At 50.5% G+C, this 71128-nt stretch overlaps 1 protein-coding gene across 5 annotated transcripts; it reads left to right on the plus strand.

The window, feature by feature from the left end:
* Positions 1-334: 334 nt before the first annotated feature.
* Positions 335-37535, plus strand: LOC102929868 (butyrophilin subfamily 1 member A1). 5 transcript variants are annotated; one of them, XM_043547035.1, is made up of 9 exons: positions 354-807; positions 1224-1286; positions 9269-9386; positions 15917-16264; positions 25359-25640; positions 27716-27832; positions 29241-29261; positions 29353-29379; positions 34136-37535. In XM_043547035.1, the coding sequence occupies exons 3-9, from the start codon at positions 9272-9274 to the stop codon at positions 34702-34704; spliced, it is 1479 nt and encodes a 492-aa protein (XP_043402970.1). In that variant the 5' UTR covers positions 354-807; positions 1224-1286; positions 9269-9271; the 3' UTR covers positions 34705-37535. The 5 variants fall into 5 exon arrangements, with proteins under 5 accessions (XP_027676162.2, XP_027676177.2, XP_043402970.1 ...); XM_027820361.3 differs by lacking the exon at positions 1224-1286 and having other exon boundaries at positions 335-807; XM_027820368.3 differs by lacking the exons at positions 354-807; positions 1224-1286 and adding an exon at positions 5242-5361.
* The last annotated feature ends 33593 nt before the right edge of the window (positions 37536-71128 follow it).

The following is a 71128-nucleotide window of genomic DNA, read 5'->3' on the forward strand; positions in this document are numbered from 1 at the left end:
TAAAGAGAGTGGGAGCGAGGACTCAGATCCTTTCGCTAGCTCATTTCGCTGGGGCAGTGCATAAGCCAGGAAAGTTCCCCGCCATAGCAGGACCATTCCCCCACTTACATATGTATAAATTAAGGCCCTTGAGGCACTTCAGAACTGTGTGTTCTGGGTACTTTTCGGTGTCAGAATATTTCTGGTCTAGTGTGAGGTGGCCAGGTAGGCTTATTAACTCCATAGGCTGCACCTGGAGGGAGAACCAGGGAGCAGGGTTGATTGTGAGCAGGCTCAGCTCTGCAGAAATAGTTGGGCCTATAAAGCCAGGAAGCTGGCAAGAAGCCAGGAGCAACTGCTGGGAAAGGGCAGTCCGACTCCTCCCTGGGAAGAGGGAAGAAGGTTTAGAGCTGGGGCAGGCAGAGCAAATCAGAGAGCCAGGCACTGCAGGAAGCCGTCCAGGGAAGGAGCAGTGAGGGGAAAGCCCAGAACGGCTGAATGGAGGGTCCCTGGATGGGAACCTGGAATAGGGGGCAAGCATAGGTTCCCCTAGCAGCCACTGAGGGCGTGGTATAGACCAGTGGGGCAGTGAAGGGGAGGAGTGCCTGGGTCATTGGGAAGAACAGAGAACGGAAGGACTTTACCCCGTAAGCATGGAGAAGGCTGCCTGACCTGCCTGGAGGGCTGAGTAACAAAGTGGATGCTGTGGTTCCTGGGAGAAGAGAACACGTGCAGAGATGGTCTGACTGCATGCAAACTGTGGAAGCCGGGAGGGTTGACCTTGAGAACTAATCCCCAGAGTGACCAAGACGGGGTGCCAGACTTGTGGTGAGTAGAGCACCCCATGGCATCTGGAATGAGTGAATAACCGTGTGCTACTAATCAGTTCTCATTGCTGAAATATTGTCCTCAAGGTGATGTAACATAAGTATTCCTTCAGTTCCCCGAGGCACTTTGAAACCGAGTGTTCTGGATCCTTTTTGGTGTGAAAAGGTGGTTCTGGGCTGGAATGGGTTAATGCAGTGTGTTACTAATTGTTCTAGTACCTGAGATATTGTCCTCAAGGCGACGTGCTGGGTGCATGACATTTTTTCCCTGGGCTACCCTGGAACTGGCTGCTCCAGGTCCTTATTAGTTAAAGAAATGGCTCTGGGCTGGAATGGGTTAATAAGTGTGCTATTAGGTGGTTCTCATTCCTAAAATATTTTTCTTAAGTCTCTTTATCACACTGTTTATTTCAACAGTTCTATTTATTCCAACGCCATTCTGGGCTGTGCTGGCTTTTACACCATCCTGATTTACAGGAGGTGAGTGACAGGGGAGTCTGCCCCAGAGACTCCCGTGGGTTACTTCTGACTTACCCCAGAGTCCTGTGCGTTTCCTCCCTCTCCCCCATGGCGCGTAACACTAGTTCTCTGGTTTCCTTGTCTGGTTCAGCGTTTAAGCTGTTCCTGCTGCTGGTCTCAGCCACAAGGCAGGTACCTGGCTGCTGCCTGATCCTCCTGGGCCAGAGCCTGCTGGTGCTGCCCCAGGCCTGAGACTTACTTCGCGCCGATGCTCCATCGAGACCTTGACCTTTTCCCTGTGGGGCTGCCAGGCTGTTCCCAGCGGCTCCTGTTTCAGCTGCTTCCTTCCCCACTCTCCCTGCTCAGACCCACACCAATGGAGCGTTGTCCCCCCCACGCCCCACAGCTCTTCCCTCGCCCCATATGAAATATGGCGTGATAAGTGAATGAGCTGACAAGGGCCTGCTCCTGTAAATCCTCCCTGGCAAACCATCCTATTGGTGTCAGGGGGCTGCTGCTGGGCAGAGGGGGCAGGGCTCACTGGGGAGAGCAGACAATGGCGGGGGGAGGGGCAAGGGTGGGGGGGATGGGGGGGGTAAAGGTGCGGGGGGGTCTCTGGCTGGGAGCATCTGCATGAGCAGCTGAGACACGGCACCCTGTGGACTCCCTCTCCTGCTCCCTGTTGTGGAGGGAGCTGGGGTTGGGGGGAGGGGATCATGGGACTGGGTAGACCCCGGCCCGCTGGCTCAGCCCCAGGGATCCCACAGACGTGCCCTGCCCCCGAGCCCCGCTCCGAGTGGGTCGTACCGTGGTGCTGACCCGGACACAACAGCCAGCAGTGCACCAGCCCTGAGCAGAGACCCCCTCCGCCCCCCGCCATCTCTACTCTTCCGCTGCTGAATCGGGAGCCCCGAAATTCTGCCTGACCCTGCGTGACCCTAAGCCTCCCCCCAGGGCGCAGGTCAAACCACTGGTGGGGCGTGAGCCCTGAGCCCAGACAGTCTGTGCTCGCCGGTAACAGTAACTGACCCCTCTCCAGTGTCTCTCCCCAGAGGGTCCAGCCCTCCCCAGGTGTGCACCTAACCCAGGCCTGCGTGGTGGGGGGCTCTGCTCGCCTCGAGGGGCGCCTCCTCGCCAGCTTAGGATGAGTCTGCTACAGCCGTGGCTGTGAGCCAGGTGGCTTTTAGCTCACGCTGTGGAGTAGCGGCTCAGAAACTGAGGCTTCGTCTACACGACCAACACTGAACCGCTGCTGGGCTGTGTGGTCAGGGCCGTCCTTCCCTGTATGCAAAGCACGCAGCCGCACAGGGCTCCAGGGGATTTGGGGCACCACATTTCCTGGTGCCCTAAGCAGCTGCGTGCTGCTCCAGCCCCTGCCCCGGCTCCGCCCCAGCCGCACCCCCACTCCCCCCCTTCCCCAGAGCCCCGGCTCCGCCCCAGCCCCACCCCCACTCCCCCCCTTCCCCAGAGCCCCTGCTCCGCCCCAGCCCCGCCCCCACTCCACCCCTTCCCCAGAGCCCCTGCTCCGCCCCAGCCCCGCCCCCGCTTCCCCAAAGCCCCGGCTCCGCCCCAGCCCCGCCCCCGCTCCCCCCCTTCCCCAGAGCCCCGGCTCCGCCCCAGCCCCGCCCCCGCTCCCCCCCTTCCCCAGAGCCCCGGCTCCGCCCCAGCCCCGCCCCCGCTCCCCCCCTTCCCCAGAGCCCCGGCTCCGCCCCAGCCCCGCCCCCACTCCCCCGCTTCCCCAGAGCCCCGGCTCCGCCCCAGCCCCGCCCCCGCTTCCCCAGAGCCCCGGCTCCGCCCCAGCCCCGCCCCCACTCCCCCCTTCCCCAAAGCCCCTGCTCCGCCCCAGCCCCGCCCCCACTCCCCCCCTTCCCCAGAGCCCCGGCTCCGCCCCAGCCCCGCCCCCGCTCCCCCCCTTCCCCAGAGCCCCGGCTCCGCCCCAGCCCCGCCCCCGCTTCCCCAAAGCCCCGGCTCTGCCCCAGCCCCGCCCCCGCTCCCCCCCTTCCCCAAAGCCCCGGCTCCGCCCCACCCCCACTCCCCCCCTTCCCCAGAGCCCCTGCTCCACCCCAGCCCCGCCCCCCCTTCCCCAGAGCCCCGGCTCCGCCCCAGCCCCGCCCCCGCTGCCCCCCTTCCCCAGAGCCCCGGCTCCGCCCCAGCCCCGCCCCCGCTGCCCCCCTTCCCCAGAGCCCCGGCTCCGCCCCAGCCCCGCCCCCGCTGCCCCCCTTCCCCAGAGCCCCGGCTCCGCCCCAGCCCCGCCCCCGCTGCCCCCCTTCCCCAGAGCCCCGGCTCCGCCCCAGCCCCGCCCCCGCTGCCCCCCTTCCCCAGAGCCCCTGCTCCGCCCCAGCCCCGCCCCCACTTCCCCAGAGCCCCGGCTCCGCCCCAGCCCCGCCCCCGCTGCCCCCCTTCCCCAGAGCCCCGGCTCCGCCCCAGCCCCGCCCCCGCTGCCCCCCTTCCCCAGAGCCCCGGCTCCGCCCCAGCCCCGCCCCCGCTGCCCCCCTTCCCCAGAGCCCCGGCTCCGCCCCCGCCCCGCCCCCGCTGCCCCCCTTCCCCAGAGCCCCGGCTCCGCCCCAGCCCCGCCCCCGCTGCCCCCCTTCCCCAGAGCCCCTGCTCCGCCCCAGCCCCGCCCCCACTTCCCCAAAGCCCCTGCTCCGCCCCAGCCCCACCCCCACTCCCCCCCTTCCCCAGAGCCCCGGCTCCGCCCCAGCCCCGCCCCCGCTTCCCCAAAGCCCCGGCTCCGCCCCAGCCCCGCCCCCGCTCCCCCCCTTCCCCAGAGCCCCGGCTCCGCCCCAGCCCCGCCCCCGCTCCCCCCCTTCCCCAGAGCCCCGGCTCCGCCCCAGCCCCGCCCCCGCTCCCCCCCTTCCCCAGAGCCCCGGCTCCGCCCCAGCCCCGCCCCCGCTCCCCCCCTTCCCCAGAGCCCCGGCTCCGCCCCAGCCCCGCCCCCGCTCCCCCCCTTCCCCAGAGCCCCGGCTCCGCCCCAGCCCCGCCCCCGCTCCCCCCCTTCCCCAGAGCCCCGGCTCCGCCCCAGCCCCGCCCCCGCTGCCCCCCTTCCCCAGAGCCCCGGCTCCGCCCCAGCCCCACCCCCACTCCCCCCCTTCCCCAGAGCCCCTGCTCCGCCCCAGCCCCGCCCCCGCTGCCCCCCTTCCCCAGAGCCCCGGCTCCGCCCCAGCCCCGCCCCCGCTTCCCCAGAGCCCCGGCTCCGCCCCAGCCCCGCCCCCACTCCCCCCTTCCCCAAAGCCCCTGCTCCGCCCCAGCCCCGCCCCCACTCCACCCCTTCCCCAGAGCCCCTGCTCCGCCCCAGCCCCGCCCCCGCTTCCCCAGAGCCCCGGCTCCGCCCCAGCCCCGCCCCCGCTCCCCCCCTTCCCCAGAGCCCCGGCTCCGCCCCAGCCCCGCCCCCGCTCCCCCCCTTCCCCAGAGCCCCGGCTCCGCCCCAGCCCCGCCCCCGCTCCCCCCCTTCCCCAGAGCCCCGGCTCCGCCCCAGCCCCGCCCCCACTCCCCCGCTTCCCCAGAGCCCCGGCTCCGCCCCAGCCCCGCCCCCGCTTCCCCAGAGCCCCGGCTCCGCCCCAGCCCCGCCCCCACTCCCCCCTTCCCCAAAGCCCCTGCTCCGCCCCAGCCCCGCCCCCACTCCCCCCCTTCCCCAGAGCCCCGGCTCCGCCCCAGCCCCGCCCCCGCTCCCCCCCTTCCCCAGAGCCCCGGCTCCGCCCCAGCCCCGCCCCCGCTTCCCCAAAGCCCCGGCTCTGCCCCAGCCCCGCCCCCGCTCCCCCCCCTCGCCCAAGCCCCAGCCCCGCCCCCGCTCCCCCCCTTCCCCAAAGCCCCGGCTCCGCCCCACCCCCACTCCCCCCCTTCCCCAGAGCCCCTGCTCCACCCCAGCCCCGCCCCCCCCTTCCCCAGAGCCCCGGCTCCGCCCCAGCCCCGCCCCCGCTCCCCCCCTTCCCCAGAGCCCCGGCTCCGCCCCAGCCCCGCCCCCGCTGCCCCCCTTCCCCAGAGCCCCGGCTCCGCCCCAGCCCCGCCCCCGCTCCCCCGAGGGAGGACTGCAGCAGGGCTGGGGCCTGCACCTACCGGCGGCCGGAAGTGCAGCGAGCCGGCCTCAGCCGCGCGGCTGGTGAGTGCTGGGGGGCGGTTGGTTCCCTCCTGTCCCCGAAGCCAGCGTGCCCCCCGCCCCCCACAGGGGGCTGCCTAGGGCCCCAGACTAGCTAGGGACAGCCCTGGGTGTCGGCATGGCCCCAGCGCCGGAGAGAGCTCTCCCAGGCTGCAAAGAAACCGCCCCAGAAGGGGAGAAGCTCCCAGCTCTGGCAGCGCTGCCGCACGATCTGCGCTGCCCATTTACAGCGCTGCAACGCGCCTCGCTCAGGACGCAGCCTCACGCTGTAAAGCGGCAGTGTAGACGAAGCGTTTCTACGTTTCAGAAAGCCCAGGTTCAATCCCACCTGCTGCTGACCGGGACCGGGTAGCTTTGTCTGCGTGCACGCGCACAGACACACTGCTCACAATCCCTCCCTCCCCTCCAAGGTGCAGGCTGCGCCAGGAGGATTGTGGCAGCTGGTTCACAACTGGCTTCCAGTCAATAGGGTTGCCAGCATGGTTAAGGTGTATTTTTATCACCTCCTCCCAAGAGGAGGAGGAGGATGATGATTTTATTATAAATAAGTAGCACTCACCGACATTTGCCAGGGGATTTCTTGCTGCTTTTTGCAACACTCAGCAGCTCCCGATTTTGTTGTACAGAGGTGGAAAAATAAGGGACGTCCCTTGTACTGCGGCACCGTTGTCAACCCTGTGACATCTCCGGATGTCTAGTGTGGTGCAGCCGTTCAGAGCAGGATCCCGGATCTGACTGAATCCTATAGGGCTAACAAGTCGGGACTGGGCCAAGGCCTAGGGTGACCACCCATCCCAAACTGGGCAGGACAGTCCCAAAATATGCATTTGAAGTCCCGGTCCTGGGCTGCATGACTCCAGGACAGCATTGGTCCCCAAGTCCCTCCAGCGCCACTCCACGCCTGCCCGAGGCTCCAGGATGGTGCCAGTTTCTTCCTGGTGGGCAGCAGAGTGTGGCCTTAGTTGCCACCCCCTTGCCATGAGGCCCTGCCCCCTGCTCCTCCTATTCCCTGAGGCCCTGCCCCCTGCTCCTCCTATTCCCTGAGGCCCCGCCCCTGGCCAGACCGGAAGCCGGAGCTGAGCCATGGTAAGAGCTGCCCAGTAATCCTGGGTTGCTCTGGGGAGTCCTGGACAGCATGCCCCAAGGGCTGGGGACATGGGCCAAGGGCTGCTCTCAGGCATTGGGGGCCAGGCCTAACTGCGAGGGGAGAGCCCCCTTTCTGGATCACCCACTGACACCATGCTGGGGCATTGAGGTTCGCACTGACTACAATGGGAGCGTGTCCCTCACCCTGCTTTCTGCAGCACAGAGCCCCCAGTGCCACACATGGGGCATTGGGCTCAACAATGACTAAGTCAAACTTTTACTGAGTCCCAAACTCCCTCCTCTTTCCTGCTCACACCTCCATTCCAGTCCCTGGCCCCCGTCCCGTCAGCCCCCTAGGGAAAGCTGGCTGGGTGTGGGGCTCCCACAGCCCACGGGAGAAGCTGATTTGCTCTCCAACTGAAGCACTCCCCAACCAGCAGCTCTGGGAGTTTCCATCAATAGCCATGGGCCCCTCAGTTTATTTAAGGGAGTTTGTCTCTGTGTCTAGCAGCCATGTTGGCCAGTTTGGAGGGGGCCAGCATCTCTCAGGAGGAGTTTCCCTGGGGGCTGTTCCAGTTGCTCCCCACCTTGAGGGCTCCATTTCTCACTGTGAGGGAGAAGTTTGTCTTCATGTGAGTCGGGTCTCGCTGCTTAGGGGGCTTGGCTGTGAGAGGGCAGGGGGCCTCAGTTGTGGGGAGACATGGGTGGGTATCTCCCATGGGGGAGCTCTGAGGGAGAGGGATAGAGCCCAGGGCTGGAGTTTGTCTCTGCATGAAATGACCCTCTTCTTCCCCTCTGCTTGGGGCTGGCTGGAAGGTGAGACCCCTGCAGCTGCCCCCTCCCCTGAGCGCTATGAACAAGCTCAGTCCATCTGTAGCACATCCCATGCCTCTGCCCTGAGCAGGCAGAGTCAGCCCTGGGCCGGGGTGCGGGGGGTGTCTCCTCACCTCCAGCAGCAGGTTAGTTTATCATGGAGACTCTGCAGAGACACCAGCAGCCCTGAGACTGGTGCCCAGAAACAGTCTGTAGCCAGAGCCCCTGCAGCGCCAAGCACCCAGCTGGGGTCAGATTGAATTTTCTTCCCCCCTTCCTTTGTCATGCTCACCTTCCCCCTCTATGCAGCTGCTTTGTACGCCCCACTTCCCAGGACACATTCCCAGGTGCTCTCAGCCTGCAAGGGGCTGTACAGACAGCAGAGCAGGGTGTCCTCTCAGGAGCAGGACTCAGGCCCAGGGATCCTGCCTGTCCTGCTCTCAGGCGTGACTCATGATCACGAGTGCCAACCTCAGGCCAGACTGTCAAAAACCGGGCAGACACCCCAAGCTGGCAGGGTGTTCTATAACTAGATCTCAACAAGCCAGTAACAAACGTGACTCCTGATCCCAATAACAGTCTTCCTGTGGAGACCCAGATAGTCCCCTTAAACTCTCCGCCCAGGGGTCTCCAAACTATGGCCTGCGGGCCACATCCGGCCCACCAGATCCTTCTGTCCGGCCCCTGAGCTCCAGCCTGGGGAGGCTAGCCCCTGGCCCTTCCCCTTCTGTCCCCCTTCCCTGCAGCTTCAGCTCACCATGCCGCCGGCCCCAATGCTCCGGGGGAAGTAGTCAGGGGGCAGGGAGAAGGGGGTTGGATAGGGGTGGGGAGGGTTCCAGGGTGCGGTCAGGGGATGGGTGGGTTGGATAGGAGGTGTGGAGTCTGGGGGGCAGTTGGAGTGGGGGGTCAGATAGGGGGTGGGCCCCTACCTGACCCTCCATACAATTTCTGAACCCCGATGTGGCCCTCAGGCTAAACTTTTTGGCCTCCCCTGTTCCAGCCTCTCTTGCCATCCCCACAAGCCAGACTTTGATCGGTGGTCACTTACACCAAAAATCACATCACATCAGGTTGCTTCCAGTTCCAAGAGACCAGTCACTTCCCACAGGTCAATTGGTACCCTAGATCTTACACTGAAGACAAAGACTGTATCCAATCCTGTAACAAGCCATCTAAAGGTTTATGAACTAGGGAAAAGGAATAAGAGTTATTTACAGGTTAAAGTAAGCAAACATATATAAACGAGTTACCATCTAAATCCTAAGAGTAACAAAGTTGTAGTGAACTGTCAAGTTCAAGTGTCTTTCAGGATGACAGAGGAGGCAGTCCCTAGGGATCTCTGGCTTCAGTTTAGTGTCTCTGTCCCTGTGAGTTCAAACAGCAGAGATGGAAATTTTACCTCCCTCTTTTGTTTTTACCCCCCTTCACTGAGGGCTTGTCTATACTGGCAAGTTACTGCCCTGAAACTTTCTCGCTCAGGGGTGTGAAAAAACTTGGGTCCCTTAGGGACAGCTCTGGTGGTGGCCACTAGGAGCCAGGCACCCAACTGCGACTGTGCTGACCCCATGGCAGGAGGAGGAGAGCTGACCAAGCCTAACTGGGTTTGGTTGTTTTTCCACCCACCCTGACCCTGACCTGATGCTCGTAGTTGGGTTGGGCCACAGGGCTTTAATGCACAGTAACACCGTAGGCAGGCCACACTCCTCACACAAGTTGTAACACAAAACCTTAACTCTTATCTCCATAACATCACCTTGTCATACGCGTGTGATAGGTGCCCACAAATTGCTGAGCTGTATGATGTCTTGTTTTCCCTGGGGACGTAGGAGGTCAGAGCTATGTGTTGTAGTGTAGAAGTCCCCACAGTACTTCAGAGTCTGACTGAACTTGCACACTTCGTAAAATGTACAATTAATGGCTTTAAAACAAAGATTTCTCCTTACAAGATAGTGCCGTTTGTCCCCATTGTAACCTTTCCTCCAACCGTTTTCTCCCCTATTTCCCTTCTCAGAATATGCCCAAAGGTGGACATTCTCTTGGACCTTCCCAGCCCAATAGAAAACTTCTGTCTCTGCATCTCCTGTGCATCGTGTTCTCCCCTGTCCTGCATATTGTCCCCTCGGACTCAGGTAAGAATCGCTGTATCGCATGCAGGGCAATGCAGTGTTGTCATGGACTGTATGGATTCATGCTTTGGTGCCACTAGGAGCAGAGGCACTTGACACAATTCTGAGAAATCCGCTTTAGCGGGGGTCTTGAAAGGGGACTACGGGATCAGTGGGATTTGGGCACCTAAGGCTGTTTGATCCCTTTGACAATCCCAGCCTCAAAACTTTTTGCTCCTCTCCTGTGTTGGTAACAGTGCAAACTGGCGTAATGTCACCATCAGAGAAGCAATAGGAGTACATATGGTACATTACAGGTATTTTCATTCTAACTCCTGTTTTCAGTCACATGTACTTTTCTCAGGCTGTTCCTCCCTGGCTAAAATATCCCAGGATTCCCCTTAGACCAGAGATTAATTGCTGTGTGAAATCAGCTCTTTGAGATCCTGTGGTCAAAATTTGGTCTTAAATATTGTAAAACATTATTTAGAATTTTAATAGCACAAATGCTGATTCTTTCCTGCCATAGGGCTGCACCAGCAGCAAAAAGCGGCCATAGAATCATAGAAGATTAGGGTCAGAAGAGACCTCAGGAGGTCATCTAGTCCACCCCCAGCTCAAAGCAGGACCAACCCCAACTAAATCATCCCAGCCAGGGCTTTGTCAAGCCGGCCTTAAAAACCTCTCAGGAAGGAGATTCCACCACCTCCCTAGGTAACCCATTCCAGTGCTTCACCACCCTCCTAGTGAAAAAGTTTTTCCTAATATCCAACCTAAACCTCCCCCACTGCAACTTGAGACCATTACTCCTTGTTCTGTCATCTGCTACCACTGAGAACAGTCAAGCTCCATCCTCTTTGGACCCCCCCTTCAGAAAGTGAGTGGATGCTATTGTAGGTGGGAGGAAACGTGTCTTAGCTTCCTGCACAGCCAGGGGACACAGTCTAGCCATCGGCTGGGTTCAGCACAGAACTTTTGGCATTCTGCCCCTCTCCCTTAATCAGTTATTGGCCATCTGTGAACCAACATCACCTGTGAGAGTGAAGCCAGTGGAGAGGGCATTTAGGGGCCATTTTATCGACAGTGTAGGGCAAAATCTTACCAAGCCATCACTCAAATCTTACCAAGCCATCTGTCAAAAGAATATATTTAGAAGACTGAATTGCTGCATCACATATATTTTCTACATGCTGATTGTTTATTATTATTTCCTATGCCTCTATAGATAATAATAAACAGTCACTAGACAGGATCAGACTGGACATCCATCTAGTCCAGTATCCTTTCTCTGACATGGGACACCACCAGATGGCTCAGAGGAAGGTGAACTAAATCCTATAATGGACCTATATGGAACAACCTGCCAATATGGGACATTTCCTCCTATTTCCCCATAAGTTAGAGCAGAGGTTCCCCAAATTTTTCTTATTGCATATCCCTTTCCAGATCTAACCGCTGCCCATGCACCTGTGCCAGAATACAGCCTTTATATTTTAACCCTTTTAATACCAAAGCATTGTACAAAATGTACAAATTATAATACACATGAACATAGGACTACAATACAATAATACATATCATTTACAGTTTTAGTTTCAATGTACACTTACTTTTGCCCAATTTAAGCAATGGCTTGTTAATACTGCTCACCATTAATGTGATGAATGAGGTTGTTCGAGCACAGGCACATAATGTTTGGAGTGGTAGATGAAAGTTTGAGTTGTAAGTGGTTTTCTACCCAAAGATGCTGACGATACTTTGATTTCATTCCAGTGAGTGACTGGAAAATCCATTTTCACACAGGTAAATTGTAACAAACTGCATCAAAACCTTGACAGCCCTGTCTGACAAGGGGAACTTTGTTTGCGTTTTGATCCAAAACTCTTTTGTTGGAACTCCAGCCTGAGTCTACCGTCGGTTGAAATGTCCAGAAGATTCTCCTGTTCTTTTATGGACAAATCTTGTGGTGTGTGTTAGAGGGCTTATCCCTTCACCCTCTCACTCCCTGGTTCTTCTCGCGTAAACAGAGAGCCGCAATACCTGAAGTCCGAAGTTGCAGACAATCAGATGTTTATTAGGATTAACTTCCAGCAAGCAATGATTCCAATTTCCTTTTTTCCCAACTTACTTCCTGTTTGCCCCCAATTTATATAGTAATATTCTCTGCTATATCTCAACCAATCATTTTAATGAAATTTAATTAACCAATCCTAACATATTGTAACATATTATCTAACCAATTATATCCCACCACCTTAGTTGGTTTACACCCAGCAAAATTAATTATACAGCAGAGAGAAACAATCAAAGAACCAGATAGAGACCATACAGACAAACAATAGAGAAGTGGGGACCATAAAGACAAAATAACAAGAATTAAGGGTGTCACAATCAAAACTATTGATAAGCAAGTTCTTGCCAGACAGGATACTACGAAACTAAGTTTTCTTTCAATTTTCTAGGCTCTTCCCTTTCTCTGAAGGTGATAGATTGGATCGTCTAACAGCCCAAAATTGCATTATTTCAGTGTGTCTGAGGACATGACCATATGCTTCCCAGTTTATGGCTGCCCCTGCTATTTAGCCAAAGGCTTAGATTAAGAACAAGGCCTTAGATTATCCTAGTGAGAGAAGGCCTATAAACAGGCAGGCTGTGATTTTGACTTTTTTTTTTTTGTACCTCTATAACTAGCTAAGTGATAAGAATACACCTAAATCCTTAAAGTATAGGCCTTTACCGACAAGCCTGAATATCTATATCCTAACAGTGTGGGTGTGACGGGATCCCTCAGGGTGCAGCCTGGGACTGTGGGACCGCTGTGCCCTCTGAACTCTCTCCAGCCTGGGCAGCCTCTCACAAGGCCTTGTAGTGACAAGCAGCAAACCCCTCCAGGTGCTGTGATCACTCAACACAACCGCATGTGGAGACCCCACACCCAGTTAGATCACATGAATGCTCCCAGAGCCACTCATGAATCACACAGAGAAAGGCACCAACCAGATCCCTCCTAGCATTGTACCTGAGGAATATGCCATCTAGTTTATTAATTGGTTCACCACTTCATCAATGGAAAGTGGATATACACCAGTCTTTGATAACTGAGCAATTTACCATTCACTTCAGGCACACTCACTGGTAAAGATAAACAGGTCAACAAGTTTATTGGCTACAAAATAGAGATTTTAAGTGGCATTAAGTGATAGGCAAAAAGTCAGAGTTAGTTAGCAAAAGAAATAAAACATAATCATGCAGTCTAAACTCTCAACCCTGTTAGACTGGGCAACAACTAGACTAGGCAACAAGGACAAGTGCAGAGTCCTGCACTTAGGAAGGAAGAATCCCATGCATTGCTGCAGGCTGAGGACTGATGGGCTAGGCAGCAGTTCTGCAGAAAAGGAGCTGGGGATTACAGTGGATGAGAAGCTGGCTAAGAGTCAGCAGTGTGCCCTTGTTGCCAAGAAGGTTACCAGCGTATTGGTCTGTATTAGTAGGAGCATTGCCAGCAGATGAAGAGAAGTGATTATTCCCCTCTATTCGGCACTGGTGAGACCACATCTGGAGTATTGCGTCCCGTTTTGGGGCCCCCTCTGCAAAAAGGATATGGAAAAATTGGAGAGAGTCCAGCAGAGGGCAATGAAAATGATTAGGGGGCTGGGGCACATGACTTATGAGGAGAGGCTGAGGGAACTGGGCTTATTTAGTCTGCAGAAGAGAAGAGTGAGGGGGGATTTGATAGCAGCCTTCAACTACCTGAAGGGGGGTTCCAAAGAGGATGGAGCTCAGCTGGCCTCAGCAGTGGCAGATGACAGAACAAGGAGTAATGGTCTCAAGTTGCAGTGGGGGAGGTCTAGGCTGGATATTGGGAAACACTGTTTCACTAGGAGGGTGGTGAAGCACTGGAATGCGTTACCTAGGGAGGTGGTGGAATCTCCGGCCTTAAAAGTTTTTAAGGCCCGGCTTGACAAAGCCCTGGCTGGGATGATTTAGTTGGGGATTGGTCCTGCTTTGAGCAGGAGCTTGGTCTAGATGACCTCCTGAGGTCTCTTCCAACCCTAATCTTCTATGATTCTATAAGCAGCTTTCTCACCACAATGGATTTTGCAGCCCATAGCATACAGATTTCTCTTGAAATCTGGGCTAGTCCCCTCAGTTGGAGTCTTAAGTGTTCAGGGTCCTTATTGCTTGCAGTGTAGGTGGGTGAAGGAGAAAGGGGCTCACAGGGGGGCCTGTGTTTGGTTTTTATACCCCCAGTCCTATGTGCTTGGGGAGCACAAGTCCAGGTATGTCTGGGGATGTTGCTGAGTCTCCCAGGCAAAGTTGAGCAATTCCCCTGCTGTGGCCTCATACAGGTGCGTCATTGCATTGTAGCTCCTTTGCTGGACAATGGTTGTTGATGGGTTGATTGATGCCCTGCATGGGTGCTGGTTACTCTTCTTACTGTTGCCTCTGAGGGAGCTAATATCTGGCTGATTCCCCAATTTACAGCATGTTTTAGTGACAACATACAACACAGATAATTTAATATGCATTGATGATATACGTATAGGGATAGAGCAATTACTTTTGGCAGATCCTAACCTTTCCCCTGATAGCTTACATGGGATGGTTTACATGTAATATCACAATTATATACAAGATGAGGAATATGGGGGTTACGGGGCGCTCCTCCAAGGTATAGAGTGTCACAGTGGGTACTGCAGACAATTTGTGAAAGGGTAGTGGACCCATCGGTATGCGTTTCCCATTGAGGGAAAGTACTCAGTGATTGACTCACCAATTCACAGACCTATTGCTTGTTGCCATCTTTAACACTGTCTTGCAATTGTAGATCATTCATTGTCAGGCATTCATGCAGGTTTGGGAAAATTTTGGTGTTTTTTCTCTGCACAGTGAGCCTAGAATTCCAGCTTTTTTTATTGACTCAGTTTTGTCCTGGACATTGAAGATGGTTGCATTGAGTCATTGAAGTCCTCGATTTAGCTCATTTAGATGAGCGAATATATCTGACAAGTAGTCCAGCCATGAGACCCAGGCCATGTCATGCAGGTAGTGAGAGCGTGGAAATGGCTCCTCTGTGTTTATAAACACAACAACAAACCCTTGAACTGGGAGTGAAGTTCAAAAAATGTGCCAAGACCTTGCCCCATGACAGCCATTGAACCTCCAGGTGGAGCACTAGATTAACATGCTTGCTTCCTGTCTCATTAATAGACTGGGAGAGATCCTGGAATTCAAGAGTCAAGCTTTTATAAAGTTTGCCATCTTCGCAGCATTGTCCAGCAACTGCTTCCAGTTGGTAGGCATGCCTTTGGCGCCATACTGCAATGCACCCACATAGCATTGGGAGCGACTGCTCTGATATGTGTCACTACGCCACTATGCCTACCTGTCATTGGCTTTGCTCCAGCACTGCAGAGATCAATACATCATGAGCAGATGATATCACATTAATTTATGAACCTGTCAAGCAATCGGCAAATCTTCCCAGCTGTTGTTCTGGCAGGCAGCAACTGGCAAACAAAATGTTTGGATTGCACCTTTGTAAATGTACCGCATGTACACCAGAAGGTGAGCTACACAACTGACCCCACGCTTTACGGTGATTGGAGGTGGGAATTTGTTATATAAAATACGGTAGTTAATTTACTTCCGGGTGTACCAATGAACACCGATATACAGAGATGCTAATGTACAGAGCCCTCACCTCCGGTCACAGTACAGCGCGGGTTCAGTTGCCAACCAACTGTCCGGTCTAACTGAGCTCAGCACGTAAGGGTTTTTTCCCAGTTGTCTAGGTTGCACTATAACTGTCTGCGTGTAACAATGAACTGTGGACAGACGGCTAAAGACAAAGTAGTGTTAAAAAAATCTCGAGGCATCAGTGACGAGAAGTGAAGTGATGAAATGTGTGGGGTTTTCCCCCCTTTATTCAGTTTCCAACACAACACCTTTCAGATTGAGTGAGTGACCTTATGTACTGTTCTAATCCATTACATCTAGGTTAATACATCATGCCCAGCACCAAGGTATCCAAGCACCCTCTGATATCTGAATGCCTTGTGCTTGTATAAGAGAGAGGACAAAAAGGGGCTCTTGGTTTCTCACGTCCTCTTATTCATCTCCTCTCCACACCAAACCATCCCAGTCTTTTCATTTCCTTCTTTTATGTACAGAAATCCCTCCCTGTCTCTAGTAATCATTAGTCACAATTATGTAGACGGCACCCAGAAGAATGCAGTAGCCATCTAGAAAGGACAGATCCCTGCCCCAGGGAGCTTACACTTCACCCGTTAACCCTCACAATGTCCATGGGATCTCCCAATTATCTCACCTTACGTGGTGATGGGGGCGTGGGGTGGGGGGGGGATGGGGCAGAGAGAGAGTAAGGCCTCAAAGTGAGTCAGTGGTGGAGCTGGGACTAGAACCCCATTGTTTCTGGCTTCCAGCCCCACGTTCAGTCTGTGGGACTCCTCCTGCCACCCAGGATACATAGCGTGGCCTGTTTTTTCCGTTCTTTTTTGCCTATAATTTTCTGTGTCCTGCTTCTTTAACAGTGAATTTCAAAGTGGTCAGCCCCGCTGAACCCCTCATGGTGTCTGTGGGTGAAGATGCCCGGTTGCCCTGCCACCTCAGCCCCAGGATGAATGCTGAGGACATGGAGGTGAGGTGGTTCCGGTCCAGCTTCCCTGAAGTGATCCATTTGTATCAGGATGGGAAAGACCAGCCTGAGCAGCAGATCCTGGAATACCAGGGGCGGACAGAGCTGCTGAGAGACAACATCACTGAGGGAAGCGTTGTCCTGAGAATACACAGCATTAGGCCTGCTGACGAAGGACAGTACAGCTGCTTCTTCCAGTCTAGCACCTTCTATGGAGCAGCCTTGTTGGAGCTGAAGGTGGCAGGTCAGTAGTTCGGGCTGATTGGTGGATTCTCCCAATTAGGGTTGCCACATTTTAGAAAATAATTGACATTTAGTTGCTGTCAGGTGAACACTGCCTTAAGGTTATTATGATTTAGTTGGTGATTGGCCCTGCTTTGAGCAGGGGGTTGGACTAGATGCCCTCCTGAGATCCCTTCCAACCCTGATATTCTATGATTCTAAGTTTTGTGAAGGTTGTCACATAACCATCTTTATTCTGATTTCAGTAATTTTGTATTCTCTTAAAAATCTACCCTAACTGTGGGTCTATTACAGGAGTGGGTGGATGAGGTTCTGTAGCCTGTGATCTGCAAGAGATCAGACTAGATGGTCACGATGGTGCCTTCTGGCCTTAAAATATGAGTCTAATAAAGCTTATACCTTACACTTTCTCTAGTACTTTAGCTAAAGTTAAGCGATATTAAAAAACCCATGAGAAAGCTGGTACAGATAATTTATTAGTTAAAATTATTTAACCATTTCATGTTTTGTATTATGTCATTCTTATGGTATTGCCTAAGTCTCCGTACCATTTATTGGAATGTTACAAAGTAATCCGCCTAGAAGGAACACACACACACACACACACACGTTAAACTCCAAATATAATATTAAAATCATGGTTTAAAGCTATTTTTGTCACTCTGGAAGCTAATCAGTACTGTTGGTTCTTATGCCACATTAACCAAAGGTTCAAACAGTTGTAGAAATCTTTAGTATAAAAGCAAATATAAACTTTCTTTCCCCTCTTTTTGGAAGCAGACGTCAACTTCTTTTGAGCACAAAATGTGTATTACTGCTAGGCTGATAAGTATGAAATGCACCTGGTTTCTCTCGGCTTTGCCTGCTTACAGCACAGAAAGTTTCCTGTCCCAGATAGTGTTAGCCTGATTTATGAGTTCTTGCAGCCTCAGCTCTATCGACTTAGTATTTTTTCAAGACCCAAGGTTAGCCTTGTTAGCGAAACACACGTGCACATTATACCCTGAAAGGTATTCACAGGGCTTTAACTCCAGTAACATTTTTCAGAAAAAAACATTTAGCTTAAAAGAGCCAAGGTGTTACTTGAGTAAAAGACGCTTTTATTTTCTATTATATTTGCTACTTATCATTTGGAACTGATGTGCAGGTGGGTCAGTCTCAATTTAGTAGCTGTAATGACTGGTTTCTTGAGCTAGAAAATACAGGTTGTTTCCATTCAAGGTGTTACGGCAGGTTATTCCAGTTCTGTTTCTGGATTTCACAGTGGGTTTCCTAAGGCCTGGTCTAAACTCGAAAGTTAAATTGATAAAAATTGCCTGGCATCAGCCTAGTAGTGCACGTGTCTACATTTACGATGGTCTCCTGATGTAAACAGTCCGTTACGTCAACATAGTAACACCACCTCCCCAGAAGGTCTAGAGCTAGGAGCAACCTAGTACGGTAGATGAAGTGCAAGAGCAGACGCCACATGGCCTACGTCAACCCTAGAAGTCCTCCAGGAACCTTCTCACGATGCCAACAGTGGCCGCTCTATCCACAGTTATGAACTCCAGTGCCCAGGGGTCACAGAGACTGGAAACCATGCCCCTTTAAAAGCACCAGGCATTTTTGAAATGTCTTCCTGATTTCCCAGCTTGGTGAGCACACCAGCTGTCCCTTGTGTGCAACTGCCCAAACAACGAGGCCAGTTACATGCTCTGGACACACGCCTGCCTGGAGTAAACTGGAGGAGCTGGATCTCCTGGGCCTATTGGGAGAAGAAGCTATGCAGGCACAGCTACGGAACAGTCCTAGAAATGTGGACCTTGACCAGCAGATTGCCTGGGGGTGCAGGAGAAGGAGTGTGGCAGAGATCAGCAGCAGAGCTGCGTGAAAGGGAGGGAACTGCCGCAGGCGTGACAAAGTCAAGGAGGCCAACTGTCCGTCTGGAGCCAAGCTGCAGACCTGCCACTTTTGCAACAAGCTACATGCCATATGTGGCAGAGACCCTGCGGAACGCCATGGATACCGCCAAGGAGCCTGAAACACAGCCCCCAGCTGTGAACAGCGAGGAGGAGGAGCAGAATGGGAGATCTGCGGCAGGGGGACCCAGCTACACTGAGCCAGGATCTTTTTGAGACTCTGCCACGGTCTAGCCAGTCCCCTGCAGATGAGCAGGCAGGAGCACAGGAAGGAACATCAGGTAAGTCTGCATTTTTTCATTACAATTTGTAAATGGAGCCATTGCCACCTGCCCCAATCCCAAGTCTGAAGGACAGAAGTACTGACTTTTAATTGTTTTTCTTTTCCTAGTCATATAGCTAGAGGTTGAGTGGTATCTACTTTCCAGGCTCTTGTATGCAGTTACGCAGAGAGGAGGGGAGGGCATGAGGAGCGGATTATGTACAGAGGAATTGCATTGTATGGGGATATCTCAAGGAGGCTTTCAAGGAGTTACTCTATAAGTCTGTTCTGAAGGTTTCTAGGGTGCCAGCCTTAATTTTTCCTCCATGGTAAGACACTTTCCCACACCAGTCCATAGCCTGTTACAGCAAACAGGCTAACAGCACAGCACCCTGGGTACCTACAGGATACCAGCAGCAGCTTCCTTTCTGTGCCTCCTAGAATCATAGGGTTGGAAGAGAACTCAGGAGGTCATCTAGTCCAACCCCCTGCTCATGGTGGGACCAACACCAACTAAATCATCCCAGCCAGGGCTTTGTCAAGCCGGGTCTTAAAAACCCCTCAGGATGGAGATTCCATCACCTCCCTAGGTAACCCATTCCAGTGCTTCACCACCCTCCTAGTGAAATAGTGTTTCCTAATATCCAACATGGACCTCCCCCACTGCAACTTGAGACCATTGCTCCTTGTTCTGTCATCTGCTACCACTGAGAACAGCCGAGCTCCATCCTCTTTGGAACCCCCCCTTCAGGTAGTTGAAGCCTGCTATCAAATCCCCCCTCACTCTTCTCTTCTGAAGACTAAATTAAACCCAGTTCCCTCAGCCTCTCCTTGTAAATCAGTTGCCCCAGCCCCCTAATCATTTTCATTGCCCTCTGCTGAACTTCCTTCAGTTTGTCCACATCCTTTCTCATGGATCATCAACCTCGGCCTGGACCAGTCCACACGAGAGATCCGCTTCCTTGACACTACGGTGCTAATAAGCCATGGTCACGTAAACACCACCCTATACTGGAAACCTACTGACCGCTATTCCTACCTACATGCCTCCAGCTTTCATCCAAACCACACCACACGATCCATCGTCTACAGCCAAGCTCTACGATACAACCGCATTTGCTCCCACCCCTCAGACAGAGACAAACACCTACAAGATCCCTATCAAGCATTCTTACAACTACAATACCCACCTGGATAAGTGAAGAAACAGATTGACAGAGCCAGAAGAGTACCCAGAAGTCACCTACTACAGGACAGGCCCAACAAAGATAATAACAGAACGCCACTAGCCATCACCTTCAGCCCCCAACTAAAATCTCTCCAACGCATTATCAAGGATCTACAACCTATCCTGAAGGACGACCCATCACTCTCACAGATCTTGGGAGACAGGCCAGTCCTTGCTTACAGACAGCCCCCCAACCTGAAGCAAATACTCACCAGCAACCACACACCAGAACCACTAACCCAGGAACCTATCCTTGCAACAAAGCCCGTTGCCAACTGTGTCCACATATCTATTCAGGGGACACCATCACAGGGCCTAATCACATCAGCCACACTATCAGAGGCTCGTTCACCTGCACATCTACCAATGTGATATATGCCATCATGTGCCAGCAATGCCCCTCTGCCATGTACATTGGTCAAACTGGACAGTCTCTATGTAAAAGAATAAATGGACACAAATCAGATGTCAAGAATTATAACATTCATAAACTAGTTGGAGAACACTTCAATCTCTCTGGTCACTCGATTCCAGACCTAAAAGTGGCAATACTTCAACAAAAAAACTTCAAAAACAGACTCCAACGAGACACTGCTGAATTGGAATTAATTTGCAAACTGGATACAATTAACTTAGGCTTGAATAGAGACTGGGAGTGGATGGGTCATTACACAAAGTAAAACTATTTCCCCATGTTCATTTCCCCCACCCCCCACTGCTCCTCGGACGTTCCTGTTAACTGCTGGAAATGGCCCACCTTGATTATCACTACAAAAGGTTTTCTGCCCCCCACCCCCCGCTCTCCTGCTGGTAATAGCTCATCTTAAGTGATCACTGTCCTTACAGTGTGTATGGTAACACCCATGTTTCATGTTCTCTATGTATATAAATCTCCCCACTGTATTTTCCACTGAATGCATCCGATGAAGTGAGCTGTAGCTCACGAAAGCTTATGCTCAAATTGGTTAGTCTCTAAGGTGCCACAAGTACTCCTTTTCTTTTTGCGAATACAGACTAACGCGGCTGCTACTCTGAAAGATCGTTGTGTTATTTTGGGATTGTATGTAATTTCTCTAGAGGGTAGACATGACTAATGTAAACCCTGGGAAGTGGTATGAGCTTCAAAGGACAATTTGAAACAACTGGCTAGCCAAGAATGAACTTTTAGTTAAGTGGGTTTCTCAGGAAATCTCTAAGGGGGAGTACAAATGTATCCCTTCCGATAATACAAGAACTTTGAAAGCTCGACGCTGAGGAGGGGACCTTTGTCTGCCGATCACCTGTTACATGAGGACAAGATCAGAGGCCCAGACTGTATAAAGGAGTGACTCGGAGAGTCATGGGATGATTGATCTGCACTAAGAGTGGTGATGAACTTGAGATCACAGAAAACCCCCTTGGTGGGAATTGAAGGACTAAACCCTACCAGAACCCTTGGTGGAGCTGGGTGATCTCTGACAAGCTATTTGCCTGCATGTAGGTTGTTTTAATGATCTCTGCAAAGTTTTCACCTTAGGAATTAACATGCTTGCTTAGAAAGAGCTGTGTGGTACCTTATAACTTTGGGCAAATATACTGGTTTTAGCCTCTGAGGAGTAAAGCAAAGCAGGCCTGTGTAGGCAGACTGACTTGCTGGGGAAATCAGTGTACAGAGGGAACTGTATAGCCTGGGAATCCCGTTTTCAAGAGGGAATGAGTGCGCGTTCCCACCCAAAAGATGTGATTGCTAGGGAGCTGGAAGCCTGAGAGTGGGTGTCCTTGGTGGAGCATACAGGGAAAATTCGGTGCAGTTGCCCTGTACTGTGAGAGTGGGCAACAACAGATGCTATGATTGCGTGAAGTCTTGTATAATGGGATCAGTGATTTCTGTGCCCAGCTTGCATTCATAGCTGTTGCATGAAACATAATAGGAAGAAAAGTGGACCAAAGAATGGAACCTCAGAATTTTTTCCTGGGTTAGAGACTGAACATGTGGTTTAGTCCTGGATATATGGTTTAATAGGGCCTATTTCATAAAGCTGAAAACAATTCTGAGCTAGATGAGCTGGTTACTCTGGGAATTAGCTCAGTCCAGCTCCGGAGCGCCCTCTGAGGGTGGTGTCTTGCCCGTTGATGCTCTCTGTGCTGTCTCCACCTTCCTTGGGACCCACGTTGCTCTCGGATCGCGGCATCCTCTTCAGAGCACAGCCCTCCGGCTGTGCCCCCAACTCAGTCCTCCCCCCTTCCGGGGGGGGTATCCTCAGTCGGCACCTGCCGCCATGGCCAACTACAGCCCCAAAGTATAGCCCCTTGCCTCTGAGGCCAGGTGCAGTGTGAGGGGGGAAGGGGGGACCCAGGCCCGCCCGCTACTGCCATGTCCTGCCTTCCTTCTCTCCCCTCTACTACTCCTGCTCCCTGGGCCACTTCCCCATGACCCATGCACCACTCGGCTCTTTTTATCAGGGGCCTCAGCCTGGAGCTTACCCTCTGTTCCCCTGAGCCTGACCAGCACGGCTGTATCTCAGGTGCTATCCCTGGGAGCCAGTCCTCCTCCCTTGCTTGTCAGGGAGAGACTCTGCTCTGCTCTGCTGGGCAACCCCTTATATCTGGGCTGCTCTAGCAGCTGCTTCCTGTCTGGCTCCTAACGAGCCTTCCCTAATTGGTTGCAGATTTGTGTAGCCTCCCTGGCTGCTTCTGCCCCTCCCCCTGCTGGAGTGGGCCACCTGCACCGCTACACCCCCAAAAGCCACAACTGAGTAAAAGAAAAACATGCTGATTAAAAAATGACAGTTTTAGAGCGTAAGTGAAGGCAGCTAGAAAAAGATGGAAGAAAGGGGGAAGTGGTAATAATTCATTAAAATCTGAAGTTTGCAAGTATAGAAAATTGATAAGGGAAGACAAGGGACATAAGGAGAAATCTATGGCCAGCAGATTTTTAAATATATTAGCAAGAAAATTACTTCTGAGAGTGGTATTCATCCATTACTACATGGAAATGGTAGAATTATAAGTAGTAATGCAGAAAAAGTAGAAGAGTTCAATAAATATTTCTGTTCTGTACCCGCGGAAAGAAACAGAGGATATAGTCCCATTTTATCGTCATGATAGCACTCTTTCCATTCCACTAGTATCTCTGGAGAATATTAAACAGAAACTTCTAAAGTCAGACATTTTTAAACCAGCAGGTCCAGATAATTTGCATCCAAGAGTTGTAAAAGATCTTCATGGGGAGTTCTCTGAAACATTAATGTTGGTTTTTCAATAAGTCTTGGAAGTTCCACAAGACTGGAAGAACGCTAGTGTTGTACCAATTTTTAAAAAGTATAAACGCGGTTGTCCTGGGTAATTATAGGCCTGCCAGCCTAATACCAATCTGGGACAAGAGGCTGGAGCAGCTGATATGGAACTTGATTAACAAAGAATTAAAGATAATTATGTAATTAGTACAAATCAACATGGGTTTATGGAAAATAGATCCTGTCCAACTAACAATATCTTTGTTGACACGATAACAGGTTTGGTCGATAATGGTAGTAAAGTTGACATAATATACTTAGACGTCTGTAAGGTGTTTGACTTTGTACCACACAACATTTTGACTAAAAAAAGATTATATAAAATGAACGTGGCACACATTAAATAAATTAAAAACTGGCTAACTGATGAGTCTCAAAATATAGTTATAAATGGGGAATCCTCATCAAATGTGTATTTCCGGTGGAGCGCTGCAGGGATCGGGTTTTGGCCCAATGCCATTTAACATTTTTATCAGTGACCTGGAAGAAAACGAAATCATCACTGATAAATTTTGCAAATGACACAAAATGGGGGAGTGGTAAATAATAAAGAGAACAGGTCACTGATTCAGAGTGACCTGGATTGCTTGGTAAACTGGACACAGGCCAACAATAGGCTAAATGCATATGTCTAGGACAAAAGAATGCCGGCCGTGCTTACAGGAAGGGGACTCTATCCTGGAAAGCAGTAACTCTAAAACAAGATGTGGGGGGCGTGGTGGATAATCAGCTAAATGTGAGTTGTGCCCAAAAGACCTAATGTGACCCTGGGATGCATAAACAGGGCAATCTCAAGTAGGAGGAGAGAGACTATCTGGCACTGGTGCAACTGCTGCTGGCATCATGTGTCCAGTTCTGATGCCCACATTTAAAGAAGGATGTTGATAAATTGGAGCGGATGCAGAGAAGAGCCACGAGAACGATTAAATGATTAGAAAACATGCCTAGATTCAAAGAGCTGAGTCTTTTTAGCTTCACAAAGATAAGGTTAATGGCTGACTTTATTACAGTCTAAAAGTATCTGTAGGGGGAACAAACATTTGACAGTGGACTCTCCAGTCTAGCAGAGAGACGTATAAAGTGACCTAGTGGCTGGAAGTTGAAGTTAAACAAATTCAGCCTGGCGGTAAGGGGTACATTTTTAACAGTGAGGGTAATTAATCATTGAAATAATCTACCGAGGGTCATGGTGGATTCTCCATTACTGACAATTTTTAAATTGAGACTAGATGTTTTTGTAAAAGATCTGCTGTAGGAATTATTTTGGAGCAGTTCGGTGTCCGGCATTATACAGGAGGTCAGACTAGATGATCACAGTGGTCCCTTCTCACCTTGGCTTCTGTACACATAATGATAATATCATTGATTCCTCTCCTAGAGTCTTGGTTATCCTCTGACCAGACAACCTGCATTTCGTCATTTCCCATTATCTTAGTTTTTTTTGTTAAAGAACCATCAGAATCAGAAGGCATTTTTGGTGACCCATGGAACATTACTTCTGCACAGAAGTAACAAAATGGGGGCAGTCAATCCTGTGCTTTGGGATTTTTATTTTTATTTTTTTTGCAAGGCCTGCTACAAGATCTACATAGGCTTGACTTACTCCATCATTAATGAGGATGGAGTGTTTATCTTCTTGTTCCTCTGTAATGTAAAATACGGCAATGAATAATGGAAATGTAAAAAAAAATAAGTTCCCTCAGGGGGCATGAGGACCCAAGTGGCACTGCCCCCCTCCCCAGCCAATACTGAATGGAAAGAAATATATTACAGTGGGGGACAGCGAAGTTCTCCAGCCAGCAAAGCAGACACAGAAGCAGTCAGGGCAAGTTCTGGAGTAGGGACTGGTGGGTACTGATGATGTCATCAGGGTACCGACTACAGTATTCACTCTGGACATTATCTCCCCTGTTCTCATTGGCTGTTTGCTGCAGCCCCTCATCAGTCTTCTTACCTCAGCCTCACTCCGTCTGCCTCCATGTTCTCCCACCATCCTCCCCTCCCTCTTCTTCCCTGCCCTGACTGTCTCTCCCCTGCCTTCTACAGCCCTCGTCTTTCCTTTGTCTCCTGGTTCAGCTCCTCCCCTCCTTGCAAAAACCAACCAAATTTTTTTTTTTAAAAAAACCTATCCCTCCACCTAAAAGTCATGGTATTATCCCCCCATTTGGAGCCCATCACTCTGTTCATGTTATATCCCTTCCCCTTACCTCATTTAAACTGTAAGCTCTTCAGACCAGGGATTGTCTGCTGCTCTATGGTTCTACAGTGCCTAGCATAGTAAGGCTCTGATCCTGGACGGTTCCTAGGTGCTACCATAATACTGATTATTCTTATTATTCTACTTCACATGCAAACTCTCACTCTCTGTGCTGAATAGTCACAGAAATGAAGATGGAGGATTAATAGAGGTTTCTTCTATTCTCTTCCAGGTTTGGGCTCTGGGCCCCACATCTCTATTGCTGACTACGAGGCCGGTGGGATCCGGGTGGTGTGTACATCGGGTGGGTGGTACCCAGAGCCTGAAGTGCTGTGGAGAGATTCTAGTGGGCAGCATGTACCATCACTGTCCCAAACGAAATCCCAACAGGAAACTGGCCTGTTTGAAGCTCAGATTTCTGTTGTTATAAAAGAGAGGACACATCCTGGTTTGAATTGTTACATCAGGAATCCCCGCCTCAACCAAGAAAAAGAGTCAACAATTCACATAGCAGGTCAGTTCGCATCACAGCCAGACCAAGTAATTGGCAACAAACACTACTAACGATAAGATTATATTAAAATTATACTGTGTATGCGCCCAGGGCTGCTCAAAGAGTATTCCATGTGCGTCTCCTGTCTGGGAGCGTGTAAACCGCCTGTACACACTAGCACGACCAGGGATCTCTGCCAGTGCTCCTGGTGCCCACCCCATTGGGCAGGGCTGAGGGCAATCCAGCTACCGGAGGAGGTGCCCCAGCAGGGCTCTGGCTCCTATGAGTGGCGGTCCGACATATTTCTGCTTTCACCACTGTGGTTCCTGGTAGAGCTCTGCAGCCCGGCGGCTATCCACATCTGCGGCTCTACATTTTGTATCTGCACAGGGCTCTAATCATAATGCCACTACATAAATCCATTGTGCACCCAAACCTTGAATACTGTGTCTCGCTCTGGTTGCCCCATCTCAGAAAGGATATAGTGTCACTGGAAAAGGTTCAGAGAAGGGCAGCAAAGATGATCAAGGGGTATAGACCAGCTTCTATATGTGGACAGACTAAAAAGATTGTGGCTGTTTGCTTTAGAAAAGAGATGACTCAGGCAGGTATGATAGAGGTCTATGACATCATGAATGGTGTTGGAAAAGTAATAGAGAAGTGTTATTTACCCCTTCACATATCAGAAGAACCAGGAATCACTCGATGAAATTAATAGGCCACAGGTTTAATACAAACAAGAGGCAATACTTCTTCATACAACACAATTAACCTGTGGAACCCCTTGCCATAGGGAATTGTGATGACCAAAAATATAACTGGGTTCAAAAAAGAACTAGATAAATTCATGGCAGACATGTCCATAAATGACTACTGGCCAAGATATTATGGATGTAATCCTATCCTCAAGGAAACCTTTAACCCCTCACTGCCCGAAGCCAGGAGGGAAAGGCAAGGGTGGATGTCTCCAAAATTACCCTGTTCTGCATACTCTGCCTGAAACTCTGGTACATGCCACTGTCAGCAGACAGAATACTGGGCTAGATAGACCATTGGTCTGACCCAATCTGGCTGTTCTTATGGGAACTGGGCATAGATTCATTGAAAGAAAGGGGAAGGCAAATTCTAAGGATGCTCACATGTCTCTGTTCCTGAGGGATGCAGAGGCGGATATGGAGGTACCCCAATAGGTCCCTGTGGCTTGTAATGGGAGATTGGTTGTGGAGGAGCAATTGCCAGGGTGTCCTCAGAGCCCCATCATACTGTTGTCTTCAACGGACAGTCTGGCCGTAACAAATAGGCCTAACCCTAAAAACACGCACTTTGCACTTGCTGATAATCTAAACCCAACTGTGAGCTATGTCTCCATGACTAAATATATATATAACTTGAGAAGGCAGACAAACATGGAAACCTCCAGAGATGGCAAACTACCCCAACTATTAGGAAATAATGTTTTAAATTCTTGTTCCGCTAGAGAGAGGAATGTTGTGGTGATGGGTGAAGACAGCACTTCCACTGATAGATGGAGCTGTATCTTTATCATAGTGTTAAGTAGGTGTATTGTACGTTATTATGTTGTATTTGATCTGCGGGGTCTATCAGGAAGTTCAGTCCTGGCTGTGGTGCTGGAGTTGTTACTTGCAGTGTTCCAGTGAACCCCTATGATTCTATAAGCATTGCATCAAGTCATGTGTGAAGCAGCATTAAGGCTAAGGTGCAGGTGAAGAAGCAAATCAACAAAGTGTTTTTGTTTTTTTGAGTGACTAGTTTCTGCCTATGTAGGGCCAATCTACACAGCAAATACAGCAATACTAGGGACTTGCCTACAATATGGTTGACCCCTGCCTTGGTTACCACAGAATTCCTTCTTACAGTGTAGGTAGGCCCTAACTGTGTTCTGTAACAGATCAAAGCTTGTACTTCTATTGGCTTCAGAGTGAAATGTGAAGGAGCCTTATCTCAGTAGGGAATTTGTTTGGAGTCTCAGGAAGGTTTCTCCCGCTCAATCACATTCTGTTACCTTTGTGTGCAGAAGTCCTGCTGGTGGCATGATTCTGTCACTGTTTCCAAATTAATTCGGCTTTCTCTTCCAGACCCGTTTTTCCCAAGGACTTCCCTCTGGGCGGTGGCTCTGGCTGTGGTCCTGAGTGTCCTGGGTTTTCTCATTTTCCCAGCCATTTACTATTCTTGGATGCAGCACAGAGGGAAAGGTAAAGTAATAGGGGGAGATTCCTTGGGTGAAACTGTTTCCGCTGAGAGAAATGCAGCAAATGGAGCTATTCTTTACCTCTCACTAATGAATCCAAACCTATTTTTAGTGTCAGATAAAAACTACATTAAACTTGAAGTCAGGTTGGGAGTATGTATCTGTAACTCAAAGGTGAATGTTTTATGTATCCCAGAAGCAAACATCACAAGCCTGACTAATTCAGCAGGAAGAAATCCCAAACAAGCTAAGGTCTGGAAGCACACAGTAAGACCATCGAAACGGTCTTAATTCTGCCATTTAGTGATGCCAGATGTTAACTGTACAATTCCTGTTAGTGCATGATCGTGCCTGTGGTCTGAGACTAGATTAAAGTTATTTCTAAAGACACATTAGATTTTTTTCAGTTTTTGCAACGTGTCAGGGGCCCCCATTGTCCCTTGAGGGGAACCTGGCTCTATTCCATTTGCACAGCCAGGAGGAGGGAAGGTGTGTGTACGCGACACCATCGTTTACTGTATAATCAGTGATGTAAAGTTGATCAAATCTCTATTGGGTAGTGCAATGGGTTATACCTCTCTAGCACCCCGGTGGGGTGAGAGGGGCACCACCTTCCATTTTTGCTGCCCTTTCTGGGATGGCAGAGTTACTGTAGTCTGGGTTCCAGATTTAGGGTACAGCCCTCCAGCTGTATCTCTTAGAGAGCCTGCCCTCTTCTGGAGAGGAGGGGGTTAAGCAGCCCAAAAGAAAAGGACAGACTGCCTCCAGAGCCCCCAAAAGGGCCAGGTCTGCTCAGTCTCAGACAGTGTAGAGGTCAAGAGTCTCTGGGAGGAGATCTGGTCCCTTGTATGTCCAAACAACCAAGGCTGGGTCCCAGCGCTCCATACAGAAAAGCCAGTCCCTCTGCTTCCTCAGAGGGCCTGGTTGGCTGCTGTTTTCAGGTGTGTGCCCAGTAAGCAACCCCTGTGCCCTGGGACTAGGGAGCTCTTGCTCTGCTCACTCCAGAGTGATCTGGGATCCTCCGTTTTAAGGACCTGCCCTTCTCCAGGCTTGGCATATCTCACAAGTGTACTGGGTTGGGGCTGATTGTGCCCAGAGAAGCTCTTTAACCCCTTCGTGGCTGATGCAGGACACTTCCCAGCCACAGGTAGACAGTAGCCAAGGATATAGTGGCTGGGAAAAAACCAGTGGTGGAAACTTCATTTGGAATGTCCAGGCATTCAGACATTTAAGGGTTGGTTATTTTTTTACAGCTGTTTTTTTTGGAATACATTAAGTTAAGGTTAATAAAAGGTTTTAGTTTATGATAATTATCTAGGCAATGGGGACTCATATAATAAAGAATCCTGTAAAGGGCTAGTCACTATAACACAAGCTCTTGTAATATGTCTGGTTTTGTTTGTTTGTTTTAGGGAAACTCTTGGCTGAACTTCGTAAGTTCTGTTTTTTTCATAATTAAAACTTAGTTAGAAATCATGCCTTCTTCAGACTGTGTTCATCTCTGTGTGCTGTGCTTGATTTCAGGGTGGAGAAGAGCCCAAGTATATGCAGGTAAATGAAGCTGACATTTCATTTATGTCAAAATTCCCCTGCCTCTTTTTACTAATCACACATAACAAGAAGGAAGAAGACATTTGAAACTTAAAAGTTAAGTAAGGCTTCATTTTAAGAATTTCCAAAATTCCATTTCCCTTTAGTGTATAAAGTCTTTCAGAGGGAAAAGTTCTGACTTGATAAACGTTAGATGGCATTAAATACCCTTTTTGAAAGAGTCAATTACAGACTATAGCATTTGAGCTGTTATTGTCAAATTCCAAACTGTTTCTTTAGTGAACAAAAGAAACGCGCGCTGGGAGAAAAGTATAGTAACGACAAGATGCAGCTTCCGTCTTCCCGGTACAACTTAACTGCTAGAGACTTACAGGCACAGTACCTGACTCAGTCATTAGTCACCCCAGGATCTGGCAATGTTTCATTAAAATCAGGCTGAATTATTGTCTTATCTTACCTCTTCCCACCCTCCATTGTCACCCCACGCATAGACCAGGCCTCAATACTTGTCTTCCTTCTTCTTCCTCCCTTGCTCCTTCCTGCAAGCTTCCTCCAAGATGCCAGTTGACAGAACCCTCCCCTACTACCACATCAGAGGGAATAACAGTCTATGGTTTTTGTTTTTATTTAAAAAAAAACAGATTTTTTCATTTAAATTAAATACAGATTTATTTTTTAAAAATAAACTTATTTAAAATTAAATTTTAAATTGACAACCTAAGTTGAGGCCAAAACTCATTATAATCTATTAAAATCATGTAATTAAATACAATACATAATTTTAAGCAGTATATTTTTACTGCAAAGTTTTAAAGAAAGTCAAACTACTGAAATGGTGGAAGACACTGGCTAAGCTCTTGGAGCCAGATTTGACAAACTGCTGAACCAGCTTTGACAGCGGTAGCCTCTTCTACAGGTGCAGAGAGAATATTTTCTTCATTGAGATTTATTTAACAGGTTCATTTCAATGATTAGTTCATTCAAAGTTAAGAAATTATTTGTGTGTTGAAAAGTCAGGAAAGTTTGTTTTCTAAGCTATGAATATAAAGTAGAGTGAGAGGATGAGATCTACTTGTTCTAACTCTTGAAGGACATGGCGACCAGGAACAACCTGTTCAACTCATTAAGTACAGATAATTTGTTAAATAAATCAGTTAGTTTTAAGTGCAAAACATGTTTTGATAAACTTTTTTGTATGAATTCAACACTTTTAAGGTAGTTCTATTTAATTAAAGGAAAACTTTGTTGATTTTAATTGAATTTTAATTTCCATCCAAATAGAGCTTGAAACATAGGCATTGCGATGGGGCAAGGCCATATGGCTATAGAAAAGTAGTGGGAGATAGATATATTAGCTCCAGGCTAAAAAAATCCGTGATACCAGGATAAGTTAAGTGGCAGCTGCTCCAGGTCAATTAAGACACCTGGGGCCAATTAAGAACTTTCCAGAATGCAGGGAGAATGCTAGGTTGATTGGGACACCTGAAGCCAATCAGGGACTGGCTGAAACTAGTTAAAAGCCTCCCAGTTGGTCAGGTGGGTGAGGATGTCAGGAGCTGTGGGAGGAAGTTGTGCTGTTGGAGAGGCTGAGTAGTACACACCATATCAGGCACAAGGAAGGAGGCCCTGAGGTAAGGGTGAAGTGGAGCCTGCTGTGGGGAAGTAGCCCAGAGAATTGTACGTGTCATGTTTCTAAAAGGTCAGCTACCATAGCTGATACTAATAGGGTCCCTGGGCTGGAGCCCGGAGTAGAGGGCGGACCTGGGCTCTTCTCCCTCCCACCCCGTGTCCCCTCCCTGATTAATCACTGAGACTGGGAGAAAACAGAGACTGTGCAAGGGAGGATAGCTCCTCCTCACCTCCCTCACTGGCTTAGGATGAAAATGGCTCAGTAGACTGTGACCCTTGTCCAGGGGTGAAAGTAAGTTGGAGGACTTACTGGTACGCCGGAGTCCTGAGCAGGGGGCGTGGCCTCAACTGGGCTGGAGCTCCAGGGCCCTGCTGCCGGAGCCCTGGGGTAGCAGTGGCTGGAGCCCCCGGGGCCCTTTAAATCCCCGCCGCAGCCCCGCCGCCACTACCCCAGGGCTTTAAATTGCCCTCTCGGAAAGCCGGTCCTGGTACAGAGCTCCAGCTCTTACCAGTACGCCGTACCGGGGCGTACCGGCGTACTTCCACCTCTGCCCTTGTCTCTAGAGAGAGAAGGGTTACGTGGAGGGTCACAGTGAGCCTCTGAGGCAAGCGAAATCCGCCAGGAAACGCGGGACCCATGGAGACAAGGACAGAGTTTTGTCACACCATCTAGAGAACTTGAATCACAAGTAAAAAATGAATTTATTAAATAAGAAATCCATCATTCACCATTTTCTAACATAACAGAAGAAGAAGAAATTAAGCATCTGAATAAATGTAAGTTAAGCTATGTAGCTGATTGATTAATTATATGATATGAGCCCAGATCCTTAAAGACTTTTAGACATCTAACTCTCATTGATTTCCATGGAAGCTAGGAGCCCACATACCTTTAGAGTCTGGGCCATAGCGTATCTTCCTGGTTAGCAAAAAGAAGCACCAAATGTAGTAGAATTGTGAATCAATATGTTTTAATGGTTACCAACTAATAAGAATCAATCTTTCTTTAGGAAAATAACTAAAAAGTCCAAATGCAAAACATGATGAAAATCAATTATTTAAATCAAGGCTTCCTGCTTGCTGATTTAAATCATGATTAAAATCACTTATTTAAACCTCTTCAGTAAATCCATCCTGCACCACCCCATAACCAGGAAGAGTTGGCAGCCTCATTCCAATAAAACGAATGAAAGCACATCTAGTACCTCCCTTTCTAGTCCCTTATAGTCATGGATCTGGATGCTCAGAACAAGTTAGGTGCTTAAGTCCCAGTTTCAGGCCAGGTGCACAAAACTCCTGCCTCAGCCCCGTAGGTGCCTAAATGATCAGGATAAAAGTTTGCTAGATGTCTGTTTCGGCCTCTAGACGTGTGCACCGCTGCCTCCCTTTGGGCGTCCGAGCACCTATCTCCTACCTCAACCCCAGAGGTTCCCAAGTCAGGCAAAGACAGGAATTTAGCCACCTCAGGCCCAGTCTGATTGGCATGCTTAGAGGCCACCTGCTGGGTCGAGTCACATTCAAAATGCGGTGACCGGGCCCACCTTATCCCTTGAAGTCCAGTGGCTGTCACTTACCTGGGGTGCGAGAGACACAGGTTTATTTTCCCCTCTCTGCCTGACAGAGAGAAAAGGTTTGAGTGGTGGGGGTGTCTCCCACCTCTCCTGAGAGGACCCTGGATAAATCCAGACAAGAATAAGAATAACTCTGGAGCACAATTAGGTACCAGCTGGGAGACCCGGGCCCCTGCTTCAATCCCTCTGTCATTACTTAATCACAGTGAAACAGTTTCCGCAGGAGTCACACATCAGAATAACCCATAGCCCAGTGATTAGAGCTTCTCTTAGGATTTGTGCAGGCATCTCCCACCTCTCTTCTCCCCCTCTTGCAGAGACGGGAAAATTAAACCTGTTTCACCCACATCCCCGGTAAATGCCCTGGCCTCTGGGCTAAAGGTTATAAGGTGGGCAACCGCCTCCCCCAAGCTAAAATGGCATCGGCACCTCGCTCTACAGAGGGTTCCCAGCTTCAGACTCACAAGCTGACATGTGAGTGTCCAGACGTGTGCACCTATCTCTGAGAGGGGGAAGGCCTTCACAGCCCCCTGCCAGGGGCTTGCTTAAGTGGCTCTGCCTAGCATGATGGCTTTTGGGAGTCAGTCTTCAGGCTCCTATAGGAGCTTTAGAGCGTGCCTGGCTCAGGCTTTGGGAGTTGCAACAATTCTTCCAGGCACCTATAATTAGGCTGAGCATCACAATGCTTAACTCCTCTTGAGCATTCAGCCCATCCTCCCATCCTCGTAACCTCCGCGGGTTGTAAAGTGTGTTTAGTTGACTATAAGTTAGAGCAAACCAGATCTCATGGGTTGAGCAGAACCCCTCAAGGCTGGCCCCAGGCAGACTGCGGCCCTTGCTGGACAGGTTTCCCATCAGGTCCCTGTCTCCTTGTGGCTGTCAACACCCCCTGGTCTCCCGGATCTCAGTGCCAAGGGGCTGTGGGGTGCTTGGGGCCGGCTGTCTCTGTGTCTCACTCTTGGCCATGCTCAGCAGCTGGATACCAAAGGAAGCTCACAAGAAGTGGAAACGTGAACAGATGACTAGGGAGGAGTATAAAAATATTACTCGAGCATGAAGGGGTGTAATCAGGAAGGCCAAAGCACAATTGGAGTTGCAGCTAGCGAGGGATGTGAAGGGTAACAAGACGGGTTTCTACAGGTGTGTTAGTAACAAGAAGGTGGTTAGGGAAAGTGTGGGGCACTTACCCCTGATGGCAGCTATTAGCACCGTTCAGCCGATCAGTGTACATGCTTCTGTGCAGATGGTCTGTTTCCTCACACTTGAGTCCTGCTCAGATACCAAGCAACTTGGAGACACGGATGCCGTGAGACCCCGGGTTAGGGTATTTTGTGTTTATTTTGCACCAAATCAACCCCTCTGTCTCCTTCCCCAGGGAATAAACAGGTCGGGTGTGAATGTCTCACTGCCTCTTGGGGGGAGGGGATTTAATATTTTCCCTCCATTCCCCCTCTGGGCAAGTGACTTTATAATTAGGGACTAAAGAGGGTTAATTTCCCTTTGACCCCATTGACCGGCCCCTGCCCCAGGCTCTGACTCTGTCACTCTCTCCCCAGTGGACGTGACTCTGGATCCAGCCACAGCTCAGTCCAACCTCATCCTGTCTGAGGATCGGAAAAGTGTGAGACATGGAGACACACGACAGGATCTTCCCGACAACCCGGAGAGATTTGAACCTTACGTCATTGTTCTGGGCATGGAGGGGTTCACGGGCGGGAGGCATTACTGGGAGGTGGAGGTGGGAAAGAAGCCTGAGTGGACTCTGGGGGTTTGCAGGGACTCTGTGAGGAGGAAGGGGAGTATCAGTGTCTCATCTGAGAGTGGGTACTTTGTGGTGTGTTTGAGAGACGGAGAAAAATACTGGGCCCGCACTTCCCCCCTAACTCGCCTCCCCGTGAGCGTCAGGCCAAGGCAGGTGGGGGTTTTCCTGGACTATGAGGCAGGTGAGGTCTCGTTTTACAATGTGACTGACCAGTCCCATCTCTTCACTTTCACTGGCACCTTCTCCGGGATGCTCCGCCCTTACTTCAGTCCTTGTCTCAATGAAGGGGGTAAAAATGCGGATCCCCTGATAATCCGCCCGGTCCCGGCTCCGGCCGGAGGGAATCTCGGGCCCTGTCAGTGACCCCCGCAGCAGAGACTGGCCCCTCCCACCACTGACCAGCCCCCAGGCCAGTTCTCAGGGGGAGCGTGTAAAGGCATCAGCTGCCTGCCACCTGCTACCTCCTCCCGTCTCAGCTCTCAGCACCAGGCCTGTGAGCTGCAGGGAGAGGAGAGAGGGAGAGAAGGGGTGGGGTGAGGTGGGGTCAGGCTGCTTGGAAGTGGGGATGCAGGGGCAGAGGGAGGTGCAGGTTCCTGGGCATGTAAAGTGAAAATGTGAGTCTCATGCTGCAGGCATTTCAGACAATTATTTGCACACTGAGTGTGAATGACAGTCAGAGAAGTGCTCCTGCCTGGCCTGGTCTGAAGGGAGAGAGCCACGAGCAGTTGGGGGAGTCCCACGGCTCTGGGGAGGGCGCTGGCCTGACTCAGCTACGGCACAGAGCCCTGCTGAGACAGACAGTGTCGGGGGAGAGGGGTTGGTTGGCTTAGGGGATGAAGTTGCTGCCCCTGACTGGACAGTGTTTCTCTGGGGGAGCACTAGGCAACTCAGCCCGTTTCCCTACAGTCTGTCCGCACGTGCTTGAGGCCTATCGAACTGAAATCACCCCCCATTACACACAGTGACCAGAGTGACAGAGACCTTTTTCTGCCCATGATAGGACCCCACCCAGCATTACCTGCAGCGGGGGGGGGGGGGGTTCAGTGGATTCCCAGGTCCCCTCAAGGCCTTTACCTGCATTATCTGACTCCTAAAGAAAAGCCAACTCCAGGAGCTGAGGGAGTGCAACAGGTCCAACGACTGACAGGGAATGCCCCAGCATTTACTGTCCTGGGAGGTCTCCTCGCAGGTCTGCTCCACCACGGCCACAAGGCTCCCACTGCCCCACGTCCTTATTGTCTCTGCCTGGAACCTGGTCCCAGTGTGATGGAGGGAGGGGATGGGGAATGGGGTCAGCTGGGGAAGGAGGATCGGGCCAGAGTATGGGGATTGAGAGCCCAGCCCAAGGGCTGTGTGAGCAATGGGCCCAGAGCGTGTGAATGGGACCTGCTCATGGGAAGGAGCCCAGGAACTTTTCTCCTTCTTCCTCAATGAGCTTGCGCCAATCGGCCACACAGCCCCACTGACACACTCTTCTCTTCTGCATGGAACCTGCTTCAGTGCCTCAACCCTCCCTTCTCCTTCCTGTCCCTCTTCAAAACCCTCTTCCCAGCGAGTCCTGAAACCACCCTCTGTCCCAGCAGGGAACACGGAAACATAGGTCAGTGCCCTGGGTCTGTGCAGAGTGGGAGCTTCCTGAGCAGGGGCCATGTCTGGGGGGGGGGGGGGGGGGCTATAGGGATTGTGGCCAGGTGCCTTAATGGTATACTCAGAGTAGACTGCAAGGAATAAGGCAGACAATCCCCCATATTGGTGGTTTCTTCTATAATTAGGGTTACCAAGTCAGTAACAAAATTGTCTTTGTAATACCAGCCTGGTTACCAAGAAGCTAAATATGATCCCATTTAAGCATCCCCGCCCTTGACCCCAATCTATAGAGACAATTCTAATATAGTGTGAGGTTATTGAAAACCTGATTCACCAAAAGTGAGGTTCACCAGTCCCAAAGGACTGGAGATTGATCCCCAAGCAAATATGCGTCCCAGATCTTACCCAATAATCACGCAGATGTCAATGCTTTAGTGACTGAAACAAAAGGTTTTAATAATAAAAGGGGAACAGAAGGAAGAAAGTTGCAGTGGTTAAGAGATCAGGATACATACAGATATGTGAAAAGCCTTCAGGTCCCAGTTTCATAGCAGAGATGGCAATGCTGCTGATTTGTAAAAGTCTTTCTGGAATCAATTTGAAAGGTTTTAGTCCAACAGTCAGTCCAAGGGTAGAGTTTGTTCAGATTCTTCTGTGAGAATTCCAGGGTAAACCCAGAGTAAACCCAGAGACCTCAGTCTTGTGGCTTAGACCTTCCCTGTCAAAGTTTAAGCAGACCTGAGATAAAAAAGGATCAAGCTCTGGGATATTTTCTTAATAGTCCTCTAGCAATTGATAAACTTCTTGACAGCAATTATCACAGCAGCATCTTCTCCCAAGGAAGAACAGGCAGTGCAGATTGTTGTTTTGAAGCTAATCTTCTATCTCCTAGATGAACTAGTTGTGTTCATTTACATAAGGCAATAAGCCAGTCAAACTGTCAAGACAGTTCACAGGTAGTTTACTATGTGGAATTACAAGTTTCAAGGAGAGGTTAGGATAATTATATTACTGTACCACAAGTCCCATCTAAATAATAATACACCCTTTTGACCTCTGAATCCATAGAACACAGCATTATGAAACAGGAACAGGATTAGCATCTACAAGCTAATTAGATCACACTGTTAAAATTCTAACGAGATACAGGTAAACACAGACAAATACACTTAGCATCTACCTGTGATTTCTATTACTACAAATAAATGTGTTAATGATTGCTGGTCTAGGACATCTCTTTGAAATTCACGTACAAGTAGATTGTCTTGGTTACATTTCAATACGTCTTGTTAAGTTATAGGTCATACCCAAGTTGACCCTTCTGTCACCATCACAGAAGCACTGTTAAGACAGATGCTTTCAGAGCCTTTTACAGAACAACATCATGTTTGTTTTTTGAGTATTCTGTTAATTAGATTCTTCTTTCTTTCACTGAAAAACGTCTCTGAAGTTATCTTTATACTCCAGGTGCTTTGTTGCGATGTGTCATTTCAACTTTGCAGGTTTCATTGCTTCATATGATAGGATTTGTAAGCATGTGTTGCATCTCGGTTGTCAATCACTGAATGCCATAAAACCAAAATCAATAGAACTATTGTCAAACTTTCTGTGCTTTGTTTGTTTCTTACTATTTGACTGCATTGTCCATGGCTTCAGCACAACTCGCAGGACTAGTATGAGGTTGTTTGAAAAACGTATTCATTTTCAATATAACTCGCTCACACACTGTAAAAATATATTCCACTTCCACCTGCCAAAAACGTCTCAGTCAAAACGGACGTCACTTCTGATTTGCTGTTGCAAAGCAGTGAGATTTTTTATGTTGATGCTTATGCAATGTGAGTATTACGGCATTGTTCATGCACCATGGAATACACCGTGTAAACAGCAATCATTGATTTGTCAGCTAGGCAATGCAGACAAGGGTGGTGTGTGACTCTTGACAGCGGAGGCGGTGGCATGTGACCACCCTCCTCATCACTTCTGGATCTAACAGAGGTTTTCAAACTGTGGGCTGAGCTCTGATCTGAGCGAGCAAGGAGGGGTCCAGCTGTGCTGTGCGTAACTCTTGTCTGCCTGCTGCCCATGCTGCTCGGGGAAGAGGCAGAGCACAGAAGAACAACAGCCTCTGGGTTAGGCCCGATGTGCCAGGTTCTGCAGGCCTGGCTGTCCTCATTGAAATGGACCCAAGCTTTTCCATCAGTGCAGTTAATCCACCTCTGGGAGCGGCAGTAGCTAGGTTGACAGAAGAATTCTTCCATTGACCTAGCTGTGTCTACATCAGGGGTCTCAAACACGCGGCCTGCATGCGACCCACAAAGTTATTTCCTGCGGCTCGCCATAGGAGCCAAGCTTCCCTCTGACCACATAAGGAATAGTTACAAGTGTTTATATTTTATTAAAACCCCTCTTCACATTACAGTCTTTAAAAAGTTAATACATTGACTTTTAATAGCATACTATATTACTCTTCATTGTTTTCATTTTTGACTATACTTTTGTGTCGTCGTGTGGAAAGGTTTCAGTGATGCGGCCCTCGGGCCAAGGTACTGGTCCCCATGTGACCCTCCTGGTGATTTGAGTTGGAGACCCCTGGGTTAGACCAACCGCACTGAATATGTCACAGCTCTGGGTGAGATAGCTAAGTCAACCTACGCTTTAGGTGCAGACCTCCGGAAGGATCAGGGTTGGCCTACACGACAGCCAAGGTTCAGCTCTGTCACTGACGTGCTGTCCTGTAGATGCTTCCTACACTGATGGAAGCGGGTTTTCCATCACTCTAGTTAATCCCCCGTTCTGGGAGGCAGGTAGCCAGGTCAAAGGAAGAATTCCATTGTCTGCCCCGGGGTTAGGTCGATCTAGCTCTGGCACTCAGGACACACACATACTTTTTCACAGCCCAGGGTGATGTAACTAAGGTTGATCATAGTTTCAAGTGTAGAACAGGCCTAAGAGGGGTAACCCCAGAGCTAGCAGGAAACACAGGGTCTGAGGGATTGGCTGGCAGCTCAGTGTGTGTGAGGCAGAAGGCCAAGAGAAGCAGTCGTGAGTGTGATCCTGGCAGGACATGGAGAGACAGAGCTTGCTTCATGCACAGAATTCTCTGGAAAGGCAGACTTGGATGTCTGGGTAGGGTTGCCAGATTTCCCGACCAGACAGACTGGACACCATTGCCACAAATAGCATCTGGGCCATCTGATCAGGAAAGCTGGCAACCCCCTTTCCGAGTAAGGAAACTGCTGGCTGCTGTTTGTTTCTAATGTTTTCAGGACACAGGAATGTGTGGACATTGTTTGTAAATAGGAACAATTGCACCAAGGAAATACCTGACTCCGTGTAATGGGTGAACTAGGCCCTCAGGGTTCTGCCACACCCATCCCAGGAAAGGAGCAGTGGAGAGGTCCTCCAAGCAGCCAAGAGTGGATGTGAGGAAGCAACCAATCACTGGGGCTGCTAGACTGGCCAATCAGGGGCCAGGAAGGCCATATAAAAGGAGCTGCAGACTACAGCAGGAATTAGTTGCTGTGTGGAGCTGGAGAAGAAAGGACTGTGTGCCTGGCTGGAAGAGCAGCAGGACCAAAGACAGTCTGCTACCGGGGAGCGAGAGGCTCCTGGGTGGCTGCTAGGACTATGCCAAAGACAGTTTGCTAGCAGGGACTGGGGGAGGCTGTGGGGACTGCGTAGGGACTGAGTCTGGGGAGGGCCAGAGAAGATAGTGTCTCCAGGGAGGAAGCCTGGAGATACAGCCCCATACCAGGGTAGGGACTACTTACTGAAAGAACACAGACACACCCAAGCAGACAGGGCACTCAGGAGAGGTGGGTGCTGATCCTGTTACTCTCCTATAATCAATTGCTCCTCCCAGTGGAAGAACCTAGCAAGGCCCCAAACACTGGCTAAGTGCTCAGGTCAAAGGAGCAATGCTACAACCCAAGAGAAAACCTAGACCTGTGGTGGCAAATGCATTGGAGGGAAACCTTTGCAGGGAGTTTCAGCAGCCAGAAGCCTGTGCAGAGGAGTAGATTGCTGCTAACTGTGGACTTCAGCATATTCAGCTTTCTGTGCTGAACAGTCCTGATTGTTCCTTCTCTCTGATCTGACACGCCTCTCCCCAGAGTCAGACAAAACCAAAATGAGGATCCCTGGCTTGTATTTCCCCCCAGCAGATCCAGTCCACACAGTGGTTATGAGTTCAGTCTTGGCCCAAGGAGAAAAAATGACAGGAAGGGGGAGGGGGGGCTGGTAGGATTGTTGCTTTCCCTGCCTTGTGTGGAGTTTTACAAAGTTTAAACTGAAAATCTTCTTTCCAGTTCTCAGGGGGCGTTGCGAATGGGCTGGGCTGTATCCTTTAGACTGCAAAGTCATAAAGCTTTGAGGATTTGCCGTCATCTCACCCTTCAGCTCAAGGGTTGCTCTCGATTAGTTGCTGCTGTTTTCCTGCTGTGTCACTAGCACAGACCAGCTGCCTCTGGCCTTAACCCAGGGAGCCCCGGTGGCCCGGCTGGTCCCAGGCGGGTGGCTGGCTGTGCCGCAAGACACAGCCCAGCCAAGGCTCCTCTGCACACGCATTGTCACTGACATCGCTCAGAGGGGTTGAGTTCCCACCGAGTGTTGTTTCAGTGCAAGTCTGTGTGTGGCTGTGGATGCCCCCGCTGTGAATTAAGAAAATCCTAGTTTGATTGAGGACACGTCTACACAGCCCCTGGGAGGTGTGATTCCCAGCCTGGGTAGACGTGCACTCGCTGACTCTGCTGGAGCGAGCACACGCCCATCGCAGTGAGGCCGCGGCAGCAAGAGGGTGGCGTGGGCCAGCCGCTGGAGTACGCTCCACCCCGACCCCTTCCTGGACTGTGTAGCCAGACCCTGAGTTTAACCGTTTGTGTTCTGGTTTGTTTGTTTCCGTTTCCCCCTTTGCCTTTCGTTCACTTTCTGCTTCTTTACACCCCCTGCTCCTGTTCCCTGCTGAGGTAGTTCCTGCTTCCTTGTTTTCTCATCTTTCTCCTGCTCCACCTCCCGGCCTCTCCTTTCTCTTCACCTCATTCTGCACGGTGCAGCTGACAGGAGGTGGGACAGGCACCTCCCATTGTCAGCAAAAACCATTTCTGATGCAGAGAGAAGAGAAGACCAGAGATCCCAGCAGCCATAGCCTCAGTGACTCCTGTACGGGAAATCCACGGGGAAACCAAATGCCCCATCTGTCCGCAATATCTGGCAGACCCAGTGACCCTACAGTGTGGGCACAACTTGTGCCGAGGCTGAATCACTCAGTACTGTGGGACGCGGGCAGAGGGGACTATGACCCTGTATGCTGCCCCAGCTGCAGAGCCCGGATCTGGAAAGGGGCTCTCTGGAATAACGATCACATAGCAAATATAGTGGGGAAAATTAAGAAGATGGATTTCAAACCAGCAGAGCCCTGGATCTGTTCTGCGAGGAGGACAGGGAAGCCATGTGTGAGGTTTGTGAGAGATCCCCTGAGCACAGATCTCACACAGTGCTTCTCATGGAGGAGGCTGCAGAAATACAAGGGAGGAAGCACTGTGGATCTGGGTTAATTCAGTCCTTCCCTTTTCAGACTGAGTGTCTCAGAGCCACAGAATCTCCCACTTTCCTGGAGTTTCTCCCTTGATCACTGGCTCCACTCTCCAATCTCTCCCCTGCAGGCTCCTTCCTCTGGGAAGGTGCAGGGAGCCCTGGCCACTGATGCTGTCACAGCCTGTCAACCCCGCACTGTTCGTCAGGGAGATGTGGGCACTAAAGCTCTGTGTGAGGCATTTTGCTCACACACAGGATTGAAGCAAGATGGGTCCAAGCTGCTGCCAGGCCGGGAATGTGCACACCACACCCCTGACGGCCCAGGCTCTGCCAGCCAGGTGTTCACATTCATTGTGAACACAGCAGCCCTTGCTCTGCTGCATGGAGCATACATACAGGTGTGGAGTTAAGCACGGGTACTGTGGACTCTGCCCTAGGGACCAATCTCTGGAGTTGCCTGATTAGAACAGACCTCTGGTTTCGTCACAAAATATCAACAATCAAAACGTAACTTTCTAGCCCTTGTGATTGAAAAGTTTGAAAATGTGACCCAAGCATAACGGATACAGTGCCATGTGCCTGAGTCTGCAGAGAGCCTGAGCCATTAGCTCTGAGAGGAGGGAACTACCCCATGCATGTCAATGGGTGTTCTCTCTAAGAGCTGTTGCTCTAGAGTCCTCATTCACCTCTCCCAAGGTGGGGGCTCTGTGTGTGGCAGGCCAGGAAGAAGACAGTGGACCCAGCTCACCATCCCAAGAAAATACACAATACACAAATCTGCTAGGCAGTTTACAGGTACCTAAGTCCCTGTCCCAAAGAGCTTGCCCTGTATAAAGATGAATAGCGACAAACTCCCCCTTCCCTCCAAACAAGCATTTCTACTTTCTTTTCTTTTCAAACATAGTTTGAGCACCTGCTGAATTTTCTGCTGTACTCAGATTGCTTTCAACCCCCTGAGCTTCTCTCTCTCCATGTGTATGCTCCGCTGTCGTTCTTTGGTGCTTGACCCTGAGCAAACAGCAGAGTCAGTGCCAGAAAGGAAACACCCAGTTGTAGTGCAGGTTGGGTGCGTTTAAGTGAACCTTACTCTGTTTCACGGTCCAGAGGGAGCCATGGCGCCAAAGAACCCTGTGGCAAGTCTCCAGCATGAAGCTACTTGTCCAATCTGTTGGAGTCTTTCACGGAACCTGTCACTGTGCAGCGTGGGCACAATCTCAGCCAAGCCTGCACCAGTCAGTGCTGGGAGGGATCCGATACAGACGCCTCCTGCCCCAAGTAAAGAGAGACTGTGGAACAAGAGCCATCGGACCAAATAGGTAACTAGCGATAGAAGCAGAAACAGCCAAACAGCTGAGTTTAGAGGCACTGGACGGAGCAGGAGGGGAGACGGTGTGTGAGGAACACTGGAAGTAGGGTGACCAGATGTCCCGATTTTATAGGGACAGTCCCAATTTTCTTATATAGGCTCCTATTAGCCCCCACCCCCGTCCCGATTTTTCACACTTGCTGTCTGGTCACCCTAACTGGAAGCCTCTGAAACTGTTCTGTGAAGAGGATCAAACTTCTATTTGTTTAGTTTGCCATCTGTCAGGGACTCACAGGGCTCACACTGTGGTTCCCACAGAGGAGGCTGCCTAGGAATACAAGGTAAGGAATTGCTGTTAAGTTGAATGACTTTAGATTTTGGATAATTTAATCCATTAATAATCAGAGTAATAACTTTGGATTTGAATTACAGATTAATTTCATAGCCAGTTGCCTATCACAGCTATTGGTGTAACCGCTTCACTGAACTCTATAAAGTCTCCATAGCATGAAGCTGGCTATAAAAACGTAAATTATGCAGCATGAAGACTTCAAAGATATCGGAGGTGGGAAACCTTTCTCTGAGAAGCTGAATTCTTTTCCAAATCATTTCCCACTTGGGGTCCATTGAGCAAGAGGGCCCCATGGTTGCAGGGAACCCAGTGTAACTGCATTACTCAGCTCTGTAAAGCCTTCATTGTATGACAGATGCTTTAAAAAGTAAATGATAACGGCAGTGTGGCAAGAAAGGCAAACCCCCCCAAAGAATTTAAAGATGTGAGAGAATTTTTATCTGAGAAGCTGAATCCTCTTCAAACCCAGCTCCCACTGGTGACATAAGGGAACAGTCTACAGAACAGAAGCAGTTAAATGACCCGTGAGGTATAAAGCACATGGGTTGTGTTAGGATATAAATATTCAGGCCTGTCTGCAAAGGCCTGTACTTTAAGAATTTAGGGGTATTCTTATCACTTGGCTAGTTCTAGAGGTATAAAAGAAAGAATCAAAACCACTGTCTGCTGGTGTAAGGGCCTTCTCTTACTGTGACAGTCTGAGGCCCTGTTCTTAGGCTAAGGCCTTTGGCTAAGCAGCAGAGGCAGCCATAAGCTAGGAAGCGACCGGTCACATCCTCACATTCCAAACTAGTCACATTGAAAGAAGGTGCTAGTGGGCTGTCAGGCACTATCAGGACAGGATTGTATTCCTATCACCTCCAGAGAAAGAGAAGTGCCTAGAAAATGTAAAAGGAAACTTAGTTTGATAGCATCCTGTCTGGCCAGAACTCACTTATCAATAGCTGGGATGTGAAATCCTCACTTCTGTATTGTTTTGTCATTATAGTTCCCACTTTGCTATTGTTTGTCTGTATAATCTCTGTCTGGTTCTGTGATTGTTCCTGTCTGCTGTATAATTAATTTTGCTGGGTGTAAACTAATTAAGGTGGTGGGATATAACTGGTTAGCTAATCATGTTACAATATGTTAGGATTGGTTAGTTAAATTTCAGTAGAATGATTGGTTAAGGTATAGCTAAGAATATTACTATATAAATTAGGGGCAAACAGGAAGTAAGTTGGGATTCGAAAATAAGGAAAAAGGAACTTGTATTTAAGCTTGCTGGAAGTTCACCCCAATAAACATCGAATTGTTTGCACCTTCGGACTTCGGGTATTGTTGCTCTCTGTTCATGCGAGAGGGACCAGGGAAGTAAGCCAGTGAAGGAATAAGCTCTCTAACATCTTGGTGCCGGGACTTGGATACATCGCATTGGATAGGTGAGTGGCAGCCTGTAAGTCCCCCTCCCCAACAGTCCGCGCAGCTGCTTGGAGGAGGTATGGCGAACTCTCGTGATGGTAGTTGCGGGTTCTGGCAAGCTGGGGTAACGGATTTTTTGAACAAATGGATAAGGAAGAATCAGGGCCCATACCAGGTGCAGGGGTTCACCTGGGATAAGATTGAGAAGGAGATGGGAGAGGTTTTGGGAGACCCCAAGGGAAGGAGTGTAGGAAAAAGGGAATGGTATTACAAGGTTTGTGTGCTGGGATGGCATACTGGGTAAAAAGGGAAGCTGATCTCCTCCAACACATTAAGGATTTGGAGGGGATTGTGGATCAGCAACGGATTTTAACAGAAAAATCTGTGTTAGCAGTAGAGGTAGCGGATTTGAAGGCACGGGATGCTGCATGGACAGAGGAGTCTTGTGAGGCAATCCGGAGAGAGAGGGATGAACTGCTGGGGAGAGTAGGAGACCTAGAGGAGGAATTGTATCATTGTAAACATGGGGGCAATGGACTTGGGGACCCCAAACCATCCGCCCCACTAATGAAACTGAAGGAGACACCTCCACCACCCTACCCTGAAAAAACACTGTACCCACCACTGCCGGTGGATGTTGTAAGCCGGCGATCAACAGTTACAGCCCCTGCGAGAGAGGCTACCCGGGAGGAACTGCAGGAGGCAGGAATAGTGGCCCCGGTTGCGGGGTGGGGGGACCATGCCCCACAAGTAGTAGAACAGGCAGAAATCCGCCCCTTGTCCCTGAAGGACCGGGAGGCGGTACTGGGCCATTTGGGAAAGGTACCCCGGGATGATTGGGATCAGTTTGTGCTGTGGCTAGTGGAGGTGGGCAGGGAGATGGAGGGTCTAACTCGTGAGGACCAGGTGATCTTATGGCGTAGTCTTTTGGGACGAGGTACCTTGGGAATCGATGTGGCAGGAGTGGCACACCCATTTCTAATCCCCGGACAGGTGGCAGAACACTTGTTTGGGGTGTACTCTCGTATTGCGGGGATGAATAAGATGAAGCGAATCCCTGGGGAAACAGGGCAGGATACACTTAATCGCATACAGGCATGGGCACGGTGCTGGGTGAATCCCCTGGATGGTCCATGGGTGTTGCCACAGGCAGGGGCACCAGGACCTGGTGGGGGTGTGGAGCAGGTTAGGGGTGTGGAATTGCTGGAGAAATGGTTGGAGCTGAGCAATCCGCAGTTCGTGGGGCATTTAAGGTTGCAGCACCCTGAACTTGCTCCCAATCAGCTACCCCAGTTTCTGGAACAGGCAGATGTGTGGAGGCAGATGCATCAGGGGGAAGAGCCAGTCCATGCTATTACTGCGGGGGATCAATACAAGGTGGAAAGGAGTGGGTCAGCCTGGAGAGGAGGAGGTAGAGGGAGAGTTCGTGGCTTTGGGAGGGTAGTCAGGGACGAGCGGGCAGCTATAGAGCAACAGATGCAGAGACTGCAGGCTAAACTGACTACCCACGATCTTACCAGATCAGGGGGAAAGTGGTCCTGGAGACCAAGGGACTGGGACTGCCAGAAATGCCAGACACACAATTTTGCATGGAGACAGGAATGTGTTCGGTGCCAGGACCCCCCGTCCCCCCATGAACCAGTGGGAGGGACAGAGGTGGGTGCTGCAACTTAGGGGTGCCCTGGGAGGCGTCCTGTCCATGTTCTCAGTTTAGGACGGGATGCATCTGGTCGCCCCACGCTCCAGGGGGCAATCGAAGGGAGTCCCATGAGGGATTTTTTGATAGACACTGGAGCAGCCATCAGTTTAACCACATGGGGGCAGGGGAGACCCTCAGAAGGGACTGTGACAATTGTAGGGGCAACGGGAGGGGAGACACAGTTAACCCTGAGGTGGGGACAAATCAAAGGAATCTGGGGGGAAGGGGAGATTATGTGGGGTTGTAATGAGATGCTTAATCTGTTGGGGGCAGGAGATTTACACAAACTGGGACTTGTACTGGATTTAGCCAATTAGGTGTGTTTACTGGGGCAAACGCAGGACGGTCAGGGCTATACCATTCCCATGGGGATAGCCACTATGACCATTAAAGCGGCACATGCCCTCCCACCACCCCCGGCTGGGTGGGAACACATCCCTGTGTGGGCGAAGGATAACCTGGATTGTGGGAGGGCCGCATGGAGGTACTGATGGAGGGAGGGGACCCTCCCCCACAGAAACAGTACCCTATTCCTCGGGAGGCACTGGCAGAGGTGGGGGCAACTATTGGGGAGTTGGAACAGGGGGGACTGATTCGGGCAGTTGCATCCCCTTGTAATGCTGCTGTGTGGCCCGTGAGGAAGCCAAATGGTACCTGGCGCCTCACTGTGGATTACAGGGCACTAAATGCTCTGGCCACTTCGCCAGCCTCAGTGGAGGCAGCGTACCCTGAAATGTTGGCCCGTATTGGACCCCAATTCCGAATTTTCACTGTTTTGGACATAGCTAATGGGTTTTGGTCTCTGCCACTAGCTACCTCGTGTCAGTATAAAACTGCATTCACATGGGAGGGCAGACAATTCTGCTGACAGTCCTACCCCAGGGATATAGGGACTCCCCTGCCATTTTTCACAGATACATGAGACAGGCTCTGGAGGGGGTGGATTCAGCAAGGTGCATACAATATGTAGACGACCTGTTGCTAATGTCAGGGACAGAGGAAGAAGAGAGGGAACTAACTGAGCAGGTCCTGCAAGCTTTGGCAAGAGCAGGATTGAAGGTCAATGGGAAAAAGGCTCAGATGGGACAGACAAGAGTGACCTACTTAGGAGTGGAAGTGTCTCAGATGGGAAGGGAAATCGATAAGGGACGGGTGCAACTGATCCAGTCCCTGCCACTGCCTACGGATGCTAAAAGCTTGCAAAGTTTTCTGGGTCTAACTGGATTTTGCAGGGATTTTGTGGCCAATTATGCAGAAATAGCCCAGCCTCTATTTGATCTAACCCGAGCCTCAACTTGGGAATGGTCAGAAGAGTGTACTGAGGCAGTGAGAGTGCTAAAGGAAAACCTGGCCAGTGCTCCAGTGCTGGCCTCCCCGGATGGGGAGAAATTCTTTTATCTGTACCCTTTGGTATCAGACACTACCATTGGTTGTGCATTAACACAGGAGTATGGAGCAAAGGACCGACCTGTGGCCTTTGCCTCTCGACTTTTGAGTGCTGTGGAATTGAAGTAGGGATGGTGTGAAAAGGTGCTGTTGTGCACCTACTGGGGGGTAGGGAAATTTAAATACCTTACGGGAACGCAGAAAGTAATAGTCCGATCTCATCATGACCCCCTGCGGCTGTTAAACATGCACACTATCTTACAGGGACAAGTGAGTGGGCAGCGTATTGCTAAATGGTTGCTGGCTCTACAGGCAGAAAACATTACAGTAGAGGTGTTAAAGGAACCCACAGTCTGGGTAGCTGGATTACATCTGGCTCGCACCCCACACCAATGTGAAGCCAGCCCAGGTAAAACCCAACATCAGGTGTTTCGGGCGGCTAACCCCAATCAGGTAAAAGAGGGGACACTGGTATGGTTTTTGGATGGAAGTTGTAGGTATCAAGGGGGACGGAAAACTGCAGGCTTAGCTGTTGTGGGAATCCGAGGCAATGAGACAGTCAGCACCATTGGTTTCTCACTAGAAGCAAAGTCAGCTCAGGAGGCAGAACTGGCAGCCTTGCTAACAGCTTTAAATGAAGTGGATCCCAAATTGGAGCCACAATGTTGGGTGGTGGTAGATTCAGATTATGTATTTCGTGGTGCCACATTAATGCTGAGATGGTGGGCAGATAATCATTTCAGGGCAACAGACGGCTCCACAATCAAGCATGCTACCTAGTGGAAGCGAGTGGAGGAGCTGAGTCACTGTTTTACACGGATCAATGTGGTAAAGGTAAAGGCACACAAGAAAACAGGACCCCTAAGCAAAGGAAATAATCTGGCTGACGCAGAGGCCAGGCGGGCTGCAACAGAGGCACCCCCATGGCCCTGGGAGCCAGAAGAGAGAGTGCCTGTAGCAGTGATAACAAGAAGTGGGGTGGATACAGATCGGGGAGGGCGAATTCGAGAGTTGCAGGAATCTGACCCAGGACTGGAAGGCATCATGAAACTTGGGGACAGGCATGTGCCAAAGGTGGAACTAATGGAAGGGATTTGGGGTGTCTTAACAATTGAGGGACCGGTAATGTTGTGCCCTCAGAGAAGTCGGACGGCTTTCTTAAGCTGGGTGCATGGAAGCTTGGCAGGGGGACACCCCGGGTTTGAGGAGGCACTGGGAACTTTAAAAAGGTTGTGCTGGTGGCCAGGAATGGCAGCTGATTTAAAATCACATCTGGAACGTTGTTTGGACTGTGCCAGGCACAGCCCACCTCACAAGATGCTAAGGGGAGAATTAATGAGAAAATATAAAAAATACAGATTGATTACACGGGACCCTTACCACCAGATCACAGGAAAAACCGATTCATGTTGGTGGTAGTGGATGCTTTCAGCCGGTGGGTGGAAGCTTTCCCCACAAAGTATCAAACTGCCCGGGTAACTGCTGCAATACTGGTAAATGAGGTATTTACTCGCTGGGGGGTCCCAAAGGTGATTGACTCAGACCAAGGAGCTGCTTTTCGGTCAGATCTGTTAGGGGAGCTATCAGCCCTCACTGGAATCACACAGTTGTTCCATATTGCTTATCACCCCCAGGCTGCGGGGCAGGTGGAACGCATGAACCGCACCATTAAAAGTGAGCTAAGAAAGGGAGTGGAAATCGGAGGAAAAAACTGGTCACAGTTACTGCCCTTTGTCTTAATGAGAATAAGGGCCCGAGAATCAAAGGGCACAGGATTTTCTCCATATGAAGCTCTCATGGGAAGGCCCATGGAACGGTGGGAAAATCTACTTACCCCAGTACCTGGGGAAGTCACTACACATGGCTTAACACAAGAATGGATTTTAACTTTAATCGAACATGTAAAACAAGTACAGCAGGCGGTGGCCTGGTGAGACGAGCAAGGAGCAGCAAGAGTCAAAGCATGGTATGACCTGCCTGGGGAGCGTAATCTACCCATGGTGGGAGATCTAGTGATGTACAAGATTCCAGGTCAACACCATCCATTCCCAGCTCCTAAAGGGAAGGGCCCCTATCTTGTCCTTGACCAATTAGCGCCCAGTCTGCTATTACTGGGTACAGAGAATGGAGGACGGGAGTCGGTTCACTGCACGCAAATAAAAAGGTACAAACAGGGGATTGGGAAAGGGGACGTGTAAATTTTGTTATGTGTGTATTACAGGTTAATTCAAAAAGGAGAAAAGGATGAAAATTCCCTGGCCCTGGATGGAACAATTACTAGTCTAATCACAATTGTCACATTTACAAATTCTATTCAGATCCCACGATGTGAAGTGTCAAAAGGAGGAAACACATGGACGGCTACACATGCAACCTGTGGTAATAAAGCTAATGAAGACTATGAGAATCTCCCCATAGAAAGACGTACCACTAATACTCCAACAGGAATTTGGCAGTGTCGGTAGATGGTTTATGGATTAGATGGGGGAATCCCAACCAAGTGGAGAATATCAAATTTATCAGGGAATATCGCATGGTACTCCCTGGGTGCTGCCATGATTAACGATAGTGGAAAACACAGTTACCCAGCTATGTGGTTTGTTACAGAGGGTCCAAAGAATATAACCCTCTGGTCTCCTGGAGCAAATGAACCCTCTTGGGAAAATAGGGCCCCACATTTAGGGTGTGATGTTACTATATGTAACCACAATGGTACTTCCATGGAAGATAATCCCCGAGGGTGTGATTGTTATGTACATATTACATTAGGTGTAAAATCCCCTTTGGGACGCTGGGTGTACGATGAGTTAACCATTTTACAGAATGTAACCCTACAGGTGATATGGATGCCAAGTTGGAAGAATCCAAATTTAAAGTGGCCACAGCCTGGAGCCAAGAATATTCCCCGACGAGCAAATGTCTGGGAGCCATTGTGGGAGCAGGTGCAGCCAGCATTTTTTAACGTGTCCTTTCACTCTATTACATGGGTGGTACGCCCCAAGGAATGGTGGGTGGACCAAATCCATCCTAATTGTAGTATGTACATAAAAGGATTGAAACAACAATTCAATGCATGGGTGAGGGGACACACCTGGAATCGTCGTCGGAAAAGGGGATTGTGGGCAGCTGGGAACACTATGCTGGGTACATGGAATCTGGGGGACGAGTGGGTAACCAAACAATTAGTAAGCCAAAATGTGAAATTTCAACAACAAATTAATGAATTAATGGCACAGCATCTATCAGCAGTTGCCACAGGGTGGAGGACAGCAGTAGAGGTAAATTTGCAGTTAACTCATTGGGCAGGGGACTTGGTGACATGGGTAGAGGATGGCTTCAGAAGACTAACATGGGGAGAAGTGTGCGTAGGTATTCAAAATGCTCAGTTAATAATGTTAATGGATATTATGAGAGATGCTTGGTCAGAACAATGGCCTTCAGTATTAAATCGGGAGGCTAGCCCATATCTATCCACAATTGCAAAAACATACCCATCTACCTGGAAAATAACATCCCCGACCTGTGGGGACAGTTCTTGTGTAATTGTTACTATGATACCATGGGAAGGAAATGCAAATAAGGTGGTTCCCTTGAACCCTGTGGGAGTAACTAGGGAAGGGGGAGCACGTTGGGAGCCACTAGGGAATAGGTCGGGGGCGGGGGTGGAATGAGGTAAATTGGACTGTCATCACATTAAGCAGTTGTATATCCAGAGGAGGAATATGGATGTGCCCCTCTCCTATGACTATGGAGGAGCAGGATCAATGGCCTATTGCAAAGGGGGGGCATTTAGGGGTAATGTATATGGGGTACGGTGTATTCTGTTGGGAATGTATGCAATCCTGCAATATAACACTAGGAGGCAAAATCCTTTCAGTGTATGATAAAAATTATGAACTTCTATACACTGCCACCTGGACTATGGTGCACCAATGGATCAGTGGACTTAATCGTTGTAAACAATCGAACCAGCACCTACTACCTCATACCGTACCAAGTAGTTGAACTGGTTTGGACAATACCAAATTTCACTGTGGATATTCAATGGACACACAATATGGACAAAAGTACACAAAGATTACAAGAGCAACTTGCTGCAAGCGCTAACAGTTGGACACACAATACACACTACAGGATGGCACTGACAAAATTTTAACCTTATCAGAGGAGGAGAAGCAGTGTTTTTGGTGGTGGTCAGGATGTTGGACCATACTGCAGTGGTCAGGACTCTCGGTGTTACTGTGGATTATCATAGCAGCTGGTGTATTGTTAGCTCTATCTGTGTTATGTTGCATATGGAAACGATCAAGGGGGGCACAACCCCCTAGAGAACAGCCACTAATTATAACCTATAAGTGATGTAGTAAGCCCCCCCCCCCCAAGTGTACTAGACAACCCGGACCCAACCTTCTCGGGCCCACTATACTGGGAAGTCTGGAACACTAATTGGAATAGGTGTAGTATGCCCGTACGAGAGAAGGTGCAGGGCATGGTACTACACAAGGGGCAGTGGGACAGATGGAGCATCGACACCTTCCACCTTGATGCCTGGCCCTATCAGGAAATGTGTCGCCATATGTCCTATGCTTTTCCAGGGATACCTGGGCAGGAGGATCCCAAAAGAAAAAGAAAAAAAAGGGGTGGAGTGTTAGGATATAGATATTCAGGCCTGTCTGCAAAGGCCTGTACTTTAAGAATTTAGGGGTATTCTTATCACTTGGCTAGTTCTAGAGGTATAAAAGAAAGAATCAAAATCACTGTCTGCCAGTGTAAGGTCTTTCTCTTACTGTGACAGTTTGAGGCCCTGTTCTTAGGCTAAGGCCTTTGGCTAAGCAGCAGAGGCAGCCATAAGCTAGGAAGCGACCGGTCACATCCTCACATTCCAAACTAGTCACATTGAAAGAAGGTGCTAGTGGGCTGTCAGGCACTATCAGGACAGGATTGTATTCCTATCACCTTCAGAGAAAGGGAAGTGCCTAGAAAATGTAAAAGGAAACTTAGTTTGATAGCATCCTGTCTGGCAAGAACTCACTTATCAATAGCTGGGATGTGAAATCCTCACTTCTGTATTGTTTTGTCATTATAGTTCCCACTTTGCTATTGTTTGTCTGTATAATCTCTGTCTGGTTCTGTGATTGTTTCTGTCTGCTGTATAATTAATTTTGCTGGGTGTAATCTAATTAAGGTGGTGGGGTATAATTGGTTAGCTAATCATGTTACAATATGTTAGGATTGGTTAGTTAAATTTCAGTAGAATGATTGGTTAAGGTATAGCTAAGAATATTACTATATAAATTAGGAGCAAACAGGAAGTAAGTTGGGATTCGAAAATAAGGAAAAAGGAACTTGTATTTAAGCTTGCTGGAAGTTCACCCCAATAAACATCGAATTGTTTGCACCTTCGGACTTCGGGTATTTTTGCTCTCTGTTCGTGTGAGAAGGACCAGGGAAGTGGGAGAGTGAAGGAATAAGCTCTCTGTGAGAGTGTCACCTTCAGAGTGGAGAGTAGGAAGCTACAAGCTGTTGTTGTTACTGATTTGTACCACCATGTTTATTATTACTATTTCCATCTTAGGAGCCCCAACAGACCCCAAATGAGATCTGACCGTGATTGTGCTAGGTCCTGCACAAAACACAGCGAGGGACAATCCCTGCCCTGGGCAGGTTACAGTCTTAGTAAACAAGACAAAGGGTGGAAGGGAAAAGAGAAGCACAGACTTGCCCAGGGTCCCTCAGCAGCTCAGTGGCAACGATGGGAATAGCACCCAAGTCTCCCAAGGCCCAGACCAGTGCCTTAACCACTAGGTCATGCCGCCTCCACCGCAGCACTGAGCAGTGATGAAGTGCAGCTGTCAGGAGGGAGACACCTTGATAAAGGTCCCTGGCCCAGCAAGGAGAGGAGGTTTCTCACTGGGATGCTGAATTCCCGTATTGCTCCATGAGGGGTTAAGATCAGATGCTGGTCTGCACTAGAGGAGGTCCCTGTGCTAAGCCCTGTGTGGCCCCTGAACACCTTGAGTCCACACATAAAGGGGATCCAGAAAGCACAGGTCCATGCCAAATACCATTGGGATTAGACTTGTTTGCAGCAAAAATAACGAGTGTTAGTCTGAAGAGTTTTGTTGTGTATGTCACCCTTCTGCCAGTTGCAATCCACAGCAGCAAGGGCTGGGTTCAATTTCTAGGGGTTCCTGTTCAATAATACAACAATACAACCCAGAACCAGCTCAACTCCCACCCAGTAACTTGGGACGATTACACACCACCCACCACTGGATGCCTCTAAGAGGCAATACTTCCCCTCTCACAAGCACAGCGTAAGGAAGAAACTTTTACTAAAAAGGGGGGAAGTCACCGGGCATTAACCGGGGAAAGCGCCACAAGCAGGATCCATAAACGCAAAACCCCCACCCCAGAGTTAGCTGGGCAGTGTCCTTTTGCCTCAGGTTAAGTCCAGCAACCAAGTCCCTTTGACGTGTCTCTCTCTTCTCCCTCCACCACCCCAACTCACAGTTGTTATCCTTGGTCAGTGAAGACCCAGAGTTCAAAGGTACAGCTGCATGAGTTCACCTCCCACCCTGGGGGGGAAGACACCCTACTCACCTGGATGTCAGCCACTCCATCAGCTGCCCTCTCCGCCGACCGCTCCGCTCTGCCAACCACTCTCCAAGCACTGAACACAGCGCTCAGTGATTTCAGCTGTTAGTGAGAGGGCCTCGCTGCTAGTGCAGACTGGAGAATCTCTTGCATCAGAGATACGATCTCATAGCAGGTCTAATGCTTGGGCCTGATTAGTAACAATTTCAGCTTTGTTAGTCCGTAATAAAAGAGATCAACTGAGTCTTAATCAGTTCTGTTACTACACAGTGAAGTGAGGAAAGATCAAATACTGGTTAGGACCCATAGACAGGCATCACACAACCAGATACAAATGCCTACACCATCCTCTCTTAACTCCGTTGGACTTTGGTACCCATGTCCCCTGCCTAGCGAGTGCAGTTTAGTTGCGGGTGAGTCCCTCAGTCAGGTTATGCCAGGTACAGTTCTGCCACCCCCTGTTACCCAAGGGTAACAACCCTTTAGTGCCCTTGCACTCAGTAACAAAAAGACTTCGGATCCAACCCCAGCCAAACAGCCCCATCATGCTGAGCACCTAGGCAGGGTGGGCGTGCCCATGCGAACAAAGTTGGGTCCTGAAGTCCTGTTCCCCAGCTTGTCAATAGATGTCAGGGGAGAGCTCCTTCAGACCCTGCTCACAGGTACATGGGCAAGGACGACTCAAAGTGGTCCCACAATTCCCGTCATGCAGCCTTTTGAAATCTCCCAGAATGCACTGCTTCTAGGCTCTTTACTAGGAGGAGGGTACCTGGCCAGAGGGTATTTCTACTGAGAGTGTTCAAGACAGCGCCAGGGCAAACCCCAACCACACTTACCACAAATCAGCCTGTCTAATGGGATTTGCCCTCATGCGTAGACCAGTTCCGGCTGACCAGCACAATCCCCAGGGGTTCAGGGCTGGAATTCCGTGGGGAGTTGGGCTCCTTGGAGAACCCCAGCCCATATTTCGAGCCCGGGGAGTTTCTGGGTTACGTATAAGTTTGTTCATTTAATCTTCTCAAAAGTAAATGTATTGATTCACCACCATGTAACTCCAGTTTCCAGTTCTGGGCAGTACTACTAATTAATCTATAAATATCGATCAAGCTTGGATAATTGAGGTTTCTCGCTAATTCATAAAAAGTCTGAACCTGAGTTGGTAACAAGTCTGAATGTGACACCCTCCCAGTCTCCATGGTTACATCGTTAGGGCTCATTTCTTTGGTGGCCCTGATCTCATAGATGGATTAGGACCAACAGTCACCTGGAGCTTGGGTGGGAAAACCTCCCCCTACACTGCCCTCTCAACCCTCCAAACTCCCAAATCATCTGTTTCTACAGGGAAAACCTAGGCCCCTTTGAAGACGCTGAGTGAAGAGAAAGAAAAACGGCTGGATTGAAAGAGACTCTGGGGAGGGGAAATCCGGGAGCGTCTGGTAGGTCAGGGATTGGCAACCTGCGGCGAACCGCGGCCGGGGGGAGCCATGATCGGCCGAACCTGCGGACGCGGCAGGTAAAGAAAACCGGCTCGGCGCACCAGGGGCTTTCCCTGACGGGCCGCGGGCCAAAGGCTGCCATCCCTAGGGTAGGTGCTTGTTGTTATTAACCTGCAGGCCCGGTGGGGGGTGGGGCGGGGGCGGGGGGCAATGGCTGAGGGCCCGGGCAATGTAAAAGGGCCTGGAGCCCCCAGGCACCACGGCAGCGCAGCAGGGCTCAGGCAGGTTTCCTCTGCGCGCCGCTCCCGGACCCCACCCAAGCACCGATGCCACAGCTCCCATTGGCCAGGAACTGTGGCCAATGGGAGCTGTGGGGGCGGTGCCTGTGGGGTGGGCAGCGGGGCATGGAGGTCCCCTCCCCCGCCCCCCCAGAGCAACCGCCAGACTGGTGTGCCCCCTGAGGTAAGCGCTGACCCCCTCCTGCACCCCAAACCCCTGCCCCAGGCCAAACCAGCACCCCTCCCCCAAACTCCCTCCCAGAACCCGACCCCTCCCTTCCCCTCCCACCCCCAAACTCCCTCCCAGAGCCCGACCCCTCCCTTCCCCTCCCACCCCCAAACTCCCTCCCAGAGCCCGACCCCTCCCCTTACCTCCCCTCCTGCCCCCAAACTCCCTCCCAGAGCCCGACCCCTCCCCTTACCTCCCCTCCCACCCCCAAACTCCCTCCCAGAGCCCGACCCCGACCGTCCCCTCCCGCCCCCAAACTCCCTCCCAGAGCCCGACCCCTCTCCTCACCTCCCCTCCTGCCCCCAAACTCCCTCCCAGAGTCCGACCCCTCCCTCTCCCGCACCCAAACTCCCTCCCAGAGCCTGACCCCTCCCCCTCCCAAACTCCCTCCCAGAGCCCGACCCCTCCCTTCCCTTCCCCTCCCACACCCAAACTCCCTCCCAGAGCCCGACCCCTCCCCTCCCGCACCCAAACTCCCTCCCAGAGCCCGACCCCTCCCCCTCCCAAACTCCCTCTCAGAGCCCGACCCCTCCCCTCCCGCACCCAAACTCCCTCCCAGAGCCCTCCCCCTCCCCCTCCCCCTCCCAAACTCTCTCCCAGAGCCCGACCCCTCCCTTCCCTTCCCCTCCTGCACCCGAACTCCCCCCTAGAGCCTGAGCCCTCACCCCTCCCACCCCCAAACTCCCTCTGTTGACTAGAAACCTGACCAAGTGCCTCCACCCTTGGCTACAAACCAAGTCTGTGGATTTATTGGGCAGTCTGAGCGGAGCCTGCGGGGCTGTCCAGCCAGAGTCAGTGCAGCCTGCAGAAAGAACACAGCCATGCAGCCTGACACCTCACCACACCTCCCACGGCATCACGACAAGCTACCCTGATTTGAGCTCTGGGTGAGGGAGAGGCTGACTACGAATGAGGTTGCAAAGCATCAGCAGTACCCAGCGCATTCTGCTCTGTGCCCTTGTGGCTGGGGGCTAGGGAGGGGGAAAGAAAACAAACAGGTGCTCTGGCGACACTCAGTTCAGTGCACTTATGACATCAGAGTGCACTTATGACACGTCTGTTTTCCACTTGTTTTACATAATGCTTTATGGCAGCTCAGCTGCCGGAGCAAAATACTTTAATTCTTTATTAATTGAGTCCCATAGCAGATATTCCATCATCTTGCCTGGGATGGACGTCAGGCTGACGGCTTATAATTACCCACATCACCCCCCGTGTTCCAAGAGTTATGGAAAATCAACTCTGACAGCACAGTGAGCTCCTAAGCCAATTCTTTTAATACTCTTGATGCAAGTTATCTTGACTTGCTGATTTTAAAAAATCTCACTTTAGTAGCTGCTGTTTAACATCCCCCAGAAATCCTTTAGGAATGGAAAGCATTTCATCAGCATCACCTGTGACCACAATATCCAGCTATTTCCCAAATACTAAACAGAAATAGTTATTGAAGACCAGCTTTTTCTGCATCATTTTTGACAATTCTACCATTTCCATCTAATAATGGACCATCATCATTGTTAGAATTCCTTTGGTTCTTAATGGTCTTTAAAAAACCCTTCATAACTCCTCTGTATCATCCCTAACTCTGCTGCCCATAGCGTTCTCCTGGTGTTTCTGGCCTTCCCTTTTCACTTTTCCATAGTTCTTGGCGGTTGATTTATTTGTATAACTATCAATTTTCACTTTTTGCATTTGACAGCTGGATTGATTGATTGATTTTACAGAGCTGCCGTCAGCCAATTTGGTTTAACGCAGCGGGCCCTCTTCTTCACAGCCACACAATCACAACTGGGGACGTTCACTGACGTGTTCTTCAACCATGTCCAATTCTCATTCACACTTTTCTATTTCAATTCTTCTGCCCCGCTGATTTGGCTCGAATAATTTTCAGGTGCATGTAATTGGCCTCCTAAAAGCACCAAGTATGCATATCTATGACTGGTCTGGACTTTGTTTGCAGGTAACAAATGTACTCCAGTCACAAGGACTTTAACTCAAACTATCACTGGTTTTTAGTTCTGTGATCAATTTTTCTTTCTCTGTCAGGCTGAGGTCTGATGTGCAATTTTCCTGTGTGGGATGCAGCAACTTTTGAGTCAGGAAATTGTCCTCTGTGATATTTAGAAATCCCCCAGGGGATCTGAGCACCAGCAGCCTCCAGCATGTGTCACTCAGAGTGAAGTACCCCCCTGACACAGCTTGTATCCTGGCTGCTTGAGAGTCACGCACCCTGTTCCCTGGAGCCTCCCCTCGGACCCCGCCGCCCCGTTTTCTCCGCCTCCGACCAGGGCTTGGGCCCCCGCGCATCTCCCCGCCCCCGCCTTGGGGCTGCTACAGGAAGCGAGGGGCTGGCAAGTGAGAGCAGTGGTGGGTGGGGGCACTCCCCGCCCCAGACCAGCCAATCCCAGGAAGCGGGGCCGGGCCTCCAGCTTCCAGCTCCCGGCTTCACCTCGTGTCTCCCCGCAGAGCTGGGGCTGGACTTCCCGGGCCACACGCTGCCACCGCCTGTCTCGCCCGCCGGCAGCCCCACTGAGCAACTCCCCACTCTCCCTCCCAGCACTTCCTGCCCACCGCAAAACAGCTGTTTCATGGAATTCAGGATGCTCCGGGAGGGTTGGGGAGGAGCGGGGACATGGCATACTTGGGGGAGGAGATGGGGAAGAGGCGGGGTGGGGGTTTGGGGGAAGCGGTGGGATAGAAGCGGGGCAGGGTGGAGCAGGGGCAGGAAGAGAGGGGGAGGGTTTAGAGGAAGGGGTTGATTTGGGGGTGGGGCAGAGCAGGGGCGGGAAAAGGTGGGGTGGTGCTTGGGGGAAGGGGTGGAGTGGGGGTGGGGCCTGGGGCAGAGCCGGAGATGAGCACCCACTGGCCAGAGGGGAAGTCGGTGCCTACTGAGGGGATGGACAAAGGACTGATAGAATCATAGAAGATGAGGGTTGGAAGAGACCTCAGGAGGGCATCTAGTCCAACCCCCTGCCCATGGCAGGACCAATCCCCAACTAAATCATCCCAGCCAGGGCTTCGTCAAACTGGGTCTTAAAAACCTCTAAGGAGGGAGATTCCACCACCTCCCGAGGTAACCCATGCCAGTGCTTCACCACCCTCCTAGTGAACCTAGATCTCCCCCACTGCAACGTGAGACCATTGCTCCTTGTTCTGTCTTCTGCCACCCCTGAGAACAGCCGAGCTCCATCCTCTTTGGAACCCCCCTTCAGGTAGTTGAAGGCTGCTCTCAAATCCCCCCTCACTCTTCTCTTCAGCAGACTAAATAAGCCCAGTTCCCTCAGCCTCTCCTCATATGTCATGTGCCCCAGCCCCCTAATCATTTTTGTTGCCTTCCGCTGGACTCTCTCCAATTTGTGCACACCCTTTCTGTAGTGGGGGGCCCAAAACTGGACGCAATACTCCAGATTTGGCCTCACCAGTGCCGAATAAAGGAGAATAATCACTTCCCTCGATCTGCTGGCAATGCTCCTACTAATGCAGCCCAATATGCCCTTAGCCTTCTTGGCAACAAGGGCACACTGCTGACTCATATCCAGCTTCTCGTCCACTGTAATCCCCAGGTCCCTTTCTGCAGAATTGCCGCTTAGCCAGTCAGTCCCCTGCATGGGATTCTTCTGTCCTAAGTGCAGGACTCTGAACTTGTCCTTGTTGAACCTCAGCAGATTTCTTTTGGCCCAATCCTCTAGTTTGTCTAGGTCACTCTGAACCCTTCCAGCGTATCTACCTGTCCCCCCAGCTTAGTGTCATCTGCGAACTTGCTGAGGGTGCAATCCATCCCATCCTCCAGATCATGAATGAAGATGGTGAATAAAACCGGCCCCAGGAGTGACCCATGGGGAAGCAGGGGAGGGGGTGGAGGAGAGGGGCACACAGTGAGGGGCAGGGACCCCACAGAGGGGGGTGCAGTGGAGGAGAGGGGGAACTCAGCCAGGCAGCGGTGGGCGGTGTGGGCTGGGAGAAGGGGCAAAGCAGATACAGGAAGAGATGGAGCACAGGCGGGGCACTGGGGCCCAGGCATCCGGGGCCTGGTCATCGTCGGCGGTGCCAGGGAGGCCCCTGTTCCACCCACCGTCTGTGCTTCCCCCGAGGGATCTCCAGGCTGTCAATGTTGTCCGGAGCTTCCCTTCCCTGCCAGCCCTGAGCAACCAGCGCTTGTAACCAGGCCACTCACAGCCTCCCCACGGGGAGCGTATGGACACAAACCGGCTGGAGACAAGTTATGGCAGGAATCCCTGGAGACTCGGGGAGCATTTTCAGCGGATGAGGGTGACATACCCCACAGGAGCTGAATTTCTGACTCGGGTCTAAGTCGTGCCGCGTGGATGGGGCAGCACGGTTGGGAGGCTCTGTTTGCTGCGGTGGATCCACTGGGGGTTGATGCAGTGGGGGGTCTAGTGAAGACCCACTAAATTGACAGCAGAGCGCTCTCTGGTCGACTTTGGGACTACGCTGGGATCGACAGGAAGAAGGGAAGTCGACCGAGGAGTGTCTCCCGTCCACCCAGCCCAGTGTAGACACAGCAGTAAGTCGACCGAAGCGACGTCAAATCCAGCTCTGTTATTCACGCAGCGGGAGCAGCGTAACTTAGGACGACTCACTGCGGTAGGACAGACACAGTCTGAGGCCTGAGTTTCCCCTGCGGTCTGGATGCTCAAACACCGGCTTGGCAACACAAGTCAGCAAGCCCAGGCCACATAGAGACAGGCTCAGTGTGCAGTGTGGACACACCCTCAGACAACCCCAGGATTGTCAAAGGAGGAAATCCTTCCTGTGTTTTGACTTGCTGGTAGAAGAGCCGAGTGACCTTGGAGCTCACCGAGCTTCACTGACAAACGCAGCGCTCCAGCACCTGAGCTCTCGGGCTCCCTGTTGAAAGAAAAGCTAAATGAGCGACCAAGGTCAAAGAGAGGTGCTCGTCTTTGGCCAAGGGCAGGGAGTCCCACCCTCAAAGCGAGAACATTTCTCTCTTTGTCCGTCTGTGTTGGGGCAGGAGCGATAACACGTCCTCCTGCATTTGCTATTTCAGAGAGTAGTTTCTGACTGTCTTCTCAAACACAGGGTGCGAAACAGGCCTCAAACCTGACTGAGTGGAAACAAGAATGAAGCAGCTCGACTGAGCCAGCTGAGAATTGAGATGTGCCCCTTTGCTCGAGTGAGGGAATGACCCGTGAGGGGACTGGAAACCTGACCGGCCAATTCTTAACTTGCACTCTCTCAGCGTCTTTCCTCTGAGTGCCGTCACTGTAGCTTCAATACTCCGGCACCGGACGCCCTGCCAGGTCTGGGCCCGACAAGCTTTCCTTGGGATTGGATTCTGGAGAGCAAGGGTGCAGGGAAGCAACAGGTGCATGTGGCTCCTTGGTGAGGTTTTCCTTGCAAGATGTGTGTGTGTGAGTCTGTGTGTGTAGGAAGCACTGAGGGTGGCACTCTCCCTGAACCGATAGAGGGCGACGGCGGTCAGAGCAAGACAGCAGAAGTATAAAGGGGCAACGATGAGCATAACGATTATGATCATAACATCGTACCAAAAGGACTGAAGGTAAAAATCCATTACTATCTACGTACCACACAGACTATGCTGACAGCTTGTGCCACACGCTCTCAAAGAAACTGCGGAATCACCTGATCAACATCCTCTACAGCAAACAGGGAAAGATTAAGAATGAGCTCTCAAAACTGGATCCTCTCATAAAAAAACAACCTTCCACACAAACGTCCTCGTGCCTGGACTTTACAAAAACTAGACAAGCCATTTACAACACACACTTTGCTTCTCTACAAAAGAAAAAGGACACTAAACTATCTAAACTACTACATGCCACAAGGGGCCACAGCAATGGTTCCCTTAACCCACCCAGCAATATTGTTAATCTATCCAACTATACTCTTAGCCCAGCGGAAGAATCTCTCCTATCTCGAGGCCTCTCCTTCTACCCCTCCATCCCCACGAACATGATACAGTTCTGCGGTGACCGAGAACCCTATTTTCGACGTCTCCGACTCAAGGAATATTTCCAACATACCTCTGAACAACATAATGATCCACAGAGACCTCCCTACCAACACTACAAAAAGAAGGATTCTAGGTGGACTCCTCCTGAAGGTCGAAACAACAGACTGGACTTCTACATAGAGTGCTTCCGCCGACGTTCATGGGCTGAAATTGTGGAAAAGCAGCATCACTTGCCCCATAACCTCAGCCGTGCAGAACACAACACCATCCACAGCCTCAGGAACAACTCTGACATCATAATCACAAAGGCTGACAAAGGAGGTGCTGTCGTCATCATGAATAGGTCGGAATATGAACAAGAGGCTGCTCGGCAGCTCTCCAACGCCACTTTCTACAAGCCATTACCCTCTGATCCCACTGAGAGTTACCAAAAGAAACTACAGCATTTGCTCAAGAAACTCCCTGAAAAAGCACAAGATCAAATCCGCACAGACATACCCCTGGAACCCCGACCTGGGGTATTATGTCTGCTACCCTAGATCCATAAACCTGGAAATCCTGGGCGCCCCATCATCTCAGGCATTGGCACCCTGACAGCAGGATTGTCTGGCTATGTAGACTCCCTCCTCAGGCCCTACACTACCAGCACTCCCAGCTACCTTCGAGACACCACTGACTTCCTGAGGAAACTACAATCCATCGGTGATCTTCCTGAAAACACCATCCTGGCCACTATGGATGTAGAAGCCCTCTCCACCAACATTCCACACAAAGATGGACTACAAGCCGTCAAGAACACTATCCCCGATAATGTCACGGCAAACCTGGTGACTGAACTTTGTGACTTTGTCCTCACCCATAACTAGTTCACATTTGGGGACAATGTATACCTTCAAATCAGCGGCACTGCTATGGGTACCCGCATGGCCCCACAGTATGCCAACATTTTTATGGCTGACTTAGAACAACGCTTCCTCAGCTCTCGTCCCCTAATGCCCCTACTCTACTTGCGCTATATTGATGACATCTTCATCATCTGGACCCATGGAAAAGAAGCCCTTGAGGAATTCCACATGATTTCAACAATTTCCATCCCATCATCAACCTCAGCCTGGACCAGTCCACACAAGAGATCCACTTCCTGGACACTATGGTGCTAATAAGCAACGGTCACATAAACACCACCCTATACCGGAAACCTACTGACCGCTATTCCTACCTACATGCCTCCAGCTTTCATCCAGACCACACCACACGATCCATCATCTACAGCCAGGCTCTACAATACAACCGCATTTGCTCCAACCCCTCAGACAGAGACAAACACCTACAAGATCCCTATTAAGCATTCTTACAACTACAATATCCACCTGGAGAAGTGAAGAAACAGATTGACAGAGGCAGAAGAGTACCCAGAAGTCACCTACTACAGGACAGGCCCAATAAAGAAAATAACAGAACACCACTAGCCATCACCTTCAGCCCCCAACTAAAACCTCTCCAACGCATCATCTAGGATCTACAACCTATCCTGAAGGACGACCCATCACTCTCACAGATCTTGGGAGACAGGCCAGTCCTTGCTTACAGACAGCCCCCCAACCTGAAGCAAATACTCACCAGCAACCACACAACAGAACCATTAACCCAGGAACCTATCCCTGCAACAAAGCCCGTTGCCAACTGTGCCCACATATCTATTCAGGGGACACCATCATAGGGCCTAATCACATCAGCCACACTATCAGAGGCTCATTCACCTGCACATCTACCAATGTGATATATGCCATCATGTGCCAGCAATGCCCCTCTGCCATGTACATTGGTCAAACTGGACAGTCTCTACGTAAAAGAATAAATGGACACAAATCAGACGTCAAGAATTATAACATTCAAAAACCAGTTGGAGAACACTTCAATCTCTCTGGTCACTCGATTACAGACCTAAAATATGCAATTCTTCAATAAAAAACTTCAAAAACAGACTCCAGCGAGAGACTGCTGAATTGGAATTAATTTGCAAACTGGATACAGTTAACTTAGGCTTGAATAGGGACTGGGAGTGGACGGGTCATTACACAAAGTAAAACTATTTCCCCATGTTTATTTCCCCCCACTCCCCCACCCCCCACTGTTCCTCAGACGTTCTTGTCAACTGCTGGAAATGGCCCACCTTGATTATCACTACAAAAGGTTTCTTTTCTCCCCTGCTGGTAATAGCTCACCTTAAGTGATCACTCTGGTTACGGTCTGTATGGTAACACCCATTGTTTCATGTTCTCTGTGTATATAAATCTCCCCACTGTATTTTCCACTGAATGCATCCGCTGAAGTGAGCTGTAGCTCACGAAAGCTTATGCTCAAATAAATTTGTTAGTCTCTAAGGTGCCACAAGTACTTCTTTTCTTTTTATGATTGTGTTGTGTTTCATTCCTTAGATCTGGTGCCACCGCCTTTCCCTTTAGGCTTGTAGTTTCCCAAGAGTAAAAGTAACCATCTGTCCAGCTACAAGGGCGTGTTTGTGTTCATTCCTGCGAGCTACACAGGGGTTTGATGTTGCTGCTTTCAATCCTCTGGCTCTGCCGGGAGATGGAGCAATTCAGGCCATCCCTGAGCTGAGGGAGGGAGATGATTTTCTGACAGGGAGGGACGCCTCCTCCTAAAGGTGCTTGGCAGGCAGCCCTCCTTCCCAGGTCTGTCCCGACAACACCCAGTTGAAAAGGGGCCCTCCCCAGCCCTCCTCAGCGCGGTGACAATGAGCGAGTGAGTGAGCGTGGGGAGAGGGAGCAACGGAGGGGAGGGAGATGGCGTGAGCGGGCCGGGACCTCGGCGAAGGGCGGTACAAGCGTGTTCAGTTTTGTTGGGTGCGGAAGTTGGCAACCCTAGATCCAGGGGCAACAACTCCAACCTCCACAGAGGCTGGGCAGGGGCAGGACATCAGCTTGGAGGGGAGGGGTGGGTGGGGCAGTGACATCACAAAGGCCTTTTGCAGAAACTCAGCCCATTGGGCAAAGGTGGTGGGGAGGGGGTGACCTCACAGAGAGACCCCGACATCAGCGGGGCAGGGCAGAGGTGCAGGGCCAGGGCAGTCGCTGAGACCCCCCCGGCTTTGCTGCCGCACGTCTCCTTCTCCAGGTCTCCCCTCGAGGACGGGGAGAGAATTAGGATTCCCGTCTGTGAGCATGAGGAGGAGCCTCTGTGGAGTTTTCTCCTTTCCCACCACTGACTGTGCCAGAAAACGAACTTCCCTTGGACAAGGTCAGAGGCTCCGAGAGGTTTGGAACCTGTTGGGTCTGATCCACCTGGTGCAGGCAGAATTCTCGCCACAGATGGCTTAAGGGGGCAGAATTTGATTTCCTACCTAGGACTTTGACACTTGGAATCCCTGGGGACCTTGGGGTTTATCCTTTTTGGTTTCCCTTTTCCTCTTTTCTCCTCTTTTCTTGCTTCTTTTTCCCCTTTTCCCTGCTTCCCTCCTGCTACCAAGGAGGGGTGTGTGTAGAGTGTGGGCGAGGGAGGGAGGGTTGCTCTCATTGCGGGAGGTCCTCACAAAGAGGTGGGTCCAGATCTGAGAGTGATCCCCTCTGATGGTGACCTGGGCTGTCCTTTGAGACATCTGGTGAGACCTCTCAGCCTCCCACCCCTCAGCATCTCAATGCTGATTGGCCGAGCAGGGGGCTATCGATAGCGAGGAGACTCAGGTCCATTTTTTGTCTCTTTTCAAATCAGGCAAATGAGTCACAACCAATCCAATGTATGGGATTAATCTTGCTGCTTCTCTCCATTAATTGTCTCTTAGCAGTTCGTGATTTCCTCTCATGTTCTAGGTCTTCTAAAATACTTGCTGAATAATTCCTGTGAACAACTGTTGGTCTGTAGGTCACCTGAGAGCCCTTTATTCTGATTGGTCAATGTATGAGATTCAAGATGTGACAGACAGGTTGAAAGTCGGGAGCAGTGTTTCCTCTAATTTGTTATGTCCGTGTACAGAATGAATTTTGTTATGTGCACCTGTCATAAATATAAAGGGAAGGGTAAACACCTTTAAAATCCCTCCTGCCAGAGGAAAAACACTTTCACCTGTAAAGGGTTAAGAAGCTAGGATAACCTCGCTGGCACCTGACCAAAATGACCAATGAGGAGACAAGATACTTTCAAAGCTGGAGGGGGGAGAAACAAAGGCTCTCTCTGTCTGTGTGATGCTTTTGCCAGGAACAGAAAAGGAATGGAGTCTTAGAATTTAGTAAGTCATCTAGCTTAGATATGCGTTAGATTCTGTTTTGTTTAAATGGCTGATAAAATAAGCTGTGCTGAATGGAATGTAGATTCCTGTCTTTTGTAGATGTAGAATGTAGATTCTCCATGTTTTGAATCTGATTACCCTGTAAGGTATTTACCATCCTGATTTTACAGAGGTGATTCTTTTACTTTTTTTCTTTAATTAAAATTCTTCTTTTAAGAACCTGATTGCTTTTTCATTGTTCTTAAGATCCAAGGGTTTGGGTCTGTGTTTACCTATGCAAATTGGTGAGGATTTTTATCAAGCCTTCCCCAGGAAAGGGGGTGTAGGGTTTGGGGAGGATTTTGGGGGGAAAGACTTTTCCAAGCGGGCTCTTTCCCGGTTATATATTTGTTAGATGCTTGGTGATGGCAGCAATAAAGTCCAAGGGCAAAAGGTAAAATAGTTTGCACCTTGGGGAAGTTTTAACCTAAGCTGGTAAAAATAAGCTTAGGGGGCTTTTCATGCAGATCCCCACCTTTGTACCCCAGAGTTCAGAGTGGGGAAGGAACCTTGACAGGGTGGCAGAGCGGTGGGATTAACTTGAAATAATTTTGAGATCAATTTTGAGATTTTTTGAACCAGAAGCACAGATTTTTTAAAAGGAAATATTTTTTTTCCCTTTGGGCTGCTGGAAAGCAAGTTTTAAGCTGAAAGCAGTTAGAGGTTTTTTTGTCTCTGCTTGGGAGCCAGAGCAGAGACAAAAGGGAATTGTCTTTGGTGAGCTGGAGTTTTCTCTACTTAAAGGCAGGGTAGTTAACCTCCTGCAGGGAAATTCACAAGTTTTTCACAGACCTGAAGAGGGGTTTGTTTGTTTGTGTTTTAGCTAAGAGCAGCTGGAGGGTTTTTCTGTCTATTTGCCGGGAGACAAAGGTGTTAGGTTTTTTTTTAAGGATTTTTCTGTAGGCTGACAGTCACGATCTGAGAACATCGGGATCCGGTTACAGCACAACCTATATATATATATACTTTTTTTTGACAAGCCAAGTTTTATGTTTGTTTGTTTGTTTTATTTCTAACTCTCGGGTGTAAAGTTAGTTAAAAACAGAGAGGCAAACATGACAGAGCCCAAGGCAGAAACAGCCAAAGAGGCTGCCCACAGGAGAGAACTGGAGGCAGCGAGAGAGACAGACAAAAACCAAGAGGCTGCTCACAGGAGAGCTATGGAGGCAAAGGAAAAAGAAATGGAGGAAGAGGAAAAAGAGAGGAAGCATGCTGAGGAGGAGAAGGAAAAAGAGAGGAAGCATGCACTGGAGATGGAGAAGGCAAAGGGCGAGTGGAATCTACTGGATAATCCTAACCATCCTTCCCCAACAATCCACAAATGGGAGCGACTATGTCCTCAGTATGATGAATCCAGCGATATTGCTGAATATTTTCTCACCTTTGAGAGACTGTGCACTCTCCATAAAATTCCTGAAACTCACAAGATGACCACATTGGTTGCAAAATTAACTGGAAGAGCTCTGGACATATTCAATAAGATGCCTATTGATGAGGCTTCTGACTATAATAAGTTCAAGGATTTGGTTTTAAAGCAATTTCAAATTACATCTGAAACGTACAGAGTAAACTTTCGAACCCTTAAGAGAGGGCCTGGACTAAGTAATGTGGCTTATCTAAACCAGATGAAAGATCTGTTAGATAAATGGGTCCAAGGAAGGGGTGTCACTAACTTTGACGGAATGTGTGATTTGATAACTCAGGAGCAATTCCTGAATATGTCCAAGGAGGAAATAAAACAGTGTTTATGGGATAAGGAAATGGACTCAGCAGAAAGTCTTGCTTCTTCTGCTGATCGATACGAGCAGTCCCAGATCACCAGAGAGGCAGGGCAAGCCGGAACAAAACGGGTGGAGGGAGGAGAGAGGAACAACCCTGGTCGCAGTTGGAGCGGATACCAGAAGGGACACCCTCAGACCACACCCTACTACCGGGGGCAGCCCAAGTCCCCAATTACACACCAAGGAATACTCCAGACACCTTATTGTCCTGCCACACTGGTCTCCAGCAACCCACCTCGCCCCAGTGACCCGTCAGCTGGATGATGTTTTAAATGTAACAAGCCGGGGCATGTGAAGGCCAACTGCCCCAAGAACCCCAAAAGATTACAGTTCATTGCACCGGAATCACACCAGAGGTCCTCGGGCCCAGATACCTCCCAGATACCTTCAGAGCGGAGGGAAACTGTGAGTGTGGGCAAGAAGAAGGTCACCGCATGGAGGGACACTGGAGCACAAATGTCGGCTATCCATGCTTCCTTAGTGGACCCCAATTTAATTGACCCAGAGATCCAAGTGACGATTCAACCCTTCAGGTCCAACTCTTTCAATTTGCCTACAGCCAAGTTGCCTGTCCAGTACAAGGGCTGGTCAGGAACGTGGACTTTTGCAGTCTATGATGGTTATCCCATCCCCATGCTGTTGGGGGAAGACTTGGCCAATCGCGTGAAGCTAGCCAAGAGGGTGGGAATGGTCACCCGCAGCCAGGCTAAGCAAGCCGTCCCGCCTAGCTCTGTTCCGGAAATTTCTACCAGGACCCGGTCAGAGGTGATGGACCCGGACCCCATGCCAACGTCTGCAACAGCAGTAGTGGATCCAGTCCCAGACAGTCCCAGAACTGGAACCGGCAGCAGCCGATAACCCTCTAATGCTCTTATCACATGCTCAGTAACATCTGTAAGTTACTGCCCTCACTCCCTGCGACCAAAGGCAGGGAAAATCCCCCTGAAGGGGGGAAATTGGAGGGGAGGGATGGGCAAAGGGACAAAACGGGGACAGGATCAGGGGTTCAGATGGGGGGGCTGCCCTGCCAGGTAGGTGCAGAAGGGGAAACCCCCAGATTGAGGGTGGCAGAGGGGATAACAGTTCCCACAGATGGGGTGAGCCATCAGCAGCAGTTCCAAAACAGGGTGTGGTGGATGGTAGAAGGACTTGTGTTCCTCACTGGATGGTCCATCACAGCACCCCCTTCCCAGGGCTGTGGTGTTAAAGGCCCCGGGTGGCCCAATGCCCAGGGACCGCAACTCTTCTCTAGCTGACATGGTGGACTGAGCTGCCACAGGAAACTTGATTCAGGGAAATAGTTTACACCCTCGCCCCAAACCCCCTCAGCCTAAAGCAAACGGAAACTGCTGATTTAGCCGGTTTCAAAGAATTCCTGGCCAGTTTCCGTCTCTATAAATGTGTCATATCTGCCGTTCTGATTGCCTGAATTGGTCTCCCTGTCCTGAACCCCCCTGGATTTCTGTAGTTCCGCATCTTTTCATGATTGATTTTTAACAATGTTATTTGGGTGACACTGTCCAGTGGAGCAGGAACCCACCGGAGAGGTCGGAATTAGGAAACCCCCATGATCCAACCCCCATGGCCCAAGCTCTTTCATTATTTAGCCTCAGGGAACCAATTTCAAAAGGAGCGCTGGAGAGAGCCCCACCACAGCACCGTGCTTCACACACTGACCTGGAACACGGGGGACCCTGGTTCAATCCTTCCTCCCTTGCAGATAGTCGGGAGGTGGGGGTGATGCTGGCAGCATCAGCTCATGCTTCACTGAACCATGGATCGAGCAGAAAGGCAGGCTTGCCTAGATGGCAGGACAGAGCAGAATACCCAAGGGGAGTGTCTGGGACTCCCCGTTCAGGCTGTTACCGTGCCTGGGGAGTTGGCTCTTGGTGGGTGAAATCAAAATATCGAGCTCCCAATCCCCATGGGGTTTGTGCCCTGGTGTGTAGCAGTCTGCTCTGAGGTTGGTACTCATGCCCCTGAGCTACTCTAGGCAGCTGGACATAACCCAGGTGAGTGCTGTGAGAGAAGGGTCGGGCTTGGACACCTCCCCCTTGTCATTCTCTCCCATTCGCGGGTTTGGCTGGCTCCCTGCCCAGTGAACTGGCTTTTGTGAGTTGTATTGTAAAGTGCCCGTGTCGCCCAAGCATTGTACGAGGAGTTTAGGCACCTAACTCCGCTGTGTGGATCCGTGTTGTTCCTGTGATTTTCTAGCTGTCTAAACCCATGGCCTGTGATGCTCAGCATTGCCACACCTCCGTCCTCTCCTGGGCTGCACCCTGTGTCACCAGTCAGCTCTCTGCAGAGCACAGCTGAGCAATTCCTGATTGACATGGGTGTGTACAGGACAAGAGACAGAGCACTGACTGGAAAGTGACACCTCACAGCAAACCCCAAACGCTCCTCCTAGAGGCACGATATTCCCTATGGGTGCTGGAGGGGGACACTGTGATGGGATCCCCCTGCGGCGCAGCCTGGGACCATGGGACCGCTGTGCCCCCGGAACCCTCTCCAGCCTGGGCTGTCTCTCACAATGCCCTGCTAGTGACCAGCAGCACCCCCGCCAGGTGCTGTTATCACTCAGCACAACAGCATTACGAAGGCCAACGGCATATTGGGCTGTATTCTATGATTCTATGATTCCTACTAATACAGCCCAATATGCTGTTGGCCTTCTTGGCAACAAGGGCAACTGCTGACTCAGATCCAGCTTATTGCCACAAGTTTTCAAAGATAACAGCCAATGGCTCTGTAATCACATCAGCCAACTCACTAAGCACCCTTGGATGCATTAGATCTGGACCCATGGACTTGTGCATGTCCAGCTTTTCTAAGTCGTCCTTAACCTGTTCTTTCACCACTGAGGGCTGCTCACCTCCTCCCCATACTGTGTTGCCCGGTGCAGCAGTCTGGGAGCTGACCTTGTCTGTGAAGACCGAGGCAAAAAAAGCATTGAGTACTT

The sequence above is a fragment of the Chelonia mydas genome, chromosome 5 (genome assembly GCF_015237465.2).
Source record: "Chelonia mydas isolate rCheMyd1 chromosome 5, rCheMyd1.pri.v2, whole genome shotgun sequence".
Lineage (NCBI taxonomy): Eukaryota > Metazoa > Chordata > Testudines > Cheloniidae > Chelonia > Chelonia mydas.

Excerpts from the sequence above, each read along its gene's own strand:
- LOC102929868 (XM_027820361.3), top strand. The coding sequence starts at position 9,272 with ATGCCCAAAGGTGGACATTCTCTTGGACCTTCCCAGCCCAATAGAAAA. Across the intron at positions 16,265-25,358 it reads GTTGGAGCTGAAGGTGGCAG|GTTTGGGCTCTGGGCCCCAC; the intron begins GTCAGTAGTTCG and ends ATTCTCTTCCAG. Across the intron at positions 27,833-29,240 it reads GATGCAGCACAGAGGGAAAG|GGAAACTCTTGGCTGAACTT; the intron begins GTAAAGTAATAG and ends TGTTTGTTTTAG.